The sequence below is a fragment of the Rutidosis leptorrhynchoides genome, chromosome 9, assembly GCF_046630445.1.
Source record: "Rutidosis leptorrhynchoides isolate AG116_Rl617_1_P2 chromosome 9, CSIRO_AGI_Rlap_v1, whole genome shotgun sequence".
NCBI classification, from domain to species: domain Eukaryota; kingdom Viridiplantae; phylum Streptophyta; class Magnoliopsida; order Asterales; family Asteraceae; genus Rutidosis; species Rutidosis leptorrhynchoides.
This window is the reverse complement of record NC_092341.1, coordinates 329,561,218-329,633,306: the sequence shown is the minus strand read 5'-3', so window position 1 is coordinate 329,633,306 and position 72,089 is coordinate 329,561,218. Positions and strand designations below refer to the sequence as shown.

At 34.0% G+C, this 72,089-nt stretch overlaps 3 protein-coding genes and 1 pseudogene across 5 annotated transcripts; 3 read left to right on the top strand and 1 right to left on the bottom strand.

Annotated features, from left to right (window-relative positions):
* The first annotated feature begins 19,256 nt into the window (after positions 1–19,256).
* Positions 19,257–23,641, top strand: LOC139866211 (uncharacterized). Of its 2 annotated transcripts, XM_071854363.1 has the most exons (8): positions 19,257–19,431; positions 19,778–19,906; positions 20,000–20,039; positions 20,557–20,632; positions 21,157–21,357; positions 21,460–21,672; positions 22,259–22,634; positions 22,745–23,641. In XM_071854363.1, exons 1-7 carry the CDS (start codon positions 19,389–19,391, stop codon positions 22,598–22,600), a joined length of 1,044 nt encoding a protein of 347 aa, XP_071710464.1. In that variant the 5' UTR covers positions 19,257–19,388; the 3' UTR covers positions 22,601–22,634; positions 22,745–23,641. The 2 variants fall into 2 exon arrangements, with proteins under 2 accessions (XP_071710464.1, XP_071710463.1); XM_071854362.1 differs by lacking the exon at positions 22,745–23,641 and having other exon boundaries at positions 19,258–19,431; positions 22,259–22,741.
* A 2,675-nt stretch (positions 23,642–26,316) lies between these two features.
* LOC139869054 (cell number regulator 6-like) lies at positions 26,317–28,571 on the top strand. The gene is made up of 5 exons (XM_071857383.1): positions 26,317–26,421; positions 26,977–27,091; positions 27,825–28,081; positions 28,175–28,405; positions 28,506–28,571. The coding sequence occupies exons 1-5, from the start codon at positions 26,317–26,319 to the stop codon at positions 28,569–28,571; spliced, it is 774 nt and encodes a 257-aa protein (XP_071713484.1).
* Positions 28,572–29,151: 580 nt separating this feature from the next.
* LOC139869052 (receptor kinase-like protein Xa21) lies at positions 29,152–32,433 on the bottom strand (annotated as a pseudogene).
* Positions 32,434–41,861: 9,428 nt separating this feature from the next.
* On the top strand, positions 41,862–50,820 carry LOC139866683 (cell number regulator 6-like). 2 transcript variants are annotated; one of them, XM_071854974.1, is made up of 5 exons: positions 41,862–41,938; positions 42,089–42,193; positions 42,622–42,736; positions 50,131–50,402; positions 50,495–50,820. In XM_071854974.1, exons 2-5 carry the CDS (start codon positions 42,089–42,091, stop codon positions 50,717–50,719), a joined length of 717 nt encoding a protein of 238 aa, XP_071711075.1. In that variant the 5' UTR covers positions 41,862–41,938; the 3' UTR covers positions 50,720–50,820. The 2 variants fall into 2 exon arrangements, with proteins under 2 accessions (XP_071711075.1, XP_071711074.1); XM_071854973.1 differs by having other exon boundaries at positions 41,896–41,938; positions 42,072–42,193.
* Positions 50,821–72,089: the final 21,269 nt, after the last annotated feature.

Below are 72,089 nucleotides of genomic sequence, written 5' to 3'. Positions count from 1 at the left end.
CTATCTATATCCAAATAAGAGTAATTCCCCCCTTTGAACTGGTGATGGCTAGTCATTTGACTCCATACACCATGTGTATCAAAATTTTCATCTATCTTTCTACCATTTAGTATCAACCCTCTACAATCGGCAGATGCTAACTCCTCAGGCGCATATATACGTAAAGCCTGAGCCATGTCTAGTAAAGACATGTGGCGCATCGAACCTCCTAACAAAAATCTAATAAAAGATCGATCGGTTAAACTAGCTACTCGATCATTTAATTCTATACTACACAACAATTCTTCACACCATACTTTATATACAGGTCTACGCATGGTGAATAAATGTACCCAGTCGTTAAAAGTAGAATTACCATACCTCTGTGCAAGTAATTTCCTAATTGGCCCGGCCAATTCTACAGCTTCTAATGGTCCCCATTCTATGACCCTAAGTACCTCAACAGCTTTAGAATGAAGAGTATGCAATCCCCATTGGTATTTTGAATAATCTATCCAACGTCTGTCAAATCTCAAGTTCGGGTGCAAATCTTCTAAGTGCATATCAGAAAATGTCATTACTGGATGAGGTATATCTTGCTTGTAGTAGTTATCCACCTCCTGTTGGTCCGCATTCTCAGGAGGAGCATTGCGAGCTTGGGATGAAGATTCACTCCTTTCAGTCTGCAAAACACATCAAACACAATTTTTGTGCATCCAAATATGCATTAGTGTCAGCAAAATCATCAATCAAAATAATTACAATGACATGATCAATTTATATCAAACTTAAGCTCATTTTCATATTTTCATCAAATCTACACTTTTTCAAATAAGCATATAAGAAAATGTTCTCCAAGTTCATAAGCATTCAACTCAAATAACATGTCAAAATAATCATTACTAGCAATTAAACAAGTTTCAAATGGCATTATCTCTCAAAAATCAAGTTCATGAATTTTAGACTTGAAAAAGTCCACTTTAATTCTCAAAATCATGTTTAGGCTCAAAGTTTGGATTATTTAACTACCTAAACATGTTACACTACTTAATTTAGCAACAATTCATGACAAAAATCGGCCATAACCTGTTTATATCAAAAAGCCCCAAATTTGCTCAAGAACACAAACCCTAGATTACTCAAAATTTGACGTTTAAGGCTTCTAATCATGTTAAATAGCATCAATCTGGGTTATACAAGCATAATACATAAACAATTTAAGCATAATTACACTAAAAAGCATCAAAATCAAATTGGGTATAAAATTGCTCAAGAACACTAATTTTCGGATTAAATGGTGTTTAGGTGTAGAAATTTACCATTTTTCTTGAGTAATTCCTTGATAGCATCCTTCTCAACATGATTTTAGTAAAAGATTTGATGATTAACGGTGAAAAAATTCGATTTTTGTGTGATATTTTCGGGTTTTTTCGCAGTATGTTTTGTGGGTGTTGTGTGGACTGAGCTGTTCCAGCTCCTTTATTTTTTTTTCTGTAATTCGGTCCCTCCGCGAGTCGCGGTGTTTGACCCTTCAAACTCCGCGAGTCGCGGGGTTTGTATTTTTTTATTTTTTTTTATAAAATCTTAACTTATGAAACAAATAAGTAATTAATTTTAAAATTTTGTTTACCTTTGTTTTAGGACGAGGTCGTTTCGGATCGATGTCCTAGTCCGTCCTTCGACAAAATTTTAAAATTTGTCTTTTTCAAGCGATTGTTTTAAAAGCTTAGATTTTTGGATTTTTTTTTTTTTGTTTTTTTTTTTGGCATACTTTAATTCAATAAGATTAAAAATAATGATAATAAAAGTTCTCGTCCCTCCCTCGGGTAAAGCAATTTCGGTTCAAAGACCTAGTCATCAACTTACGACGAATTTTAAAAATCATATTTTTAACTTAGCGAAATAAAGTAAATTTTTGTTTTTAAATTCACACCAAACTTAAATTAAAAATTCATAAAAATTCAAAATTAATATTAAAAATTCACACTAAACTTAAAATTTGAAATGCATAAAATTAAAAATTCATATTTTAAAAATTAAAAATTCACACCAAACTTAATTTAAAAATTCATATTATAAATTCACACCAAACTTATATTAATTTTTCAAATATTTACAATTTTAAATATATTGTTTTTACAAAGTTTACAATATTAATTTTAGATTTATATATTAATTTTAAAAACATGGTAAAAATAAAATTAAAAAACTTTTTGGCTTTTATCCCACTTTAATCAATCAAATATTATCAAAAATATGCGCCCCTCTTTTCGGTAAAGTAATTTTGGTTCCAAGACCTAATTTAACTCATGACGAATTTTTGAAATATTTTGGGTTGATTGATTAAAGATATTTATACCTTAAGAATAAACGTTAAATTTCGCAGTGATGTAATAAATTTTTGTATGATATCAATAATTTCGGTCGCCAAACCTAATTTTATTTAATACCAATTTAATACTTTATAGCGAACAAATTAGCGTTTATTATCAAAAGGTTAAAAATAAAAATAAAAACTGTACAGACTTACCTGTGAAATAGATTTCTTAGTGATATGCTCTAGCCCACTCATAAGATAGTCGGACTAATTGATTTTCCATGGCTACATAGGCGTAACCTCGAGCATTTAATGTTTTTTCTTCTAAACATATGAACGGTCCGTCTCTGCATAAAGTAACAAATTCGGTGTTTGAATAGGTTTGATTATTTGAACATTTACCTCCATGTGACCATTTTCCGCATTTGTGACATCTTTCTAGGTGTCGTGCTCTTCTTTTCGCTGCGGATTTTGATTTTCCTTTACCAAATTGTGACTTATTATCTTCGCATCTGGATTCTTTTCTTACTCCGTCCAATCTTTCTCTGATTACTGATACTATTTCACTCGGTAGTGTGTCATTATTACGTTTAGTGATCAAAGCGTGTAGCATTAGACCATGGTTTAGTTCACAGGCAGTCTTCATATCGTAAAAACCTAAAAAATAAAAATTCAGAATGGGGGGAGAAGACTAGTTCTTTAGGGTCTGCTAGGGAAAGACCATTAGGGTTCCATTTTCGAGAACTACACGAAAACAGACAATCTAACTCTAACAGAAATACATATTATCCTTAAAAGACTTGATTCTCCCCACACTTAGTTAGCTGTGGTGTCGAAATTGTGATTAACTTCGTTGTCGACTTCCATCGGACTATCTATGTAGTGTTTAACTCTGTGACCATTAACTTTAAATTCAATCCCATTTGAATTTATCAATTCTACTGTTCCGTATGGAAAAACTCTTTTAACTATGAATGGTCCAGACCATCTTGATTTCAATTTTTCAGGAAATAGCTTGAATCGTGAATTGAAAAGAAGAACTCTGTCTCCTTCTTTAAATTCTTTTAAACTTCTGATTCTTTTATCATGCCATTTCTTCTTTCTTTCTTTATAGATTAACGAATTTTCGTATGCTTCATGTCTTAATTCTTCTAATTCGTTTAGTTGACTTAATCGTAGAAGTCCAGCTTCATGTATATCAAGATTACATGTCTTCAAAGCCCAAAATGCTTTGTGTTCAATTTCTACTGGAAGATGACATGCTTTTCCATAAACAAGTCTAAAAGGTATAGTTCTAATTGGAGTTTTGTAGGCTGTTCTAAAAGCCCAGAGTGCATCCTCCAATTTAATGGACCATTCCTTCGGATTTGATCCTACGGTTTTCTCTAGAATACGTTTTAAAGCTCGGTTTGTATTTTCAACTTGTCCACTAGTTTGTGGATGATAAGCAGTGGAGATTTTATGAGTTACTCCATATCTTTTAAGAACTTTCTCAAGTTGATTATTACAGAAATGAGTTCCCCGATCACTTATTAAAGCTTTCGGTGTTCCAAACCTTGCAAAAAGACGTTTTAAAAAGTTGACTACAACTCGTGCATCATTAGTTGAGAGAGCTTGTGCTTCCGCCCATTTAGATACATAATCAATGGCTACGAGAATATAGAGATTATTATGAGATTTTGGAAATGGACTCATAAAGTCAATACCCCAAATGTCAAATACTTCACATACTTGAATGACATTTTGTGGCATTTCATCACGTTGACTTAATTTTCCGGCCCTTTTACAAGCATCACAGGATTTGCAAAGAAGGTGTGCGTCTTTGTAAATTGTAGGCCAATAGAATCCAGCTTCATAAATTTTTCTTGCTGTTAGTTGAGGCCCATAATGCCCTCCTTTTGGTCCTGTGTGACAATGGTTTAAAATTTTACTAGCTTCATCTCCAAATACACATCGGCGTATTATTCCATCGGGACAACTTTTAAACAGATGTGGATCTTTCCAAAAATAGTGTTTTATATCACTGAAGAATTTCTTTCGTTTTTGGTACGATAATCCTTTTTCAAGGAATCCACAAACTAAGTAGTTTGCATAGTCTGCAAACCATGGAATTTCTTTATAATCTATCTTCAATAGATATTCATCAGGAAAGTTGTCTTGTATGGCCGATTCATTTAGAACTTCTAATTCGGGATTTTCAAGACGAGAAAGATGATCAGCGGTGAGATTTTCTGCTCCTCTTTTATCTCGGATTTCAATATCAAACTCTTGTAAGAGTAAGATCCAACGGATTAATCTTGGTTTAGCATCTTGTTTCGAAAATAGGTATCTAAGAGCAGAATGGTCGGTATAGACCACCGTTTTTGCTAGAACGAGATATGAACGAAATTTGTCAAAAGCAAAGACAATAGCAAGGAGTTCTTTTTCAGTAGTTGTGTAATTTGTTTGCGCTTCTTGTAACGTCTTACTAGCATAATATATAGGTTGAAATCGTTTTTCAATCCTTTGTCCTAAAACGGCTCCCATTGCAAAATCACTTGCATCGCACATTAGTTCAAATGGTAGATTCCAATTTGGTGTTATCATGATCGGCGCATTAGTTAGTTTCTCTTTAAGAATATTAAAAGATTTGATACATTCATCTGAAAAGATGAATGGAGCATCCTTTTCTAGGAGTTTATTCATAGGAGTGGCAATTTTAGAAAAATATTTTATGAATCGTCGGTAAAAACCGGCATGCCCTAGAAAACTCCTAACTCCTCTAACATTGGTGGGATGTGGAAGTTTAGCAGTTACATCTACTTTAGCTCTATCCACTTCAATTCCTTCTTTTAAAATTTTATGTCCAAGAACGATGCCTTCTTTAACCATGAAATGGCATTTCTCCCAATTAAGTACTAGATTTGATTGTTCGCATCTAATCAGCATTCGTTCAAGATTAACTAGACATGATTCAAATGTATCACCGAAGACTGAAAAGTCATCCATAAAAACTTCCATGCATTCTTCTATCATGTCTTGAAAAATCGCCATCATACACCTTTGAAAGGTTGCAGGGGCGTTGCAAAGTCCAAATGGCATGCGTTTGTAAGCAAAAGTGCCATAAGGGCACGTGAACGTGGTTTTCTCTTGGTCCTCGGGTGCTATTGGAATTTGAAAATATCCGGAAAATCCATCTAGAAAACAATAGTAACTATTTCCGGCTAATCTTTCCAACATTTGATCAATGAAAGGTAAGGGAAAGTGATCTTTTCTGGTGGCGTCATTTAATTTTCTATAATCAATACACACACGCCATCCTGTTACAGTCCATGTAGGAATAAGCTCATTTTTTTCATTTGTAATGACAGTCATGCCACCCTTCTTAGGCACGCATTGAACTGGGCTTACCCATGGACTATCAGAAATTGGATATATCAAACCTGCATCTAGCAGTTTAATAATCTCTTTCTTAACTACATCTTGCATATTAGGATTTAGTCTTCGTTTGCGTTGCACATACGTTTTATGACCTTCTTCCATAAGAATTTTATGTGTGCAATACGAAGGACTTATTCCTTTAATATCATGAATCTTCCATGCAATGGCTGGTTTATGAGCTTTCAACACAGAAATGAGTTGTGATTTCTCATTTTCAGTAAGAGAAGACGATATTATTACAGGTAATTCAGATTCACCATGTAAATAAGCGTATTCCAAATGGTTTGGAAGTGGCTTTAGCTCTAATTTCGGAGGTTCTTCTATCGATGATTTATATCGATATCTGTCTTCTTCTTTTAGCATTTGAATTTCTTCTGTTGTTGGTTCATATCCATTAGCTATAAGTGTAGCTAACATTTCAGCTTCATCAATTGATTCAGTTCCTTCTCCTAAAGAACATTCTTCTGTTCCTTGTAATTCTGGAAATTCTTCTAACAATTCTGCATGTGAATCTATAGTTTGAATATAATAACATGTATCATCTGCAGATTGCGGTTGTTGCATTGCTCTATAAACTGAAAAGGTAACACTCTCATCCTCTATACTTAGGGTCAATTTCTTACCAAACACGTCTATCATTGCTTTAGCCGTATTTAAGAATGGTCTTCCTAATATGAGAGGAACTTGAGAATCTTCTTCCATGTCCAGAACAACAAAATCTACTGGAAATACTAAAGTACCAACTTTAACTAGCATGTTCTCCATTATCCCTCTAGGATATTTTATTGATCTATCGGCTAGTTGTATGCTTATTCTAGTTGGTTTCAATTCTCCAAGGTCTAGTTTAACGTATAGTGAATACGGCATTAAATTTATACTAGCACCTAAGTCTGCTAATGCTTCTATTGAACTAAGACTACCCAGAAAACATGGAATTGTGAAACTTCCTGGATCAGATAGTTTTTCTGGTATCTTATTCAACAGCACTGCTGAACAATTAGCGTTCATAGTAACAGCCGAGAGTTCTTCCATTTTCTTTCTATTTGAGATTAGATCTTTCAAGAATTTAGCATATCTAGGCATTCCTGAAATCACATCAATGAAAGGAAGATTTACATTTATCTGTTTAAACATATCCAAGAATTTGGATTGCTCGGCTTCAAGTTTCTCTTTCTTCATTTTACTCGGGTAAAGAAGTGGTGGTTGGTATGGTTTAACATAAGGTTTAGCCTTAACTGTGTTATCTTCATTAACCTTTTCAACTACCGGTTCTGTTTCCTTATCTTGTTCAGGTTGTGGTTCTTGTGGAGTAGGAATAGCTTCATCAGAAGTTACAGGTATTTCAGGTGGTTTAAGTGTTGTACCACTTCTTGTGGTAATAGCTTTAGCTGTTTCATTTCAGGGGTTAGCATTTGTATCACTAGGTAAACTTCCCGGTTTTCTTTCACCTATTAACCTTGCTAGGTTACTTACTTCTTGTTCCAAGTTTTGAATAGAAGCTTGTTGATATCTAAATGCTTGAGCATTTTGTTCATTGGTCTGTTTTTGAGATGTGAAAAACTGCGTTTGAGTTTCAACTAGCTTCGTCATCATATCTTCTAAATTCGGCTTTTTATCATCGGGTTGTGGTGGTTTGTTTTGAAAATTAGGTCTTTGCTGATTGTAAGTATTGTTGGATACTTGTTGATTGCTAGGACCTTGTTGGTTGTTGTATGGAATATTTCGGTTATAATTCTGGTTTTGATTGTAGATTGGTCTTGGCGGTTGATAATTATTTTGATAATTATTTCCAGGCCTTTGGTTTAGATATGAAACATTTTCTCTTTGTTCCATTGTTAATTCAATACTGAGACAATCTTTTGTCAAATGTGGTCCTCCACACTGCTCACAACTAATTCGTATTGAGTGAATATCCTTAGTCATCTTTTCCATTCGTCTCTCTACAGCATCTATCTTTGCGGAAATGGAATCTAAGTCATGGCTAGAATCGGCTCTAGCTGCTTTAGATGATCTAACGATATCTTTTTCTTGGTGCCACTCATGTGAGTGGGAAGCAGTGTTATCAATAATTTTGTAAGCATCAGTTTCTGTTTTCTTCATAATGGAACCACCAGCTGCTATATCTATGTCTTTCCTTGTAGTGATGTCGCATCCTTGGTAGAATATTTGTACTATTTGACAGGTGTCTAAACCATGTTGCGAACATCCTCTTAATAGCTTTCCAAATCTTGTCCACGCCTCATATAGAGTTTCATTTTGTTTCTGTGTGAACGTAACAATTTCTCCTTGAAGTCTTACGGCTTTAGATGCCGGAAAGAATTGTTTAAGAAGTTTTTCAACTAAAACGTCCCATGTATCAATCGCCCCTTCAGGTAACGATTCCAACCAATCTTTGGCTTCTCCCTTTAAAGTCTAGGGAAATAACATGAGATATATCTGTTCATCCTCTACTTCTCGGATTTTAAATAGTGTGCAGATCCTATTAAAGGTGCGTAGATGTTCATTTGGATCTTCCTTCGGTACACCACTAAATTGGCATTGATTAGTCACCATGTGTAGAATTTGTCCTTTGATTTCATAATCTGACGCATTAATGTCTGGATGAGTAATTGCGTGACCTTGGCCAGTGCGTTTAGCTCTCATTCGGTCTTCCATACTTAAAGGTTCCAGATTCTCCATAATTGAATTTGTTGAATTGGATTCACTGGAGGATTCTGCTTTAATGGTTCGTTCCTCAACAATCTCTGTTTGAATGATTGGTGGTTCCGGAGGAAAATTTAGTGGTTCAGGATCTATGAATCGTCCCTGAATATTCTCCGGATTCTCAATTGTGAGGTCGGGTTCAAAAAATGGATTATCGGAAATTTGAACTGGAGTACTTGGTCGTCTGGATGACGATTCTAAAGAAAAATCAACGGCGGTAATATTTTCTAAATGTCTTGATCTAGTTACAGGTGGTGAACCTACAAAAGGTGGTGAATGTCTTGCTCGGTGCATTCACTGAATATCCTATTAGTTTTTAAAAGGAAAGAAAAATTATATAAGTTATCCAATCAATAGACTTTTCTGATTTTGCCCACGTTTCGAATAGCCAAAAGATGCAGCAGAGGGGCAGGATTCGTTTGGTCTCAATATAATTGAGGACTGTTTGGCTCCAATAACCCGGTCCACGTACAAATCCAACTATTACTACGAACCAGAAAATTTTGATGTCTATCAATTTAACCACTTAAAATAAATCTATGTCCTAAAAAACTAGAATAGCGAGAAATAAGAAAGAAAAAGAGCGCGTCGGAAAAAGATCGAAAAATAAAAATAAGAAAGAAAAAGAGTGACTTATAGAACTTAAAAACACTAGACTAACCCAACCTTATTACTATCACTAACTTAAAATTATAATCGCAAATTGAGATTACTAATTGGAATGATAATTGATACATAGGTAAAAGGTGTCTAAAAATATTAAAGCTTACAAGAAAAACTATATCCCAAATGGCAATAACTTAAAAAGAAACTAAAACTTAAAAAGGCGTCGGAAAATTCTAAAGCACTTAAATCTTAGTCTAAAGAAAAAGCACTTAAGGAATTCTACGGCAAAGCCTAAAAATCTAGAAGTAAAAATAACTATGGCAAAAACTAAGTCTAAAACTAAATATGAGCTAAAAATACAAATATTACGCTAAAACGATTAAAAAGGGACAAAAATATAAAAATATACAAAAAGTTGTAAAAAGTACAAATTTTATAAAACTATTAAAACTATTAATTTTTACAATTTAATTAAACTAATTTAACTAAAATATAAATTAAATAAAAAGTAAAACTAATTATAATAATAATAAGTAATTAGGGTTAATAATAATAATAATTAATAATTACTCCGTATTTAATGCGAATTAGGGTTTCAGTCACGGGTGTCAGGGCTGCTCCGCGAGTCGCGGTATTCGAGGCTGCAAACTCCGTGAGTCGCGGGGTTCCAATTTTCAACTCAGGTACAGTTTAAAATTCGACGCGTTTTTTTTTTTTATATTTTTTTCTGTTTTCTGTTTTAAAATCTAAAATATTTATATAATAAAAACTTATATTTAAAAACTAAAATAAAAATAGAACTACTTTATAATTTTAAAAATATCTTAAAAATAGATTTATATATATATTAATTTTTTTTTCGGTTTTTAATTTTATGTTCTAAATAAACACAAAATATTTAAATAAAACTTATATTTTTTATTAAATAAAAATAAAGAAACTTTACAAAACTTAAATATTTAACAAATTCTTAAAAATATTTATATTTATATTTTTGTTTTCTTTTTATGTTTTCGAATAATTAAAAACGTATTTCTACAAAAACGTATTTTTATAAAAGTAAACTAAAAATAAAAATCCTTTTTTTTAATATTTAGCGTTGCGCTTTCGGCGTTTAAGAGTTCCCCGGCAGCGGCGCCAAAAATAACTTGATGTCAAAGCTAAGGGGTATAAAATACTATTAAATTTTAGCAGGAAATACTATTAAATACGATACAATTTTACACAAGATATTTATTTATTTATTGAATGGATATACTTAAACCTTGCTACAACACTTATAGGCAGTGTACCTAATCGTAGAGTAGTGTAGTTTTTAATAAGTCCGGTTCGTTCCACAGGAAATCTTTTTCACAAAGCTTAACGCTATATTAGTTTAAATTTATAAAAATACAAATATATATATAAGTAATATTATTATTATAAAGGGGGGTTTTTACCGTTTAATGACCGGTTTGTCGATTTTAAAACTTTAGTCACAGTTAAAACCAAATGTAAAATATTAAATAAAAGACTTAATTTAAAGCTTAAAGTAAATAACGATAATGAAATTACGAATAATAAAAGTGTGATAAAATAAACTTGCGATAATTAAAAAGTATGATAATTAAAAGTGCAATTAAATACAATAACAATAAATAAAAGTGCTATAATTAGAAGTGCAATTAAATATAAAATAAAGGAAATTAAATATGAAATAAAAGAATTATGCTTATTTAAACTTCCATAATCATGATGTTTGACGTGTTGATTTTAGTTTTATGCCCATGGGTTAATTGTCCTTTGTCCTGGATTATTTAATATGTCCGTCTGGTTTTTGTCCATAACAGTCCATCAGTCATAAATATAAAGTGCGAGTGTCCTCGTCAAATTATTCTTATACCCGAAGTTAAATATTCCAACTAATTGGGGACTTAAACTGTAACAAGATTTTAATACTTTGTTTAATAATTACACCAGGATGTCGACTGAGTGTAACCCAAGGTTTTAATATTTTGTTATCAATTATACCAAGTGTCCTTGTACATAATTTCACCCCTATTTTAATTATTCTAGTGGCTATTAATCCATTCCCGTGTCCGGTTAAATGAACGATTATTCGTACATATAAATATCCCGCTCATCGTGTCCGATCGAGTGTATATGGTAATTTATAGGGATGCCCAATTGTAAATCTTTATATTAACATTAACAAACTATCATTTAGTTAAACAAATATAAAGCCCATTAATAGCCCATAGTCTAATTTCCACAAGTGTCGTTCTTTTGTCCAAACTCCAATTATGGTACAAAGCCCAATTACCCAATTTTAGTAATTAGCCTAACATCATGATTACTTCGGATTAAATAAGCATAATAATAACTTAGCTAAGAGACATTAATGTAAAAAGGTTGAACATAACTTACAATGATTAAAAATAGCGTAGCGTTACACGGTCAAAATTTCGACTTACACCCTTACAACATTCGCTAACATACCCTTATTATTAGAATTATAATTAAAATTAAAATTAAAATATAAATATAAATATATTTACGTATACATATATAGAGAGAGAGATTGAATTTTGATGATAAAAATGATCAGAATTCGTTTGGCTTTATAGGGAATTGAGTTCAGGGGTACTCCGCGACTCGCGGCAATTTTTGCCTTCAAACTCCGCGAGTCGCGGAGTTTGAAAATACAGCTCACCCTCCTTTGGCTTCTTTCTTGCCGATGATTTATAAATATATTATAATATATATATTAATTTTAAGAATTAATTATATATTATATTATATTTATGTGCATAGTTGACTCGTAATTTTTAGTCCATTGCGTCGAGCGTTGAGAGTTGACTCATGTCCCGGTTCCGGATTTTCGAACGTCCTTGCGTACAATTTTATATTTTGTACTTTGCGTTTTTGAATCTTGTACTCTTGTAATTTCGAGACGTTTCTCATCAATATTTGGAACCTCTTTGATTGTACTTTGTACTTTTGAGCTTTTTGGACCTTTGCGTCTTCAATTCATCGAATCTGTCTTTTGTCTTCACCTTTTATTATTTAAACGAATATCACTTGTAAATAGAACAATTGCAACTAAAAGCTTGTCTTTCTTGAGGAATAATGCTATGAAATATATGTTCATTTTTAGCATTATCAGTGATTTTGAGTCAAAGAGATGTTTTAACAAGTCAAACGTGGTCAAACGCAATATGGGTCAATATTGCATGTGTTGTGATTTTGGTGTAAATAACGGTTTGCAATGATCACCAAGTAGTTAGTGACCTAGTGTTGGGATCTAGGTTGGTAAATTTGAGATCGAGTACAATTTAGGTTAACTTGTACTTATTTTTGTAGTTTTGAATTACCACCCGAAGTGGTAATTGGGTTGAGCTCATTAAGAGATAAATGGGTGGGTTTGACAAGGTGAGATCCCTCGGCTAAGGGATGTAGGTGTCAGATTATCTATTAGATAATTGTTATTTATGTGTATATTGTGCCTATGTGTAATATAGGTGGTTGCTTGCTCGAATTTGAGGATGGAGATCTTGTTATACATGACTTGTATGGGCATTCCAAGGTGAGTGTAATAATTATACGTGTATGTATATAGTGTATTTATTTGTGTGCTATGAAATGAACCAAAGAGCCGGTAGTACCATAGTATGGGCGAAGGGGTGCTATGATGTGAACCAAAGAGCTGGTAGCATCATGGCATGTGTGTTGTAGTGGGAACCAAAGAGCCGGTAGCACTATAGCATGAGTTGTTAGGGTATGAACCAAAGAGTCGGTAGCACCTTAGCGTGAGTATGACTTAGTGTTATGATGTGAACCAAAGAGCTGGTAGCATCATGACAAATACGTAGTGGTGTGAACCACAGAGCCGTCAGCGCCATAGCATGTGATGTATGGTGTGAACCAAAGAGCCGGTATCACCATAGCGTGGGTATGGTTAACCATACTGTGTGTCTGTCATTTATTTAGCATTTATTGAGATGAATATATGCTATTTGTGATGCTAGTTTGTTGTGAATTGTGAGTATTTAGCATTATACATTGTGATTGTGTGCTAATTGGACTGCTATCTCGTATGCGGTATTTGTGTAAGTGTTTGCAAGTAAGTAGATTATATATGTATATGTATAATTATTGCATTCACTAAGCTTTATGCTTACCTCTCTCGTTGTTTACCTTTTTACAGGTATTGTGATTGTGAAGCTAGCTAGTTGTTAGAGTAGATGTGTAGGAGCGTTTGGGCTTGATGGGGTAGCTTTTACATATTTGGACGCGGATTGGGGATTTGGTGGTCCTCGGGATTATGCTTTTGGTATCGGGTTGGGTTATAGAGTCCCAACTCGTCTAAATGTATAAATGGGTCGAATTAGTCACGTCTTGTATTCATGGGTCGTTGGAGACCCGAGGGTCGAATACTTATTATCGTATAAAACCCGTTTGCATACTGTTTGAAATAGTTAAACTTAGTTTGGGCGAATGTTGGTTTGGATTAAAATTGGGTTGCCTTGTGTTAAAATTTGACTGACCCTGTTTTGTGTTATAAGGTGCGCCGCGCGGTCATATGCTCGCCGCGCATATGTGTCTGGTCCCAAACGGGTTTTTAAATAAAAAAAACGTGTGTTTTTTCGTGTTACGTTTTGGGGTTGTTACATCAACCTCGGTCAACCAACCTACATACCGGTGTAAGTTTATTTCTCCTGAACTTTATTATTTTGTTTCGAAATTTTTTCTTATTCGGCTTCCTTCTAAGGATAATCTTCTCAAAAGAGATATCGATGTACCAACTCTGTTATGCAATTTTTGTCTCTTTGTGCAAAAGGATATCTTACGTACCTTGGTTCATTGTAACATAGGTGTACAAGTTTTGCATCAATTTGCTTTAATGATCGATACTTTCATTCCATTTTGGTCTTCTATCTTGGACATTCGAACATGGATGAACACATTCCAAGTATCTCAACATACATATATTGAAGTTATCACTTCATTCGCGCTACATACTTTTTAGAGATTCACAACAACAATGTGTTTCCGGACAACAAAGTCCAAAAATGTTATCTAACGGATAGTATAGTTGTTTCTTCATTTGGTTGCCTTTTAGTCGACATCTAAAATCAATAATAAAGTGAAATTTGTGGTTGCAAAACTCTTTGTACTCTTTGAAACTCTAATGTCTTGTTAGTTTTTTTATAAATAAACTCTTCCGTTGTTCTAAAAACATATTAACAAATACGTGTGCTAGTATGAATAAAAAATAGAAATATGATTTTAATGTTAAGTATGAAATTTTTATGCAATATATTAAGTTTTATCTTAATCCACATTATTACTATACATACTAAGCACCATAGTTGAATGGTGCATTCATATTGGTCGGCCACAATTCATCAACAGTGATCGGCCACTATTCATCATATTATTTTTTTGTTTCTTTTCTCACTTTACTTTTCATTATTTCTTTTAGCTTTTCCTTTTTTCTCTCTCTCCATTTCTCACTTTACTGTTCATTATTTCTTTTATTAGCACATTTATTTCGTTACCATGCCTTTATAATTGTAGGCAAGCGAGTGCCATAATATACGAGTTAACATATATGAACACATACAACAACTATTACTCATATTTTTTTAAATTAAAATATATACTAAGCATCATAGTTGAATGATGCCTTCCTATTGGTCGGCCACTATTCATCAACAGTGGTCGGCCACTATTCATCATTTTGTTTTTCTCACTTTACTTTTCATTATTTCTTTTATTTTTTCCTTTTTTCTCCCTTTCTCACTTTACTTTTCATTTTTTTCTTTTATTAGCACATTTGTTTCGTTACTATGCCTTTATCATTGTAGGCAAGTGAGTGCCATAACATACGAGGTAATATATATAAACACATACAACAACTATTACTCACATTTTTTTAAATTAAAATAATTTCCAGCGAAGCGGGATCCCCACAATTCTTGTTATTATCATTCATGTAGGATTGAATCTACTTGTATATTAAAAGTTCTATATATATTAATACCGGCAATTATCACGATTTAATTTTCGTTTGAATATTTGACTATACTAAAGAGAATAAAATCAAATTGATTACAATATGTGTGTTTGGCTTCTTTTGTCATATATTTGTAACTTCTTTTCACGCGTTCTCGTTTATCCCGCTGAAGATGTTTTTTTGCGTAAGTTCGAATCATGCCTTTCCCACCTGTTCACTTTTTCATTAAACACATTCTTTTCGGTCTTGTACACGCTTGCTTTGCGTAGACTATGCAAGCGGTATGGATGCCAATGGTACCCGATCCAACATATATCCATCTGATCCACCCGCTTCGTTATGAATATGGATGAAAAGGTGTCTTCCAACCGATTTTTCCGCCAAAAATGAAGTGTTATAACTCTTCATGTTAACTGTTGAAAACAAACTTTATTTCGATTTTTTTTCAACAATTTTTGCATTCAGAAATACACACAGAAACACACACATATTCTCTAATTTGTGATTTTAATTTCTTCTTGTCTGGAAACAAAATCGTTTCTTATCCCAATTAGGATTTCGTGTAAACTCGAGGCTTGTGAGGGGCAAAATACTTAATTAGGAAAGTGTTTTACGATTCATGAACTAATCAGATTATCTGTATTCATACTCGTTTTATAACAGAGAACCGGGTTTTATGATATTAACACGTAGATATTGTTCGATGAAAGATACTTGGCGTTTAAAGCTAGTAATAAAATGTGGTAAAAAGTAGTGCTAATGTGACGGTTTCGTAGAGGAGAGAATATAAGTGAAAAAAGGATAAGGATTCCTTAGGCCCCATTTGGCTCGTAGAATTTTTTTGGATGGAATGGAATGTGTCAAAGGAATTGGAATCCGAAGGAATTGAAATTGATAAATTCCATGGAATGTGAAAAAATGTGTTCTATTTGACATGGAATGGAATTGAATTTCATTTTATAAAATAATTAAAAGGTTATAAAAAGAATTACGTTTCTAATTTTTGTGTTCATTTTCAGACTCACTTTTTTCCAAAAAAAAAAAAAAAATTAGATTCGCGATTTGAAAAGGCGTGTCGAAAACACGCGTTTTCTTATAGGCTGCAAAAACGCGATCCGAAAAAGCGTGTTTTCCGACGCGCTTTGAAAAAGAGCGTTTTCGGGCGCGTTGCAAGATCGCGCGTTTTCGGACGCGCTGCGAGATCGTTTGTTCCGTATGCGATGCGAAAATGCGTTTTATTGGACGCGCTGCGAAAACGCGCGTTTTTGCAGGGGATCCGGAAATCCGCGTTTCCGGCGCCCTGCGAAAAACGCGCGTTTCCGGTCGCCCTGCGAAAACGCGCGTTTCCGGGCGCCCTGCGATAACGCGCGTTTTCGCAGGGCGCCCTGCGATAACGCGCGTATCCGGGCGCCCTGCGAAAACCCGCGTTTCCGGACTCCCTGCGAAAACCCGCGTTTCCGGACGCCCTGCGAAAACGCGCGTTTTCGGACGCCCATTGAAAATGCGCGTTTCCGGACGCCCTGCTAAAACGCGTGTTTCCGGACGCCCTTCGATAACACGCGTTTCCGGACCCCCTGCGAAACGCGCGTATCCTGACGCCCTGCGAAACGCGCGTATCCGGGCGCCCTGCGAAAACGCGCGTTTTCGGGCGCCCTGCGAAAACGCGCGTTTTCGGTCTCCCTGGAATAACGCACGTTTACGGACGCCCTGCGAAAACGCGCGTATCCGGACCCTTGCGAAAAAAGCCTTCTTCCGCACCCTTACAAAAACGCGTTGCGAAAACGCTCGTCGAAACACGAGTTGAAATGTACTTAAAATTTAAACGTAAACATTCGAGGATTTTGATTTTTTCATAGATTAAATGTTGGAAGGAATTCAATTCTATCAACATCTCGAATGAATGAACATTCCATAGATGGAGGAATCAAAAGATTCCAAGGAATTTAATTCCTTCCAAAATATGTGAGTCAAACGAGACGGTCTAAGAAATTCAATTCCAATTCCATCAAATTCCTTTGAAATTCTACGAGCCAAACGGGGCCTTAATAATAATATCACATATTCCGCAAACCAATCGCAATTACCTATGTACGAGTTATATGTGACTACTAAGAGCACTCCCAACGGTTAGTCCTGGAGACCCGCCCAAACTCGCCCAGGCTGGGCGCCGATGGCACCAAACCCGCCCAGGGTTCGCCCAGCACTCGCGCAGGCTCGATCGTCCAGCTCCATTACTATTCTGAGCATATTTGTGGGCGAAAAAAATGGGTGTTTTTACCCGTTATTTGCCTCCAACGGCTCTTTTGCCTCCAACGGATCTCAAACGGCTACTTTCCCTTTTTTTTTTTTTTTTTTTTCCTTTTTTAACTCTATTTAAACTCCATATCTCAACCCCATTTTACACACAACTTTCATATTACTTATCCATTTTTATTCATTTTTCTCACATCTTTCATAAAAAAAATGAGTTCCAAAAAAACACCAGACAAAGGAAAAACGAAACAACGTCCGGTAGTTCAAGATCCAAATTCGGTTAGTCGAGATATGATGCAAATGCTACTCGATAACTCGCAATAAACTACCGGGTTTTCTCGTTTTGCAAATACTAATGCATTTGCGAGTATGTTCGGAAATGTCCATCAACAACAATCTCAAAATGTTCCGATCTACAATAACCAACAATCTCAAAATGTTCCACTCTTCCCGAACCAACTATCTCAAAATGTTCCAATCTACCCGAACCAACTATCTCAAAATGTTCAAATCTACCCGAACCAACAACAAACGAAACAAACACCTTATTATCCAAGTCTCCGTGACGAATCGTCCGACGAAGAAGTTCCCGAAACACCACTCCAAAATGAACCCGAATCCGAACCCGAGCTCGAACCCGAAGCCGAACCCGAACGTGATCCGAAAGGAAAAGGAAAAGGAAAAGTGGTAGAAAAGAAAGTGAGGTGTCCGAAGACCGCGTGGACCGACTTGGAGACAAAAATTTTAGCCGAGCGTTTTGTATACGTTTCCGAACATCCGAGTGTCGGAAACGACCAAAGTCATACTTCATTTTGGGGAGAAGTCCGAAGACAATATAATTCGATTGTCCCGGTGAAAAGACGTCCGGATCAAATAAGTGGAAAATGGTCAAAAATGCAAAGGGATGTCAAGATATGGATCGGTATTTACAACAAATACGAGAGAATGTGGGAAAGTGGTTGTAATAATGACGAAATTATGTCCGCGGCACGAATGCCTTTCAAAGCGCAAACAAAGGGACGACACTTTGCGTTTGAGGATGCGTGGCGAGTGTTAAGGAATTGCCCGAAGTTTTTAGAAGGCGAAAGTATTTTGAGTAGCAACAAACGAAAAGAACCCGATCATATACCAATTAATGATCAAACCGAGGGAAGTTCCAACCCAAACACAAGCATGCACCCCGACCCAACCCAAATGGAAAATTTGTTAAAGGATACCGACACAATCCGACGCCCTCCAAGTCGAGCTAAAAGTCAAAGGGACTCTTACTCATCCGATGCCGCGAGCCGTATGTCTTCCAATGAAGTTCGCTTTAAAATTGCTCAATCGGTCCAAGCTTCACAAGATGTGGCGAATCAAACCATGAAAAAGCTATAAAATGATAGCAGCATGCGGACTATGTTTAAAGGGTTGAAGCTTCTTTCCAAACCGGTGTCACGAGATTTGCCTCCCGATGAATACGATATGCTAATGCTTGCTCGAGACAAAATTAAGAAAAAATATGCGAAGAAATTGCAAAACTTGGACGACGACGACGAGGAGTAGTTTGATTATTTAGCTTTCTAGTATTTTTTTTTTAATTGTTGTAATATTTTAATTTTAAATTGTCGTAATGTTTTAAATTTTAATTATTGTATTTTTTTAATTTTAATGAAATGGTAGTTTTATGTTTTTTATTTTAAATTTATCATATAAATATTAATAATTATTTGATAATATAAAATAATTCAAAAAGAAAATAAAAAAATGGAAGGAGGAGTGTCTTTGTTGAGAGTGTTTAGTCCTAAGTTTAGTCCTGGAAAGGAAGCGGGATGGAGGTGCTGATGTGGCGCTGAATGATTGATTAGTACTGGAAGATATCCTGTTACCTGAGAGCACTCTAATTGAAATGTGAGTACAAAATAACGCATAAAAACTCACGTACATATCCCGAGTTCGACACTCTATTAATTAAAAAATAAAATAAAATAAATTAAAATAGGTTAAAATTTGGGTAGTCAGTCGTTGGTGGACGCCGATACTAGTTTAGGCCTCCTCCGTGAACACAATAAACAAAATACAAAAACATAAATTAGGGTTTCATACGTTCTCCACTTGCCTACAGTTTCATCAATGGACGCCCAAAGAGCCTTGCTCGATGAACTCATGGGTTCAGGTTCGTCATTCAATTGTTTTTTCTCCATTAAGGTTTACATTTTGGAATCAATTTAAGCTCAATTGAATTTCACTTAAATCTTGAAACCCTAATCACGTGACTTGATGCTTTATATTATATTATCTATACTAGTTATATGCTTTTAGCTCGCAGTTAAGCTAATTTGAATCAAAATCGAAAAAATATAGAACTTAACCTTTCAAATCCTAATAGTTGATTGTTGTTTATGGCTTTTATCTAGCAATTAAGCTTAATCGAACTGCAATTGATAACTATAACTATTAAAGACTTAAAATTAGGAATCGCTAATTATGTGAATGAATTTATTGGTGTTTGTTTGTTTTAGCCCGTAATTTGACAGAAGAGGAAAGAAGGGGACATAAAGAGATCACATGGGATGATAGGGAAGTTTGTGGATTTTTCATGGTCAAATTTTGTCCTCATGATTTGTTTGTTAACACTAAGAGTGATCTCGGTAGGTCTTGTATTGATTTGTGGATGAATTGTATATATATACATTATGAAGTCTAGTATGATGATTAATTGTGTTCATTGTTTTTAATATCAGGTCCATGTCCTAAAATTCACGACACGAAGTTGAAAGAAAGGTAACAAAGGAACTCAGGAACTTGTCTTATAATTTGTAAATAGAGATAGATTGATAAACCAAATGTTACTCCGTACATTAGTATGCTCGAGTAATACATTATGACGTTTTTTAGTAAGGGCTGGTTATCATTGATGGCTAGCTTACAATGACGTTGCCTTATTTTGTACCTTTGAAATTAACTGTGCTGTGTGCTCATAACTGCTTGTAAATCCATATTTTGTTTACTTTTTTTTTTTTTTTTTTTTTTTTTTTTTTTTTTTTTTTTTATTTTTATCATTAGTTTGGTTTTCTGGTGTGATGTGTATGGTATGGCAATATATATGATACAATATTTAAAAGTTTTATTGATTCTAAATTTTTGTACTTTTTACTTCATTAGTTTATTCTTGAGTGTTAATGTTAATGGCGGCATTTTGGTTAAATATCGTTGATAATTACTATATATTTTTTTAAATATTTACTGATACACGATTTAACATTTTTTTTTTTTTTCTTTTTTTCTTTTTGCTGCTTAGTTTTGAGAGCTCTCCAAGGCATGATTCATATGTGCCAAGATTTGAAGCAGAGTTGGCTCATTTTTGTGAAAAGTTGGTAAGTGTCTCATTCGTATTGGATGCATTAAAACAGGTTTGGTTGGCAGGAAAACACTTTTTATTTTTCTTCCCTTCTGTTTGTTAATATTTAATGTATTACTTATGTTTATTCTGAAAATTTTATATATGCCATTCTTTAACTTGACAATATCATATTTTTCCAGCTTATCTTGATAGAATCATATATGCCCCTCTTAACATTTTAATATATGTAATGCATTAAACATAAGTATTATCAAATATGATATTATTAAGTTTATCCAATGCATACACGAAATAAAATAGAACTCTGTGTTTAACAGATTTAGGTAATTGTATGCATTGAAAGTGGGCTTTGGGTCACTTTCAACTCTCTCAACCCAGCTGACATATTCCAATTTTAGCTGTAATTTTTATTGTCTCATCGGAAATTTAACACTACCCAAATCAACTCATTGACTAGTATATGGGTTGAAAACTCCACCTCTAGTGTCATGATATTTGCTCTTTACTTGCATTTTATGTCACGATTACCTCGTGTAGGTCATGGATTTGGATAGGAAAGTGAGACGTGGGCGGGAGCGTGTTGCCCAAAGTGTTGAAGTTCCTCCACCGCCACCTGTACCTGTTGAAAAAACCGAACAATTATCCATTCTTGAAGAGAAAATTAAGAATCTTCTAGAATCTGTCGAGGCTCTTGGGGAAGCTGGCAAGGTAGATGAAGCCGAGGCACTAATGAGGAAGGTACTAACAGTGAAATCTAACATATATTGTTTTTTTTTTTTGTTTTTGTTTTTCTGAGACTTATTATTTATTAATTCTTTTTATTGTTGTGTGTATACACAGGTGGATCTGCTTAACATTGAGAAAACGGCCTTGACCCTGCAACCACATAATGACAAAGTCTTGATGCTTGCCCAAGAAAAGAAAATGGCTTTATGCGAAACATGTGGTTCGTTTCTAATAGCAAACGATGCTCTTGAAAGAACTCAGTCTCATGTTACTGGAAAACAGCATATTGGCTATGGATTGGTCAGAGATTTCCTTTCTGAATACAAGGTAGTACTGTTTTTTAAATATGTTGTACTTGGCAAAATGGTAAGTTTAGGTAATGGGCCAAGACTAAAAGCACTTGATATTTCAAAAAGTCAAAGTTATATATACATTATATGCTTACAAATATTATATCGGTAGTCTTTTTTAATTAATTCTAATTGTATACGGGGTTTAATCTATCAATAATACACTTCTGGCAAATTCGACTCATCATCATCAAGTAAACTTAGGCAATGTTTGATTTTGACTTAATGGGCTTAATTGAATAGAACTGAATATAGAGAGTCATTAAGGGGTTTGTTTTTGACTTTTTAAATAAGACTTGTATTAATGAATAAAATTCAAATAAAATAAATGTGAAATTACAATTTAGGTCATTATTTTTTAATATTTATTAGTAACTGCTGTTATAATTACCCCACTTAGAGGGCAAATTTGGTAATTTTAATTATACAGACGGTTATTTAGAACATAAAACAAACAATAAACTATTTATCAATCACTTATTCCTTTCAACATCTTATATTCACTAGGTTAGATATGATTCTTGTTATGGTTTGTAATGGAAAACACGATTTGTAATAATTAGGAGGCGAAAGAGAAGGCAAGGGAAGAAGAAAGGTTGGCAAGGGAGAAAGAAGCAGAAGAAAGAAGAAAACTGAGAGAAAAGGACATTGAAGGTGGTAGACATAGGAGCGCGTCAGCTGACCGGGATAAGAACCGTCACGATCGCCGAGACCGAGATCGCAACAATAGAGGGTCTCGTGATACGGGAAGGTCGTCAGATCGTAGTAGTAGGTACAATAATAATAATAATTATAGAAATGGAGGTGGTGACAGGAACAGGGAAAGATACCATGAGCGTGACCGTAGCAGATCCCGTTCGCCTGCTAGGCATGGAAGGAAAAGGTCATCAAGAAGCCCACATTAGTGGGTTTTGTTGATAGTTATCTTTGGATTTGAAGGTAGATGTTTTTTGATTAACTTATATAACGTGCTATGTATGTGCGTGTACAAGTTTGGAGTTCAAAAGTTATTAAGTCTTTATGGGTGAACCTCTTTTTTGTTCTCACAGTTATCTTCTATCAAATCGATATAACTAAAGGAGAAAAGAGTTTGAGGTAGGTATTATCGTTACTTTATTGTTGCATATCTTTAAAAAAATCTTGTTCGAAATTCGGTGAAACTAATTGTTCTATAAGGTTCTTAATTGGCCCCAGACTCACTTTTGCTTTTGGGGTAATCCTTGAGTTTATTATAGAACACAGAGTTGGTTAATACAAATTATTATTCCTGCTGCTCAAAGAAATCTTGGTTTTCCACGGTATGAGGTAACACATAAATCTTGAAACCTTATTGGTCGAAATCTTATGAGGTAACCATATCGCATACTTCATTTAAGCTTTATTTTTAATAATTTCCCTTTTAACTTTTTGCTACCATTATATATCATTTTAGGCATTAGCGTTAGGGTTAGAAATGATGTTAAGATAATAATTTGGTTAGAGTACCTAATTCACGAAAGCATTGTTGAGTTGTCAATGGAACAATTTATATGATACATAATAGTGTCTATTAGGTATTGATATGCATACTCGAAGGGGACCAAGTATATTCTAGATAAGTTGCAGGTATTTTTTGTGCTACGCCAATCTGCGGCCTCTGAAGTTGATTTTTTGTGTTGACCATTATGCCAAATAGAGTCATTTCTTTTTCACAATTGCCCAAGAACACAAGAGGTAACCAAAATTTTTAGGTGTAACATCCTGGTATTATTATTTTTAGGTGTAACCGAAATTTGCAGGAAATTTGGATCTCTAGTGCATTATTATTTGATGCACTTAGTGATGTGATTGATGATCAACCTGATTATTATTGGAGAGGTACAATATATCATTTTGTTTCTAGATTTCTCATTCATGTATGCTCTAATATTTTAAATGAAAAATCATTTTCCTTTTACGTTGTATTACTTGGGTCCAATGAAAATTACATCATTAACTTCTTCGAATCTTACATTGTTTGTCAACTGTTTGGCTAGTAAAAATTTCTTGTGATGTTTAAAATTTGACCGATCATATACATATTCGAACAAAATCGTAGTCCGTCTTTAGGATTAGGGTAATCCTTGGAATTCTTAGTTGTGTCCGGATAAAATATTCTCCGAATCAATGTTCTTAGAAATCAATGTTGGGACAAATATCTCATAAATTGATTGGTCTGAAAATCAATCTTTTTTGGGTGTTTCTTGCGCCATTGCATCTGTGGGTTTTTGGACAACTTATCTCATCCTAAAAGCAGTGATGCTAATGGGTTTCCCCCCTACTTTTACCGCATTCATGTAGTTTTGGGGATATAGTTTCTTTCCAGATTGACCGGGTGCCCACTATATCGAACTAAAGTGGGTTGCAAGCAGAATGAGGAAATATGAAGCGGCACCCCTATTTCGTTAAGCCATGGTTGATGTTAAAGACATTTTTCAAGTCACTGGTGTAGGCATGTATCATTGAGTAGGTAGCTTCTATGACATAAAACCATGGAATTGACTAGTTCAATGTTGGTTTTAAAAAATTGGCTTCTTACATCTTTTTGTTGAATAGGTGTATGTAAATCGTCTATGTTGTTTTTTCGACAAGATCAGTGGAAGCAGAAAGATGTCACGCAAATGTTGTCTCTGTCTATATGATATAACCTTAATATTATGCTAATAACATGGTGAAAATAAAATATATATGATGTTAATGAAGAACCAAATCATAGCTAGTTAAGCTTGATGAATTGTTGCATATTACAAGTTTAATTAAAATTAGTTCTAAAATAAATGGTATCATTGTACCTTTTATTACCTTTCAATAATGGATACAAACCGGCCACATTCATAGAACATAAGACTACCAACGAAGCAGTGCTTCAACGGTACCCGGGCCTTGTGATCCCAATGGTCCAGCATATATAAGTGTTGGAAGATGACACACGCAGGCTCGAATCTGGGTGCTGGCATATTGTGGTGATTTATGGGTGAAGGTGTTTCGCCAGGCTCCATGCGGCATACGGGGTGCGGTTGGATGGGTTGACTTAGTCAACACATGGCTAACATGTCCCTGCCGATACACATGTTTTGGAAGATAGAACATAAGACTATTTTGGAATGATTCTTTGTTTGTGCTACTTTTCTAGTATTGGTAAAGGTAAATTGTAAAATGAAATTTTTATATTTAGGGTCTTAATTGTGTATAAAATACACGTCACTTATAGTTGAGGTAAAACGAAAAATTTTCAGTATTGGTAAATTGCTATATTGAAACTTTTTTCTATTTACGGTCTTAATTAATTGTGTAAACAAAATACACGTCATTTGCAGATAAGGTAAAGTGAACATTTTTCTCTATAGGGTCTTAATTGAGTAAATGATTCTTGTCACTTGTAAATAAGGTTATGCTAGTTTTATCATCAAATTTGAAGTATTGGAAAATTGATGAAATGAATTTTTTTCTATTTAGGGTTTTAAGTGGGTAAACAATACACGTCCTTTCTATCCACAATTAGTATAGATATATAATAATGCATATTCTAATTCTAATATTTAATGAGTTTGTTTGATTGATAATTTGCCCGAATGCTTAAATTAGAATAACTTTTTTTTTTATTCATATATCTTAATTTAATTGTTTTTTTTTTTTCATGAACGACGATATCGACATAAAATGTTCTCATTTGTCACTTACACACGTTAAGAGAAAACTCAATTAGCGATGTTGTCAGCACCATCGAAGGTTGAGAAAACCTATCAGAGACCTTCCAAAATCGCATTGATGTGACATTATCATCAAAGGTTGGGAAACTACATAAATATCTCAAATTAATTGTTCATTCTTAATAAATAACTATAACTACTTAATCTTCTTAAAGTCTCAATTTCACTTTTATTTATAATTATAATTCTTACGTCTTAGTTATAAATAAATTCACTCAATTTACCTCGAATATATACACATAATATATAATTATATATACACATAATTAATAATACTGAGTATTTTACAAGCATATTATGTTATTAATTTATAAGTAAAACAAAATTTGTTGATAAAATAAATGTATCAAACATTGAGTTGTAGCTCAACTGGTACTTGCTTGCCTCTCCTAGCCAGATGTCAGGAGTTCGACTCGGGTTGGGCTACAGCATTGCAATCAATGTTATCCCTGACCTAAAGTATCCACCCAGATCGCTTTTCGCTTAGTGCGGGGGCAGCTGGGAGAGCTAGGGAGGTTTTACCGATCATGCCCTCAGATTGATCCGGGTTTTCTCAGGGTAATAGTTAGGGGCGAGTTATGTAATTATAGGAGATGAACGCGTGGGTGGTTTATTCACCCTGCGTGATCCCAAACTGATTTTCAAAAAAAAAAAAAAAAAAAAAAAAAAAAGGTATCATAGATTAAAAAAAAAGCACAACATAAAAATAATGGACTAAATATGCCCATTAGAATATAGTCAAAGGTCTCGAGGACGAAACTTTAGAAATCTGCTCCTCGTTAAATTTCACATGAGACCTAACCACCTAGTACTTAATTCTAACGGTACTTACAATTTGTGTTTGTGTGTTCAGTATTGTTTATGTAACTGATTTAGTGGTGGATCTAAATTAGATGGCAGACAGTAACACATCATTGCAGTATATGAAGTTGAACGAAGATCAAGCTCTCGTTGATGTCAATTCTGGAGAGCTCAATCTGCCCATTGATGTTCCTCAGGTTTAATAATAGTAAAATTTATAATAAAAAAAAATTAGTATATTCTTAATTTTAATGTAGTTGCTGTATGTTTAATACAGTAATTAATATTAATATGCACATTGATGTATTAAGATTATATGAGGCCACCCTAAAGAAGCCATCCAAGTAATAGTACGGTCTTCGTTTATGACAATTTGACTGACTAAAAACTTGTGAAAATCTCGTAAAATGATGAAAATGCGTCTTAACTTAAAAAATATATTTTGATCATTTTACAAATTTGGATGACACGAGAGTTTTTAAATCTTTGGGCATTTTGTAATCTTACAGTTTCTCCCCTTCCAGTAACTTTTTTTGCTGGAATGGTTATCAACGAAACCGAATCAAAAACTTTACTGGTTGATTTGATTATTTAGGGTATATTATGAAATATTATATGAACTAACGCTTTATATGTATGAGTTACATTGACGATCTCTTGTTAATGCAATTTCCATAGAGCAACGTAACGGTTTCGTTGTTTAGTTGTCTTTTTGGTTAGATTTATTTATATTGTTTGGACTTAATTTACAGTTGCATGTTGGTAAGTGCGATAAATGTGGACAGCCTTTACCTGAGGGCTATGCGCCTCCTAGTATTGAGCCTTGGACAACTGGTATATTTGGCTGTGCTGACGATCTAGAAAGCTGTAAGTATTGCATTTTTTATGCGGATGGTTCTAGATTTTTATGCGGGTTCGGGTATGGGGATAGTTTTAGATACAATTACCCGACCTGTTTACACGAAAAGACCGAATCCATATACCCGATTCGTTTAATTTTCAATAATAATTTATATAGTATATGTATATTTATTAATAATAAGGTATGTAAAATTATAATATACATATATTAGTAAGTAAATGGGGACCCGAATCGTCATAACAATACCCGTTTACCCTCTAATTAATGGGGACCCGAATACCAATCTGAATACCAATCAGTATCCCTACATATGTTACATCAATGGTACAATTCCGATTTTTGACATTTTCGAGAAAATTTCAACGGCTTTTTGCCCGTTTTCATTTATCGCAAGTCCAACAATCATGCTCGTGTTATCGTGTATGTAACCACATCTCCATGCTTCATACGGTTAAACACACAAATGGCGTTTTCAACATGTCTACACTTCATGTACATATTTAAAAGCGCATTCCCTACAAATTCGTCCACTTTTATACCATTTTTGTCTATATAAGAATGTATCCATTTCCCCTATTTGTATGTCCCTAAATTAGCACACCAACTACAGTAGCCTCATCATATTCGACACCATTAATTTATGGAACCCAATTCTATAGTATCAATCTAATCTCTACATAAAAAATTAGAATAATTTATGTGCTTGTCTCGTACCTGAGTATTAAATTATACGTTTAGGCAGGACAGGACTTTTTTGTCCATGCGTTCTATCTGGGCGCAATTGTGAGTCTGTGCGAGACGAATATACTTCTGCTACCGCTGCATGTGTTGTTCATGCTGTTTTGGTTGAGGGTGGTCTGGCAGTTGCCGGAACATATGCTGCGTTTTATGGGATTGATCCTTTGTTGTGTATGGGATTATTGTGCGGTTGGTCGATGTGTGGCATATGCAACAGCATTGTTCGACTCAATTTACAGATGAAATACCGTCTAAACGTATTCAAATCTTCCATATTAATTGATATTATTGTACAATTATTAAGTGAATGATAATGATAATATATGTTAATTGCGTTTTTGAATGTGCAGAATGCACCTTGTGACGCGTGTGCTGTGCACTGTTGCTTGCATCCGTGCGCTTTGTGTCAAGAACATAGGGAACTGAAGGCACGGATTTCGTATAACTCTGTGATTCCGATGACCACTCTTGTCAATGCACCTCCCGTTCAACAAATGAACACGTCATCATCATCATCATCATCATCATCATCATCATCATCATCATCATCATCATCATCATCATCATCATCATCATCTCATGTTCAAAGTATTAGTTCATGTTCTTTAACTTATCATATTAATATTATTTATTTACAGTTAATAGCAAACTGTTTTTAAGATTTAATTTTTCAACCTGCAGAGACCGAAGAAGAAGAATGAATTGTTGCCTGCAAATTACCGAATTATGGGGAACAAAAAATGTTAAAGTTACTTGACATCCATTTTGATCGGTTTACTAATAAATGAGTTGAAATTGTCACATGAGCCCGCGTCTACTAAACATGTACCTAGAACCTTGTAGCAGTCTTAGCTACTTACGGCGTAGGCTAACCTGGGCTTTAAACCATAATTACCATATCGGTTGGTAAAATAATAATTTACTATTCAATTTCTACTAGACATTCAGTGAAGTACAACACAGCTTCTATAATGAACCCAGTGACTATATGAATGATTATGAATCTGCACTGGAATATTAACAATATATGCAAATTCTTGTATCTATTTCTTGGGCATATCTGTGTATCTAGTAGGTTTTACACCATATATTACACCATCAAACTCATATACTTATGTCACTAGCTATGAACTAAACAACATTTATACAAATGTTTCACAAAAAACTCGTTATTTTATTACTTGACATATAGCACACCACTCCTTGATTCAGTATCCTCAATTCCACCATACAAGCTTCTTAAGAGTTTAAATAGTAAGTGAATCAAGGGAGCAAACTCAACCGAACCATCTTAATGATAACCTGATAAGAAACCAATGCTAGATGATCAAACAACTGATGCTATAAAATAAAAAACATGATTAAAAAGAGATGGCAAGGTACCTTGAATATTTTGAAGGGCGTCTTTTACATGGTGCAATTCACGGACAACAGTTTCAATCTTCATCCGTTGTGTTGGAGAATCCGCAGAGCAAGAAAGTCCAATGTTGAGAATTGAAGCCAAACATTCCTCCACCTTCTTTGCATTTGCTTCTGTACTCTGTGAAGTAATTGCGTCACTATCTATCACATCTGTTAATGCATGGTCCACCAAGGCCATGGAAACAAATTTATGAAGGTTAAGGCCTTCATTAAAGATATCATGTGTCGGATTTTTCCCGGTCATCACCTCCAATAACAGTATTCCAAAACTGTAGTCATCTCCACTACTCGTTACTTCACTCCCAAGACCATACTCTACAACTTATAAGCACTACTTTAAAACATATTGCATATTAAATATGAGGATCAGTAGCGACTCCAGGATCAAAACTTAATGGAGTCCTATAAAAAATTTCCGCAACTAATTATGATTTAAGGGTACTTTACTGGTTGTTTACCTTCAAAAAACTATAAATTCTAAATTTATATGGGGTCACGTGGTATAATTTAGTGGTGTCATGTAAAATTTGAAGAATATTTCGTTAAAAAAAATTCCAGACTAGTGGGGTCACGGGACCCCATTAGTTACAATGTAAAGTCGCCATTGATGAGGATAAGGGAATTCAAGAACTTTACCTGGAGGTGCATAACCAATTGTTCCTTTCACCACAGATGAACTGTTTTGGTCTAGATTTGTTCCAAGAAATCGAGCTAAACCAAAGTCTCCAACGTGAGCCACCATATCATCATCTAGTAAAATGTTGATAGGCTTCAAGTCACAGTGAATAATGGTTGGCACACAAAAATTGTGAAGATAATCAAGTGCAGATGCAACGTCGATGAGAATATTTATTCTTTGAAGAAGGTTTAGTCTAGATGCATGTACACTTGAATGCAACCAATCATGTAAATTTCCATTTGGCATGAACTCACAAACCAAAGCTTTGAAATCATTGCCTTGAAAGTCAACACTTGAACACGAAGTTATTATCTTTAGTAGATTTCTATGTCGAATACTTCGCCAGGCTTCACATTCTCTTATGAAGTTTTTGTGAGCTCCTCGAATTTGAAGATGCAAGACTTTCACTGCAACAAAGTAGTCATCATGTTCAAGAACTCCTTTATATACAGAGCTAGACCCACCATTTCCAATCAAATTGGCTATAGAGAAGCCATCGGTTGCCTTTAGAAGTTGGTCATAGGAAAGTTTCAAAAATCGTTCATTTTTAGATGATTGAGACGATCGACCCTTTCTTTTCTTTCTATACAAAACGTATAAAACACATGATACAACCAAAAGCGTGAAAGCAATCAATAAGACTACTACAAACACCGGAAACCTTCTTTTATGTTTCTCCTCCTTGCATTTCGGTAGCCCAAGTTCTTCCAATCCACCACAAAGCTTCCTATTCCCCGTGATTGAGAATTCACTTACATTGGCCAATACTCCTTTCACCGGTACTTCACCCTCAAAATAATTAAATGACAGATTTAATGCATGTAATGAAAATTCTTCCAAGAATCGAGGAATTTGTCCTGATAAATTATTATGAGAAAGATCGAGTTCTAACAATCCCCTCATGGAACTTAATGATGGTGGTAACACACCTTGAAATAAGTTGTCGTTCAAGTATAAGTATGAAAGGCTAGTGCAACCACTAAGACTACTAGGAATGTTACCTGATAGATAATTACGAGATAAAATCAGATAAGTAGTCATCTTGAGGTCTCCGACCTCTGACGGAAGTGAGCCAGATAGATTGTTTTGTGAAAGATCTAATATTATGGATAAATATGGAAGTTGAAGAAGTTGTTTCGGTATGTTGCCACTTAGTCTATTGTTATGAAGGTCTAAGGCTTCAATATGATGAAAATTTCCGAGACTTGATGGAATAACCCCTTCAAGTTTATTGGAATGTAAAGCAAGTATATTGATCCCTGACAAGTTCCCAATGGCATCGGGAATTAACCCTGAAAATTGGTTTTCATAAAAATATGCACCTTGTAACTTTTGAAGCATTCCAATGGTAGAGGGGATTTCTCCAGTCAATCTATTAGAGGCTAAAGTTAACTAAGTCAAGCCAACTAGATTACCTATGCTTAACGGAATGTTTCCATATATATTATTTCCTTCTAAATTTAGAAAAGGTAATTGATCTGAAAGGTTACCAATGGAGCTTGGGAGTGTTCCTTCCAAATCGCAATAACCTACAAACAACTCCTCTAATTTGCTGCAGTTGTTCAAAGTGTCAATAAACTTCATTTCATCCGCATCCGCACTTCCAAATAGATTATTACCTAATTGTATACTAATAATATCTGTTAGTGTTGAAAAGTCGATCGTCAACTTCCCGCTAAAACTATTGTCACTTATTTCAAGTCTTTGTAATTGAGAACAGTTAGATATGGAGGGAGGAAGAAGCCCGGTCAGCTGGTTAATCATTAATTGAAGCAAGGTCAGATATGGTAACATTGCTCCTATGGCCAGAGAAAGACTACCGGTGAGCTGATTTTCAGCGAAAGATAATTCAAATAGATTTGAGATGTTATAAATGGAAAGAGGGATGTTACCAGTTAAGTTACACGGACCTAAGTAAAGTACATTTAAGCTTTTCAATTGACCAAAAGTGTCCGGAATGTTTCCACCAAACGGATTACCTGCAAGGGAGAGTACTCCCAATGATGTAATATTCCCCAAGAACGATGGGACTCCACCTGTTAGGCGATTTTCTTCCATTACTAAAATAGTTACTATCGGCAAGAGACTGATCTCTTTTGGTATGCTTCCTACTAGCTCATTATTACCAAGCCAAAGCATATCAAGGTTCGAACAACTTGACAAGTTTGTTGGAATGACTCCGTTAAACTTGTTTATATCAAGTCTCAAAACACGTAGTCTGAACAGACGACCGAGTTCTTGGGGTATTGTATTTTGAAAGCTGTTGTTCGAGAGCTTGAGCACACGAAGGAAGCTGAGGTTTCCTACGTGAGGAGACAATGATCCTTCTAGGCCTTGTGAACGGAGTTGTAAAACAGTTACTCTTTTGTGGCGCTTCTCACATGTAACACCACTCCATTCACAGAAATGCAAGGAGGTGTTCCATGAGGTTAGAGCTTTGTAAGAATCGTGGGTGATGAGTGACTTGAACGACAACAACGCCATGTGATCTGTTTCATTTCCATGATGATATCAAGATGAGATGGTGGAATTAGCAATTAGAAATATAAGAAGACAAGATAATAGGAAAGTAGTTTGTAAGGAAATTGGTGAGAAAATTAGTTGCCTTGAATTCATTTTTGGAACTAAATAAGCTTAAGATTACACGTTGTTGGCTCTTTTTATATGCAAAGTAATGACAATGATATAATAGTAATATAATAATAATAATAATAATAATAATAATAATAATAACTATAACTATAAATAAATGTAATAGAAATAGAAATAGAAATAGAAATAGAAATAATAATAATAATAATAATAATAATAATAATAATAATAATAATAATAATAATAATAATAATAATAATAATAATAATAATATTATTATTATTATTATTATTATTATTATTAGTAACAATTATAATTATTAGGATATTACTAACGACCGCCTTTAGGGTGTCGTTAAGTTTCATTACAATGTTGTACATTTCGATAGCCGTCTATCTAAGGTCAACCTATAATCACTTCAGACAATAATTTTATGCACACTAAGGACGACCCTTAGGAGTTGTCGTGAGAAAAATCTGTTATTTCGAACAAGTTTTTAATATATGATTAGGCAGAAAATAATTAATAATAGTTGCCGAAAGATTTTCTTTAGAGCTAAAACATAAATTACACAACAATTCTCACTTATCGTTTTATTACATAAGGATCTTATCAACCACAAGAAAATTATCTGTGTGAAGAAACTAAACCACAAGAAAATGGAAGACACATCAGTACTTACATTTTCCACACGTAGTGACAAAAAGACTTTAAACTTGTTTTAAAAATTGGTATACAGGCCAAAAAGTCTTTATTACATGATTTTTTTAATTAAGGCAGTTACTCTAATCTACTATGATGTGTATTAAACATGTTAACTTATGTGGAGGGAGGAAGAAACCCGGTTAGTTGGTTATTCATTAATTGGTATAACGGATCATTTTATAATCAAGCGTAATTCATTAATTTCTCATTATCCTAAAGTAACTGCAGTTAGTGGGTAGAGTTGACTACCAGGGGTCTTGTGGGTGGACTTGCTTTAATTGACTACCCGATTGATCAGTTCTCTCCCAGTTAGTGGGTAGACTTGACTTGTTTCAATTGGTGACCCATCACATAGACACATTCAACATTACAATCAAAATTTCATGTTATACTACTACATTAACACTCTATGGTAATTAGTAACTATAAGATGAAAATCAGTGCTGTTTAGCTAAGATTAGTCAGTTGTTGTTTCTAATTAGGACTTCTTTAATTAAGTTGACTAGTAGCCGGAAAGGTGATAAGTATTCTACTCCAGCCAGCCTTTAGTTTGTATAATGAATCTGCAAATCGGCAATAGTTAATCTGCAGATACACCATAGCCTGCACTCAAGAGACCGGAAAGAACAAGATAAACTGCAAAAAGGCGGCTCCTACTCCGAATAACTACATAAACTTATTCCGATAAATGATATAATGAAAAAGTCCATGTAAAGAACCATGAAATAATATAATGAAGAAAGTCCATGTAAAGAACTTAAGAACCATGAAAATGTCCGTTTTCTTGCATTATACAAACTAAAGGCTGGCTTGACTAGATAAAAGGTAAAAGGTTTTCCCTGTTCGGGTTACCCGGGAGGGCGAGTAATCCGACCCCATACTCTGATGTACGCAGACCAACGGGATTACTCCCTGGCTGTTTCCAACCCTTCCCTGGCCACCACTAAATATTCGTCCCATACGAGATTCGAACCTGAGACCTCTTGCAAGAAACTCATGGCCCCAAGCACTAGGCTATCTAGTGATGGTTGACTAGAATATTTCCAATTCTTATTTGGCAGTGTGTCCCATGTGGGACCCCATGAGTGAATTACATAAATATATGAGATATGGTGCAATCAAAGGAGTTAACAAACATTGAAACACAGCAGCCATCAGTGGGATATGCTTAATTGCTTGCAGGTTATAACTAATAGGAATAACATATCAAAAGTGTTGGGATGATTACAGCATTTATAATCTTCAAAGCATACAATATGCTCTTACCCGATCTATGACTATCAGATTTCCAGCTATATCTAATTCGTATGATTTTGTGTGAAAGCAAAATTATTCATAAGGCCACCACCACATCAATGAATTTCTGGCTTCACTTTCGTTAAATTCTCACAGAGGTACCTAAGGTCCTAAACACCCTTCTTGTGCTACCCCTACTATAGTTCAACAAACAATGCTTACACAAGTGCATTATATTAAACTAGGAAGAGGCCCGGAAGCGCGTTGCTGCTTCGAAATGGGTTGAAATACACAATTTGTACTAACGTTTGTGATACAAAGATGTCATACTAATAGCTACATGCATACAATATTATACATAACATAACAATGTTATACATTAGATGTCATATTTTATACTTATATTAATAACATACTAAAAAATAGATGCATACAATAGTTTACAAAAGATGATTGCGGGCGCATACCCTACGCTAAATACTTATAACATAAGCATCAATAAAAGAGTCAATATTTGAATCCAAATTGCCCCATACGTACCATTTAGGTTATGGTTTCATTTTGAGCCACAACTTTTTACACAGTTCATACCATTTACTTTTCCATTACAACTTTTATCACATTACATCTTTTATCACATTACAACCATTACATTAGGTTAGGTGATATCATTAAATTAGTCGCATAAATTATTGTTTAAAAATGCTACCAACAGCATGGAAGTCACTTTAATGGTTCAAATTGTTATAAAATGTCTAACTATTTTAATTTGTCATTATAACATTGAAAAAGGGTTTCGCACCTTAGTCTGACCCGACAACATTACTTTTTGAAATATAATACAATAAAGACAATAAGTTATCCTTTTAGGTATGACCTAAGTTATAGATTATTTGACACTACAGTTGTTTTTAAAAAGTAATAAACAACCCCTAAAGAAACTGACCTCTGTTCGATATGCAGTTATGCACCAACATCCAGATTTGGCTTGGGGGGCTTGGGTCTTTATTATAAGTAGTTGTCACCTACATGTACTCAAATAATAAGAAATATTTATAAAGTTATATCTACAAACAAAAAACTAAACATAATGTTTATATGACATCAGTTGGGTAAAGTCTATATGTTTTATGTAGATATTGATATGTCTGACGTCAAAAAATATAAACTTTATAGTAGTTTTTTTTTGTATTTCTTAACTACAGCTATTATATGTTCCCGAGCATAAAATTTCCTGTTTTCTATGAATAAAAAGGTACTGGTCGACCCAAGCTTGCATGACCCATACAACAGTGACATGTTTTGACCCAGTCCATGTGACCCACACATACTGCTACATTCAGTTTTACAATCAAATTCAGATCAAATTAGAATATAAAACTCATGGAAAGTGCAAACCATAGTAGTTCTTAGAGCTAATCGCAGTTGTTCAATTATAAAATGTTTATGTAAGGTTCTTCAATTCACGTGTTATTCTCCTTTAGTTTAGTCAAATGTCTGTTGTTGACAATGTAAACCACCAAATTCACTCCAAGATCATACCCAAGCACCTCTAAACATCCATTTAAGTTTATAAAAGAACACTCGGTGCAGGCTTCGTAACATAAGGCAACAATACAACTACTCGTGTTAGAAATAGCACTATCAATTTCGCGACATCAAATCTGCAAACACATGTTTTAAATGTGTACCTAAAAAAAAAACTTAAAAATTGTTCAAGATCCAATGATTTAAACATATCAACTCTAACATTCCAGCAAATACTATTACTTTTCAATGCATCTACATTTTACTTTTGTTATTATCCTAAAAACAGAAACGGAAAGCTACAAACAAAATTATTATCCGATTCCAATTGATAGTTTATCTACCAAATAGAAAAAAATCGAAAAGTTATTACAAACCCTAACAAAATTATCTAGCAAAAAAGAAAAGCAAATAATAGCGCACCTAGGGTTTACCCATTTAAATCTTATTGAATTCAATAACTTAGCAAACAACAAAATATTGTTAACCAAACTCTGAATGACAAAATCGATAAATGAAAAAATACATGTATTCTTGACACACGATTAATTGCCGCCGTTGATCGATTTAGTTGGTGTATTTAGGAACAATTCAAAGCTTTAATCGGTGACCTAAAGAATAAAACTTGTAACATCGGCGACCTGTAGCAAACTTTGTGTGGTTGTGTTTGGAAACTCGCCACGAATTTATTTGGTGGTCTCATCGGATAATACGGCCGGAATCCGGAGCAATTGACCATCAAAAGGGAGTGGCGGTGCTTGAGTTTTCAACAGAGAGAAAGAAGCGGTTGTGTCTGTGTAACTGTGTTTAAGAGAGACAGAACTCCAGTACAATGACACATAAACCCCACTTAAAAAAAGTTAATGTTCCTACCGACCAAGACAGCCTAAAACGACATTTAAAAAGGGAAGTGGGTGACTTTTGTTTCACACAAAACGGCAAACCTATGTTAGCCTGATATAATTATTAAAATAAAATGACGCTATTATTCTCATGTTCCATGCATTATCTATCTTTCAATATGAATAAGGTTTTACAATGAGCAATATACCATATAAACAGAGTAACACACCTATGTAGATGAGGATTTAAATACCAATTCAGATACACAAACTTCTCTGGTGAAAAAAAAAAAAAAAAAAAAAAAAAAAATAGCAGAATGTGATGATTCATCTCGAAACAGGTATTACAACATACAATAAAAAACGTGAAATCAACTCATACAACTAAATGCTTATCAGTTTGAAAAGAGTGACTCATCTATTTCAATCTTAACAACTTCGATCACCATCGTCGAATTTGTCCTTACGGGGCGCCGCCGGTGGAACAGGCACTCTCGGTGGTCCTCGCCCCTTCTTCTTGTTCCTTGGTCTCGCCTGAATACATACATACACCAAAATTATCAAACATAGAACTCCTGAATTTGATATATACAAAGATGATTTTGGGATAAAGCTTCTATTCTACTTAAATAAATATGCCATAATTTTGAAGTCCAATGAGGAAGAACATAATAAACAGCAATTTTAGCTTACATTTCCAAATGAGTGATTGAATCGCTTTCCTTTAGCAGTCTTCTTATCACCTCTTCCACAATAAACTAAACCACAAAACGAAAACATTGTTACTGTTAGATAGAATATATACTTAATTGAACTTCAAATTCGCAATTAAATAAAAATATGTAATATTATTTATACTCCGTATAGAACAAGGGTTTATTAACGTACTGAGTGGTGAAATTGAGGTGGTATCTGAGGAAGTGAGAGAAATTGAAGAAGGTGAGAGAGAAAGAGGGACGGATGTAACGGAGGGTGAGCGAGAGAAAGATAGTTAATCTGAATTCATCGGAATTGATATAACGGCTACTGACACAGTCGCAGAAGCATGATTTTTCTTCACCGGGGGCAAAAAAAAAATTCAAAACCGTAGCAATTTTTTTGGCAAAATACGGAGTTTTTGGGACAAAAATTGGAGGTTTTTAGGCAAAATATTGAGGTTTTTGGATAAAATTTGAAGGTTTGTGAGCAAAATTTGAAGAATTGTAGGCAAAATTTGAAGGTTTTGAGGCAAAATTTGAAGGTTTTGAGGCAAAATATGTAGGTTTTGGGGCAAATGACTTTTGGGTTTGGGGCAAATGACTTTTGGATTGGGGCAAAATAAAAAAATCCAATTTTTTACACTAAAATTTCGAAATCGACTGGGGACGACGACCCCCCCCCCCCCCCGTACCACCATCGACGCCATCATCGAAAGTAGCAGTCACCAAATTACATAAATTGATCCCTATGCTCTCTAGTGAACAAACTTTATTCTTTCATTATAAAAATAGAGAAACTTAACTACTTTACTTTTTTTCCGAGCTTAACGGTCCGTCATTGTATCGATTTATAAGATCCTTTTATTCATTGAAGAAGGTATTCTAATTCTAATATAACAATAATCTGTATTCTAATATAACAATAGTCGTTATTTTAACAAAAAAAATAAAAACAAAGAAGCTCATATCACTAACTCTACGTGAATGGATGACCCATGTATGATTCTTTAGTAGAAACAAAAGCTTGTAGATCTTAGATCTTCTTATTATCCTAAGGCACTATTAAAATTCAAAGTTTTAAAATGTTTTAAGGCATTATATATTTTTTTTTAACGGTAAATTAGGCATCAACTACTCTCATTTGTCAATCACATACGCGTTAGGAAGAAACTTCACGCATCCATCGCGCAAAGCGTACCCATAATGCTTTAGGTTAACTGTTTGGCCCGCATAGAGTGAAGAATACCAAAAGTACAACCTTGGAGAAAACTCCCCCCCCCCCCCCCCCCCCCCACACACAACCCAACCCAAGATTCGAACTCGCATTTATTCTTTCAAGAATACATGCCCAAAACCAACTGAGACTTTTTAACACTCATGTTCAGTAGTTTTTAAGGCATTATATTTGACTCGCATTTTTATTAACTTTCAAACTCCAAGGTCGTATCACAAAATATGGATATAGCAAAAATAACTTATGGATGCAAGGCACGCCTACCCCGTAAGAGATGCCTTCTAGCTCCGCTAGCAGTGGTCCACCTCAAAATCGAAACACATATCATGAAAAAGTGACTGGAATAAATGGTTATGTCGGACAACGCTCCACACTACACAACCAAGCAGTTTCACGTAGTCTAGGAGATGTAGACAAAACACATATATAGTAGAACTAGTTTCAAACACAATTATATCTGACTGCTGGACAAAACGTTATCAAAAACATCAACGGAAGTGCAACGAATTCTTGTGCAAAGAAAAAAAAACACAAACAGGCTCGGCAATCAAAGCCTTTAATGGCCAAACAACTATGAATCTACAAACAAGTAATGAAAGCATTTTTATTATAATGAAATGTTACAAAGTTTTGGAGACCATAACCCCTAACAACATATGGCTTGAGGCTCAATATTTCATCAATATATACGTCTTCATTTGCGCACAGGTCATCAGATATTATTTAGTGAGTTTGTTAAATTCATAGTGTGCCCAAAAGCACATATTAGCAAAGATATTGACGAACCGGCTACAAAAGGTTATAGCGAAAGTAATCGGACCTGAGCAAAGTGCTTTCATTAAAGGAAGATATATCATGGACGGGATCCTAGTAGCAAATGAAATAGTGAGGGAAATGAAACAACAAAAAGCAAAATGCCTAATCTTTAAAGCCGATTACGAAAAGGCATTTGATAGCATTAATTGGGATTTCTTATTTGCTATAATGGAACACATGGGTTTCGGGAAGAAGTGGATTGGGTGGATCAAAGCTTGTTTGAGTTCGGCCTCAATTTCGGTGCTTGTCAATGGATAGCCAACAAATGAATTTTCAATGCAAAAAGGTGTTCGTCAAGGAGACCCACTCTCACCTTATTTGTTCATAATGGTGGTAGAGGGACTTAATGCACTTGTAAAACACGCCACAGAATTGAATATTTTCAAAGGAATAAAAGTAGGTAATGATAGAGTGTTGGTCTCACACCTACAATATGACGATGATACTATCTTCTTTGGTGAGTGGGATAGAAGAAATGTTAGAAGTCTATTTAAGCTCCTTAAATGCTTTGAAATCTTTTCGGGATTAAAGGTCAATTTCTCAAAAAGTAATATCTATGGCATCGGGGTTCCTAAAGAACAAATAGACGACGTGGCAAATTCATGTGGATGTAGTGTGGGATGCTTCCCATTCACGTATCTCGGACTTCCTATAGGTCAAAAGATGAAAAAGACTCGAGATTGGGAAAGGGTGATAGAAAAGGTCAAGTCGAGATTATCGGAGTGGAAAGCAAAAACGTTGTCGTTTGGGGGCCGTCTTACCCTAATTAAATCGGTGGTTACTAGTCTTCCATTGTATGCCTTCTCCCTATTCCGTGCTCCATCGAATGTCATCAACTTGCTCGAAGGTTTGAGACGTAAGTTTTTTTGGGGCGGGTCGGGAGATAATACAAAAATTTCGTGGGTCAAATGGGATACCATTCTTTTATCATTTGAGCGGGGGGGTTTAAACATTGGGTCCCTCAAGGCCAAAAACATGGCTTTGTTGGGAAAATGGTGGTGGCGATTTCGAATTGAAAAAAATGCTCTTTGGGTTAAAGTAATACAAAGTATTTATGGGCGGGACGGGGGATTGGGATCGCATGATATAAATCAAAATGTTGTTAGGAACACTCCATGGAATAATATTCGGGCTACTGGGTTGCATATTAACGACTTAAATATTCCGTTTTCTAATTCGTTTGTGAAAGTTATAAATGCGGGCGAATGCACACGTTTTTGGAAAGACAGGTGGCTTGGGAATCATGTGCTCGAAGAATCATTCGGAAGGTTGTTTAGACTGGAATTAAATCAAGAGGTGCTGGTCCAAAACAGATTGATAAAAAATGGAAACAACTGGTCTGCATTTTGGGAATGGAGTAGAACTCCAACAGGGAGAACTCAAGCACAATTTGAGGAATTGCAAGCACTGTTGTCCAGTTTCAAATATGGAGAAAATGAATCAGACACCTGAAAGTGGATCTTACAACCTAATGAAAGATTTAGCACAAATGCACTTACAAAATTAATCAACGAAAAGTTAGTTCCAGACCCGTCGGTTAACATTAAGTACGTGGAAATCCCTTTTTACCAGAGAAGATCGGTTTGCTTATATGGCGCGTCATTATGAGAAGGATACCAGTACGGGTTGAATTAGACAAAAGAGGAATCGACCTAGACTCTGTTAGATGCCCCGTTTGTGATAATGATGTAGAGACAGTCGACCATATCATGTTCCAATGCTCGTTCGCTAAGGATATTTGGAATAGGGTGTCCCGTTAGTGCAAGTTTGGGAATATTCAGTGCATGAACTCAAGTGAGATATTCCAAGGAAAAAAGGATCCATCAAGAGCGGATAGCTACTCGAGTCTATGGCAAGCTATAGTATGGGTTACCGGATATATGATTTGGCAAAATAGGAATCTTACCGTGTTCAAAAAGAAAAAGGGAAACGGTCCTATGGGTCTCAATGAAATTCAAATCAAGGCCTTTGAATGGATATCGAATCGATCAGGAAAGAAAATGTTTGAGTGGAATCAATAGTTAATGAATCCCATGTATTTTGATGATCATGGGTAACAGTAGGATTAAAACTTTGTTCCCTGTAATTTTATTGTAGATGATGAAGCTTGGCATGCACTCACATGCCTGATGTATTATTAAGTCTTTAATAAAATTCTTTTGCCTTTCAAAAAAAAAAAAAAAAACAAATGTTAGATAAAAAGAAGCACAATGTCTAAGTAGGGACTATATTTGCAAGATAATATAGTTAAAGGTCTCAGGGACAAAATTTATTAACCCGTTCCTCGTTAAATCATTCTCACATACGATTTTGTGACTGTTGAGTGTTGACCTAACGACCTACTGTATTTAATTCCGTCAACGGTACTATCAATATGCCGGAGCTCCGGCAATTGCTTCTTAATCTTATTTTATTTATTAAGAACAATAATATATGCATTTGACTATACAACTCTCTCTCTCCGTGTGTTAATTTTACTTTATGTATCTGATTTAGTGGTGGATCTGAATTAGATGGCAGATGGTGATAATTCATTGCAGTATGTGAAGTTGACCAAAGATCAAACTCCTGTTGAAATCAATTCTGGAGAGCTCAATCAGCCCATTGATGTTCCTCAGGTTTAACAATACTAATAGTTACAGTATTAAATAAAGCTTTGGGCATTTTGTAATCTTACAGTTCCCAGCCATCTGCTAGAATTGTTATCAACTAAACCAAATCAAAAACTTTACTTGTGTCTTTTAAAAGGGCAAACACACACTCATAACATGAATAGTCCACCACAAGATTCGAACTCACAATCACTAGGCCTAAAGATCTTTGGTTTGATTAATTAGCTAACCTTGATGAAACTATTAGAAGAACCAAAGCTTTGTATGTACGAGTTTTGTTGATGATCTTGTGTTAGTGCAATCTATGTTTGTTTTATTAAATTTCCATAGAACATCGGTATCTTTGTTTAGTTGTCTTTTGATTAGATTTTTCCTATTGACATCTTGTTGCAACTTTTCTTATATATATATTTTTGACTTTACTTAATTTACAGTTACATGGTCGTGAGTGCGATGAATGTGGTCAGCCTTTACCTGAGGGCTACTCGCCTCCTGCTATTGAGCCTTGGACAACTGGTATATTTGGCTGTGCTGACGATCCAGAAAGCTGTAAGTTTTACGTACTCTCGCCTTTTGAGCAGTCCAACATGTATTTGTTTCAGTTTTGTAGGTTGCCATTTTCAGGTTTTAGATATAGAAGTCTAACAATGCCAATATTTTGAAATGTCCCGTTCATATCGATTTATAAACGTTCCATATTAATTGATTTCGTTGCGAGGTTTTGACCTCTATATGAGACGTTTTTCAAAGACTGCATTCGATTTTAAAACAAACCATAACCTTTATTTTATCGATAAAGGTTTAAAAATATTACGACGATTATCAAATAATGATAATCTAAAATATAGCGTTTTCACACGATTATTACATAATGGTTTACAATAATATTACACATCAATTTAAGTCCTCGAATGCAGTTTTTAAACAATATTGTACAAGCATGCTAACTCCAACTCTTGTCCATAAATTAGCATGCAACAGCGGAAGCTCTTAATAATCACCTGAGAATAAACATGCTTTAAACGTCAATAAAAATGTTGGTGAGTTATAGGTTTAACCTACATATTTATCAAATCGTAATAATAGACCACAAGATTTCATATTTTCATTTCTCATAAACAACATGCAATCTGTATAAAAATCATTCATATGATGAACACCTGGTAACCGACCTTAAAAGGATGCATATAGAATATCCCCATCATTCCGGGACTCTCATCGGACATGATAAATCGAAGTACTAAAGCATCCGTAACTCGGATGAGGCTTGTTGGGCCCAAGGTTTAAAAAAACGGAAACGCGCCTCGAGGCGTTTCCCCTCTGTGAGGCGAGGCGTACGCCTCGAGGCGAACCGAGGCGCACGTTCGAGGCGGAGTTGACTTCTGTTGACTTTTTAATAATAAATATATATATTCTGATAATTTTTAAATAATAGGGGCTGTTATTGTCATTTTATTAAAGTTTCAAGAGTGTATATTAAGTTTGTTCTTATTCTAGAAAGAGGAAGGGTAAAGTGAACCAGCTGATTGAAGTTGGGGATGGTCCGTCAAAGGAAAAGAAGAGTGCTCAATTTGTTCCTTATGTTGGTGATTCTTCTATTCCTGCTAATGAAAAAATTCTCCCTGAAGTAATTAAAAAACGCAAGGGTAACAGGAAGAAAGATGGGTATGGTAAGAATTCTGCTGTAACTGATCATTCTATTGATGATATTGTTGCTAGTAATTATGATATTATTGCTAAATCTATTGGTGAAACTATTGCTGTTGCTAAACCGGCTAGTCCTGTTGTATTCTTTAAAAGTTCAAAAGATGGTAGCTATAATGAGGTTGATGTAAACCTAGTGGCTGCTGCTGAGAATGCTGTTAAGTTATTTAAGAATGATGGTATTAGAGAGTCAATTGTTGTTCCTGATGATTTCTCCCAATTTACATTGGGTGACAATGTAAATTTAATGAATACGCAGGATAATAATAGCGGTGATAAAGATAATGTTGTTTCTGGGATTAAATCTACAACAATGGAAGGGGTTGAGACTAGTGATGGGCAAGGCAATACAAATACTAAATCCCCAAGAGCATGGGTAAATCCAAACATCACTTTTGCTGACTTCTTAAAACAAACCAAAGATGAAGAAGAATTAAAAATGGAGTTCATTCCTCCAGTTTTAATGTCTAATGGTCAAAAGAGAGTAGTTTTCTCCGCCGAGGAGGTTAAGAAGGGCGGTAGTGCTTTTTCTCTTCAATTATATGGGTATTTTATTGGAACTTCTATGGAATATAGGGTTGTTAATGCCCATCTAAGGAGAATGTGGCGAAGGTATGACCTTAAAGAAATCGTCAAAACAGCTGCAGGATTTTATTTATGCAAATTTAATAACGAAAAGGGTATGAAGGAGGTTCTTGAGAGTGGTCCATGGTTAGTTAATAATGTTCCTTTTTTCGTGAATCAGTGGGAACCTGGGGTTTGGCTTGAAAAAATTGAACCTGAAAAAGTTCCAATTTGGATTTGCATTCACAATATACCCATTGAACTATGGAATGGCAGAAGTATAGGTAAACTTGTTAGTGGTATTGGTAGGCCTATGTTGATGGACAAAGTTACTTCAGAGAGATGTTTAAGTAAAAGTGGAAGACTAGGTTTTGCTAGAGTTTTGACTGAAGTCAATGCAGCTGATGACCTTCCTAGCTTTGTCGAATTTTCCTATCCTGTGATTGGTTCTTTTCCAGCCAAAGTGGGTAAACTTGAGGTGACTTATCAATGGAAACCGCCTTTATGCACTCATTGCAAAGTGTTTGGGCACTCTTTTAATACTTGTAAAATTAGGCCTAAAACAGAAGATGAAGTTTCAGCACAAGTGTTAAAAGACGCTTTGAAAAACAACAATGATGGTGAAACAGTTGATTTAAATAACCAGTGTGTTGAGGACGGCTCTAAAGTTGTTAGTCAGAAAGGAAGGGTATCTCATAAGTTGAATTTTGATAATAATAAAAATCAATGGCAGTCAACAGAAGCAAAAGGTATCAAGCAAAATGCAGTTAAGAATAATCATGGTATTAAAGACAATATTGCTGTGGAGGAAACAAATTGGAATGTGGAGTCCCAGAAAAATCGAAATCAGAATGTTTTAAGGAAAACAGATAAAGGGAAGGGCATTGATGGTGAAGGTAATAATAAGACATATTCCAAAGATAGAATTGAAACAAACAATCCTTTTTATGTATTAGTAGATGATGAGGGTAATGGTGATTGATGTTAAGTTTGATAATACTGCTCCGATATATCTAGTATAGGTCCTCGAGTTTCGCTCAAATTAGTGTTATTCATGTTGTAATACTCGTTGTATCATTTCCTTATCAATAAAATTATCTTGCTTTTAAAAAAAAAAAAAAAAAAAAAAGTTTGTTCTTATTATTAAAATTTAGTAAAAGTTTAGGGGCTCTAATTGAAATTTGATAAAAGAAAAAAGAAATTAAAATATTTTAAATATATAGAGATCCGTAGATATTTCAAATAACATTTAGATCTAGATCTATCTGAAATGTGCTTCTCTTCTTCCTCCCTCATCTTCTTTTCTGATGAAACCCACATCTTCTCTTCCGATGAGACATCAACGTTACCAGGTCTAAATCTTTCCTTCCTCACTCATATTCTTTTTCTTTTTCTGTTTTCATTCTTCATCTTTTCTCTTCCGACGAGACATCAACGTTAGCCGCCAGATGCCTTTCCCGCTTTTTTTCTGCTAAACACATAGAGGCGCACGCCTCACCAATCGAACCGCCTCTTCCAATAATCGATCCGCCTCAGCAAAAAAAGGCGTACGTTTAATTAGAGCAGAGAGGCGTACGTTCCAAAACGTTTGTTTTCGAAAACGCACTGAGGCGCGCCTCGAGGCGTACGCCTCAACCGTTTTTTAAAACCATGGTTGGGCCAAATAGATCTATCTTTAGGATTCGCGTCAATTGGTGGCAATTATAATAAACACCAATTCTTAGGCTACCAAGCTAAAAAGGGGCATATCCGGTTCGATAATTCAACATAGAATGTAATTTTGATCACTTGTGTCTATTTTGTAAAACATTTATAAAACTGCATGTATTCTCATCCCAAAAATAATAGATTTTAAAAGTGGGACTATAACTCAAACTTTCACAGATTTTTACTTCGTCGGGAAGTAAGACTTGGCCACTGGTCGATTCACGAATCCTATAACAAATATGTACATATATATCAAAGTATGTTCAAAATATATTTACAACATTTTTAATACGTTTTACTGTTTTAAGTTTATTAAGTCAGCTGTTCTCGTTAGTAACCTACAACTAGTTGTCCACAGTTAGATGTACAGAAATAAATCGATATATATTATCTTGAATCAATCCACGACCCAGTGTATACACGTCTCAGGCTAGATCACAACTCAAAGTATATATATTTTTGGAATCAACCTCAACCCTGTATAGCTAACTCCAACATTACTGCATATAGAGTGTCTATGGTTGTTCCAAATAATATATATACATGGATCGATATGATATGTCAAAACATTTGCATACGTGTCTATGGTATCCCAAGATTACATAATATATTAGAATACATGTATAAAACAATATGAGTTAGCTAGGATATGATTAATATAGATTTGTTACCAATTTTCACGTAGTTACAACAAGCAAAAATATCCAATCTTGTTTTACCCATAACTTCTTCGTTTTAAATCCGTTTTGAGTGATTCAAGTTGCTATGGTTTCATATTGAACTTAAGTTTATGAATCTAAACAGAAAAAGTATAAGTTTATAGTCGGAATTATAGGTTACAAGTCGTTTTTGTAAAGGTAGTCATTTCAGTCGAAAGAACGACGTCTAGATGACCATTTTGGAAAACATACTTCCACTATGAGTTTAACCATGATTTTTGGATATAGTTTCATGTTCATAAGAAAAATCATTTTCCCAGAATAATAACTTTTAAATCAAAGATTATCATAGTTTTTAATTAACTAACCCAAAACAGCCCGCGGTGTTACTACGACGACGTATATCCGGTTTTACGGTGTTTTTCGTGTTTTCAGGTTTTAAATCATTAAGTTAGCATATCATATAGATATAGAACATGTGTTTAGTTGATTTTAAAAGTCAAGTTAGAAGGATTAACTTTTGTTTGCGAACAAGTTTAGAATTAACTAAACTATGTTCTAGTGATTACAAGTTTAAACCTTCGAATAAGGTAGTTTTATATATATGAATCGAATGATGTTATGAACATCATTACTACCTCAAGTTTAGTAGGTAAACCTACTGGAAATGATGAAAAAATAACTTGAGCTTCAAAGGATCTTTGATGGCTTGGAAGTTCTTGAAATAGAATCATGACACAAAAACAAGTTCAAGTAAGATTATTACTCGAATTAAGATAGTTATAGTTATAGAAATTGAATCAAAGCTTGAATATGAATATTACCTTGATTTAGAAAGATAACCTACTGTAAATAACAAAGGTTTCTTGATCTTAGATGATTGCTTGGAATGGATTAGGAAACTTGGAAGTAAACTTGTAAACTTGGAAGTGTTCTTGATGTGTTCTTGAGTAATTGTTTTTATGATGATTATAGGTAATAACCAAAGCTTGTATTTAATGATTTTTGCTGGAAAAATAGTAACTTAGACGTTCATGGAAGAGTGTGTGTGTTTTGAGAGAGAATTGGGAAGAAAGTTGGAAGTGAAATAGAGTAGGTGGTGAGTGGTGAAGGTGAGTGGGGTTAAAAGGAGTTCTTGTTTTTGTTTCCTTGCTCATAAGTCATGCTAGATGTTAAATGATGGTTCTCACATGGTTAGGTGACTCACATGGGCTGCTAAGAGCTGATCATTGGAGTGTATATACCAATAGTAAATACATTTAGAAGCTGTGTATTGTATAAGTACAAATACGAGTGCATACGAGTAGAATTGTTGATGAAAATGAATGAGGATGTAATTGTAAGCATTTTTGTTAAGTAGAAGTACTTAGATAAGTATCTTGAATTCTTTCAAAAGTGTATGAATACATATTAAAACACTACATGTATATACATTTTAACTGAGTTGTTAAGTCATCGTTAGTCGTTACATGTAAATGTTGTTTTGAAACCTTTAAGTTAACGATCTTGTTAAATGTTGTTAGCACATTGTTTATTATATCTAATGAGATGTTAAATTATTACATTATCAAGATATAATGATGTATTAATATATCTTAATATGATATATATACAGTTAAATGTCGTTACAACGATAATCGTTACATATATGTCTCGTTTCGAAATCCTTAAGTTAGTAGTCTTGTTTTTACATATGTAGTTCATTGTTATTATACTTAATGATATGTTTACTTATCATTTAACATGTTTATATATAGTGTATCAATATCTTAAAATGATTCATATGTAATTAGTAAGACGTTGTTATAACGATAATCGTTATATATACCGTTTTCAAGTTTCTTAATTCAATAGTATCATTTTTATGTATATAACTCATTGTTAAAATACTTAATGAGGTACATACTTATCATAATACCATGATAACTATATATATCCATATGTATGTCATCATATAGTTTTTACAAGTTTTAACGTTCGTGAATCGCCGGTCAACTTGGGTGGTCAATTGTCTATATAAAATCTATTTCAATTAATCAAGTCTTAACAAGTTTGATTGCTTAACATGTTGGAAACACTTAATCATGTAAATATCAATTTCATTTACTATATATAAACATGGAAAAGTTCGGGTCACTACATATTTAACAATTCACTTATGTAGTTCTTTGCTACTTTGTTACTTCAGTTTTGCATTTTTACCACGGGCTTTAATAGTGATGTGGTGTTGAGCTTCTTGTGGACATAGTCCTGTAGCAAGTTTATGATACATTGCCAATAATATAACTGATAACTATCTCAAGATAGTTGGGGTATTGATATCCTCACAAGAGGTCCCAAGTATAAATCTCACCTAGAAGCATATTAAATTGGATCTAACGTGGCGTTACCCACCATTGTCATGACAGGAAACGCCTGTAAACGCCACTTACACGGCGTTTCCGGTGACGAATTGCCAGCGTTAGTCACCTGAGTGACGATCAGAAATAGTGGCGTTTGGCCACGTGTCTATCGGTGATTGGTGCGAGCTTTTGACCGTTTTTTTTTTCTTATTCGGAAATTAAATAAAAAAATATCTATAGAAACACAACAAATATTCACATATTCTACAACTATATATATACTTCATTCCTTTATCATTAAATCACACCAATATTTTTACAAGTTCTCAAATTCTGAAAATTTCTTCCTATCGTTCTCACTATGAATCCATTATTCATTACATTTGAGGCACATTATGGTGGTCAATTTGATGATAAATTGAAGTCTTATTCCGGTGGCTACAAAACATCGTTCGATATTGATGTGCGGCAGTTTGAGATATCGATTTTGTTTGCGTTTCTTAGTGATAATGTTTGTTTGAGTGAGGAATGGGTGACTGACGATTCTTTAAGTGATTGTAATTATTGATCCATTTACCCGTTTACACTAATATTATAACTGATATGTGCCCATGTGGCCAAAATTTTCAACTTATGTTTGATCCCTAAAACCTAACCAATGACTCTGCTGAAGTGTGGATTCTTGGGAAATTTGATATTAGTCACAAACCCGATGTTACCTCTTCCCCTTTCTTATCCCACTATAATTGTAATATGTTCTTATTATTTGGCAAAAATGCTCGACTATATTTCAATGAATAAACACCTTAAGCTATAGCAGAGGCAAAATATTAGATTATTGTGGACCCAGTTCTATAGTATCAATTTACTCACGACAATATAAAGGGCAAACTTATGATCTTTACCTAAAAAAAGTAGAATTATTTATATACCGGTCTCAACCTGTGTTATATACTTATATGTTCAGGCAGGACAGGACTTTTTTGTCCATGCGTTCTTTTCGGGCGCAATTATGAATCGGTGAGAGATGACTATACGTCTGCCACCACTCCATGTGTTCTTCATGCAATTTTCGTTGAGGGTGGTCTGGCAGTTGCGGGAACGTATGCCGCATTTCACGGGATTATTGACCCCGGAGTTGCATATTACATGTGCGAGGGATTATTGTTTAGTTGGTGGATGTGTGGTGTATACACCGGCATTGTTCGACTAATGTTACAGAAGAAATACCATCTTGAGGTATTCATATCTTCCACATTAACTAAATATTTATGTACAAAATATCAAGTGAAAGAAAGATAGTACATATGTATGTGTTTTTGAATGTGTAGAACGCACCTTGTGAACCATGTATGGTGCACTGTTGCTTGCATTGGTGCGCGTTGTGTCAAGAACATAGGGAAATGAAGGCACGTCTTTCTGATAATTTTGTGATGCCGATGACTCTTGTCAATGCACCTCCCGTTCAACAAATGAACTCGTCTCCTGCATCTTCATCTTCATCTTCGGAAAATGGCCATGAACATCATACTAGCTTACAGATGCAACCGCTATGATACATGTTATATGATTTGACAACTTTTTGTTAAGTTCATTCTGTATGCATAATTGGATTGGTTGTTTATGTTTTTATATTAAAGTTTATGATTATGAACTTCATGCGTGTTCTTACCTACTATATATATATATATATATATATATATATATATAAAGATACAAATACATTATAAACTGAAGTTTATCCAGATTGTTATAAAGATACAAATACATTATTTATAAAAATCAACAAAAGAGAGGGAAAAAAAATTGGTTCAAGGAGCTGAGATGAAAGAATTTGACGTTTTTATCAAAGATATCTGAGTTCGTTGTCCTCGACATAGAGTTTCTTAGTGTATTTTTCGTTTTTGAGTTTGATGTTATTGTTGTTTGTTGAAAGCGTTGGGCTGTATTCGGTTAGTTTTTAGCCCAATTGATTCGTTTTTTTTTTTTTTTTTTCTTTTTCCGATTGGGTCAAGATGAGACTTGGTATAGAGAGTTTGTTAGTTTGTCGCTTCTAGGTACGAGCCTCATCGGGTTTCTCTCGTTGTTTTCTATTTGAAAACGTTTTCCGTATTTATATAAGCTTTCGTTATTTTCGCCAAAAAAATGAAGGGTAAAACTAACCCTCCAGCGTCTCCACACTAACCGGTCCCACGGCCAATATGCATCAACCGGTCTCACGGCCAACATGCAAGTTATTATACTAGTGACAATACATTTCATGTATAGAGTGTGTTTGGATAAAACTAGCTGGAGTTGGAGTTTATAACTGATGTTGTAGCTTATGGTTGGAGCTGGAGTTGAAGCTGGAAACTGAAGCTTATTATTTTTTGTAAGTGTTTGGTAAGTAGCTGAAGCTTATAGTTGTGAAGTGACATAAAAGGACTCAAATAAAACATGTAAAATAATAAAATATATGGTATATTAGTAATCATACATATGCTGAGTTTTTTATATTACGATCACAATTTAGGAACTATTTCATGCTAAAACTCATGGCTTACATCACTCTCTCAAGAAATGATACGAAAAAGTACAAAAATCAATATTGTTTATGTGATGACCCGTTCCGACTAAATTTAAACTTAATCTTTATATGTTTCCGACACGATAAGAAAAATTTGTAATGTTGAGTCCCGAAAGTTTTGAAATCTATATTCATGTAATCAATTACCCTTTGAGCATGCCCGACGATTCACGAACAATTATTCGTAAATATATATATATATATATATATATATATATATATATATATATATATATATATATGTGTGTGTGTGTGTGTGTATGTGTGTGTGTGTGTGTGTGTGTGTGTGTGTGTGAAGTTCTATACATAAATAATGTTATATATTATGATCAACAAATGTTAAAGACCGAATATATTATAATTAGTAAATATGATATAATTAATAAATTGTATTGTAGTAAAATTAAATTACAAGTTTGAATATAATTGTTATATTAGTATTATCATCATTATTTTCATTATCATTATTGTCAATATTGATATTAATAGTTGTGTTATTAATATTATTATTATTATTATCATATTAACGTTTACTATAACTAGTATTATTATTAGTATTAATATAAATATAATTATTGTTATTATTGATATTATCATTATTAATATTAGTATTTTTATTATTATTATTATTATAGATTATTATTATTATTAAAATCAGTAATAAATATTAATGTTGTATATTATTATATTTTCCTTATATATTTAAAATGCGGATACAAGTATAAACAATGTACAACAATGCTTATACAGATTTGTATCTAAAAAAATAAAATAAAATTAAATACATCTACAGAATATATATATATATATACATAAATACTGATTATATAACATATGAATATAGATATTGGATATATACGTATGCGTATTCTGTTTCACTTCCCATCACACTTTAACAAATTTTGTTCTGTCTCCAATTAGTCACGCATCCATCTCAATTAGCAAGCATCATATACAGATCGATAGCAGCCTTTTATTTTTTTTATCCTTTCTTTTGTCCTTCTGATTAAAGTATCGATCCCTACACAAAAGCAAAACAAAATTGTGTCAGATGATTGGTACGAATTAGTTGCAAGTTGACTTCAAGTAATCAATTAGGATCCAATACGTACTACCTCACTCCCTTAAATTCGTTACATATGTTGTGAATTACAAATCAAATTAATATCAGAAAATAAGAACGAAAAACCTGTTGTTTTCTCTCTCTCTCTTTATATCTCTCTTTACTCGATCACTTTCTCTCCTTCTTTGATCACACCCACTACACCATTGAAAACCCTCCTTCTCCATCTACTAAATCGACAACCATCACTCGCCCCTTGTAACTGCTACGTAATTACTGTTGTGGTTCGAAGACACAACCAACACTTTGTTGCGACTATTGACCCAAACAAAACCACCACCTTTTCAATGAACACCCTCTTGTTTATCATCAACAACACAAACATCCTCCACTACCAAACTCACAAGCCACAACTAATCGACTACTACCTGATACTTATATTTTTTTTTGTTTAAAACAACTGGAGCAAGTCAGGAACCACCCCCATCGAGCTACGACTGCTGCCAAAACTTCTGTATCACTGCTATTCTTGGACTGTTACTACTATTCGATGTCTGCAGCTTATGTTTCCTGTTGCACTCGAACCAACCATTAAAACCCATTAAAACCGTTAAGTTATTGCTGCAACTATTTTCACTGTTTGTGTGGTGAGCTGTTAGAACGTAAAGAATAAACAAGATGAAGAGATACTGCAACATTTTTTTTCTTCTCTTTCTCTGATCTAGGTCGAATTGATTCAACCACCATCAAATATATATATTATTCGAGATCCCCAATTGCCAATTTTTTTTTCATTAGTGGGATATAAAGATGTGATCATAGGAATGTGGGTCACAGTTTAATAATTGAGCATTTGATAATGATGATGTTTTCTTTTCCTTTTCGGTTGTGAGGTCGAGATTATCACCACAGTTCAATCTATCGATCAATTTATAAACGTTAACATTGGGCCGAGAATCATTGTTGGGTTTCTGTAATCCTGTTGGGCCGTGATATGTTATTGGGCCACCTGAAAAACCCACCCGATCGTTATTGCTGCTACCTGACTTCTATTTCCATTCTAACTCGGTTCTACAATGAAGGTTGTGAAAAAGATAGTGAGAGGATGGTGTAACGATTACGATTGTGGTGCTAATGAAATATTGATGATCATAAGTGAGATGATAATGATAAATATGATTTTTTTTTTGTTCGATAACGATGATGGTGATAACAATAATAATACGATTATGATAATTGGTTATGATTATGTGATAATGATAATGAGATCGATAATGATGATTAGATGATGATGAAAATGATTATAATGTAAATAATGATAATGAAGATGCAAGTGGGTTCTGGTAAGAAGAAGAGGATAGACTGATTTAACGGTTTAATAGAATTACGTTACGGATTAAAACAGAAATACATAAGCGGAGCAGATGGTTTGGGTGAATGTTAGGGGAGCGAGAGGTCACGGGTTCGAGCCTAGGCTGAGGCATTTTAGTCTTTTTGGAAGTCTATTAATCCTTTTAAGGTAGTCATATTATTTATATTATTATTATCCTTATTATTATTATTATTATTATTATTATTATTATTATTATTATTATTATTATTATTATTATTATTATTATTATTATTATTATTATTATTATTATTATTAATATTAATATTATTATTATTACTATTATTATTATTATTATTATTATTATTAATATTAATATTATGATTATTAATATTAGTATTTTGATCATTATTATTATTATTATTATCATTAAAACTAAGATAATTAAAATTATGAAAATTAAGTTATGAGTATTAGTATAAAATATATAAATACAAATATTATTATAAGAGTGATTAAGGTTAAGTTATGATTTAAATGGATTAATGATATGAATTTAGAATTAAATGGCTATAACTATTATAATAAAAATGATGATATACATAAAATATATTTACATTACCTATGATGATATATTAAACATATTAACATATTTTTATATATATACAAAATAAACATATATATAGTATATAATTTAAGATATAATATATAGACAAAATGTAGTACAAATTCTATATAAACTACAACACTAAATATATAAATATTACATAATTAATAGATGTAATTATTTGATTTCCATTATGTGTGTTAATATATATATAAATAATATAGGTTCGTGAATCCGAGGCCAACCTTACACGTGTTCAATGATGTTATATGTATTTTTACTACGAAATACAGTATGGTGAGTTTCATTTGCCTTTTTACCCTTTATATTTTTGGGCTGAGAATACATGCGAAATTTTTATAAATGTCTTACGAAATAGACACAATTAATTGAAACTACATTATATGGGTGAATGATCGAAGCCGAATATGCCCCTTTTGCTTGGTAACCTAAGAATTAGGAAACCGATCTACTAATTAACGCGAATCCTAAAGATAGATCTATCGGGCCCAACAAGCCCCATCCAAAGTACCGGATGCTTTAGTACTTTGAAATTTATATCATGTCCGAAGGAGGATCCCGGAATGATGGGGATATTCTTATATGCATATTGTGAATGTCGGTTACCAGGTGTTCAATCCATATGAATGATATTTTTGTCTCTATGCATGGGACGTATATTTTATGAGAACTGAAAATGAAAATCTTGTGGTCTATTAAAATGATGGAAATGATTATTTATGTTAAACTAATGAACTCACCAACCTTTTGGTTGACACTTTAAAGCATGTTTATTCTCAGATACGAAAGAAATCTTCCGCTGTGCATTTGCTCATTTTAGGGATATTACTTGGAGTCATTCATGACATATTTCAAAAGACGTTGCATTCGATTCGTTGAGTTCATCAAGATTAATATTAAGTCAATTATAGTTAGATATATTATGAAATGGTATGCATGCCGTCAACTTTCGATGTAATGAAATATTGTCTTTTCAAAAACGAATGCAATGTTTGTAAAATGTATCATATAGAGGTCAAGTACCTCGCGATGTAATCAACTACTGTGAATCGTTTATAATCGATACGGACTTCGTCCGGATGGATTAGGACGGGCTCTACAGTTGGTATCAGAGCGGTGGTCTTAGCGAACCAGGTCTTGCATTAGTGTGTCTAACTGATAGTCATTAAGATGCATTAGTGAGTCTGGACTTCGATCGTGTCTGCATGTCAAAATTTTTTCTTATCATTTTTGTCGGAAATCATCTACTTATCATCCTTAGGAAATTACCTGCTCATTATTCTTAATCTAGACACGTTTTACTGCATTGACTGCATGAATAGTGTATAGACAAAATTCATATCTTAGCATATATACTAATCCATATCTTAGCGTATATGTTACTGTAGACTTTGCCTGACAGCTTCCGTAGATTCCTCCGTAACTTATGGGATTTTAGTATTATATATGCATATGTAAATTATGTATTGCAGGGTACTAATCTACATCCTATAATCTATTTCTTATCGAAAATCCTTCATCTGATCGTACGAAATGAATCTCTCAACCAGTTCGAGTCCCTCAGATTTCGATAGCTATTCCGATAGTTATTCCGACAACTATTCCGATATGGATATTCACCTAAGCTCCGAAAGCGGTGTCACCAGAATGAATCAATCAATCAGCCATCCCCAATTCATCTGATGGGTTCGTAGTCGACTTAATCAATGGAGACACGAAGAAGGCGATCCTTTCCACCAACCGAATTGCCCTCTTGGCGAAGAACCTGATGCACTTACCGGCAAACCATTCCGAAACACCATTTTCACCTCATTTCCCGAATATCTCGTCATAATTAAATACTATATCAGATTCTAGACCTTATTTATCCGCTCGTTCTGACCGACAATCATCCTGAAATAATAGAAGAAGTCAACGAACTTCGTGAAATGTCCCGTTCTTATTGATTAAAAACGTTCCATATTAATTGATTTCGTTGCGGGGTTTTGACCTCTATATGAGACGTTTTTCAAAGACTGCATTCATTTTAAAACAAACCATAACCTTTATTTCATCAATAAAGGTTTAAAAAGCTTTACATAGATTATCAAATAATGATAATCTAAAATATCCTGTTTACACACGACTATTACATAATGGTTTACAATACAAATATGTTAAAATGAAACAAGTTTCTTGAATGCAGTTTTTACACAATATCATACAAGCATGGACTCCAAATCTTGTCCTTATTTAAGTATGCGACAGCGGAAGCCCTTAATAATCACCTGAGAATAAACATGCTTAAAACGTCAACAAAAATGTTGGTGAGTTATAGGTTTAACCTATATATATCAATTCGTAACAATAGACCACAAGATTTCATATTTCAATATACATCCCATACATAGAGATAAAAATCATTCATATGGTGAACACCTGGTAACCCACATTAACAAGATGCATATATAAGAATATCCCCATCATTCCGAGACACCCTTCGGATATGATATAAATTTTGAAGTACTAAAGCATCCGGTACTTTGGATGGAGTTTGTTAGGCCCAATAGATCTATCTTTAGGATTCGCGTCAATTAGGGTGTCTGTTCCCTAATTCTTAGATTACCAGACTTAATAAAAAGGGGCATATTCGATTTCGATAATTCAACCATAGAATATAGTTTCACGTACTTGTGTCTCTTTTGTAAATCATTTATAAAACCTGCATGTATTCTCATCCCAAAAATATTAGATTTTAAAAGTGGGAATATAACTCACATTCACATATTTTTACTTCGTCGGGAAGTAAGACTTGTCCACTGGTCGATTCACGAACCTATAACAAATATGTACATATATATCAAAGTATGTTCAAAATATATTTACAACACTTTTAATACATTTTGATGTTTTAAGTTTATTAAGTCAGCTGTCCTCGTTAGTAACCTACAACTAGTTGTCCACAGTTAGATGTACAGAAATAAATCGATATATATTATCTTGAATCAATCCATGACCCAGTGTATACACGTCTCAGGCTATATCACAACTCAAAGTATATATATTTTTGGAATCAACCTCAACCCTGTATAGCTAACTCCAACATTACTGCATATAGAGTGTCTATGGTTGTTCCAAATAATATATATACATGGGTCGATATGATATGTCAAAACATTTGCATATGTGTCTATGGTATCCCAAGATTATATAATATATTAGAATACATGTATAATACAATATAAGTTAGCTAGGATATGATTTGTATAGAATTGTTAATATTTACCGTAGCTACAAAAATAAAAAAAATAACCAATCTTGTTTTACCCATAACTTATTTTAAATCCGTTTTGAGTGAATCAAATTGCTATGGTTTCATATTGAACTATATTTTATGAATCTAAACAGAAAAAGTATAGGTTTATAGTCGGAAATATAAGTTACAATTCGTTTTTGTAAGAGGTAGTCATTTCAGTCGAAAGAACGACGTCTTGATGACCATTTTGAAAAACATACTTCCACTTTGAGTTTAACCATGATTTTTGGATATAGTTTCATGTACATAAGAAAAATCATTTTCCCAGAAGAACAACTTTTAAATCAAAGTTTATCATAGTTTTTAATTATCAAACCCAAAACAGCCAGCGGTGTTACTACGACAGCGTATGTCCAGTTTTACGGTGTTTTTCGTGTTTTCAGGTTTTAAATCATTAAGTTAGCATATCATATAGATATAGAACATGTGTTTAGTTGATTTTAAAAGTCAAGTTAGAAGGATTAACTTTTGTTTGCGAACAAGTTTAGAATTAACTAAACTATGTTCTAGTGATTTCAAGTTTAAACCTTCGAATAAGATAGCTTTATATGTATGAATCGAATGATGTTATGAACATCATTACTACCTCAAGTTTTGTGGATAAACCTACTGGAAAAGAGACAAATGGATCTAGCTTCAAAGGATCTTGGATGGCTTGAAAGTTCTTGAAGTAGAATCATGACACGAAAACAAGTTCAAGTAAGATTTCCACTCGAAATAAGATTGTTATAGTTATAGAAATTGAATCAAAGTTTGAATATGAGTATTACCTTATGTTAGAAAAATATCTTACTATAAATAAGAAAGATTTCTTGAGGTTGGATGATCACTCTACAATATTGGAAGTAAGCTAGCAAACTTGGAAGTATTCTTGATTTTATGAAACTAGAACTTGTAAAATTTATGAAGAACACTTAGAACTTGAAGATTGAACTTGAGAGAGATCAATTAGATGAAGAAAATTGATGAATGAAAGTGTTTGTAGGTGTTTTTGGTCGTTGGTGTATGGATTAGATATAAAGGATATGTAATTTTGTTTTCATGTAAATAAGTCATGAATGATTACTCATATTTTTGTAATTTTATGAGATATTTCATGCTAGTTTCCAAATGATGGTTCCCACATGTGTTAGGTGACTCACATGGGCTGCTAAGAGCTGATCATTGAAGTGTATATACCAATAGTACATACATCTAAAAGCTGTGTATTATACGAGTATGAATACGGGTGCATACGAGTAGAATTGTTGATGAAACTGAACGAGGATGTAATTGTAAGCATTTTTGTTAAGTGGAAGTATTTTGATAAGTGTCTTGAATTCTTTCAAAAGTGTATGAATACATATTAAAACATTACATGTATATACATTTTAACTGGGTCGTTAAGTCATCGTTAGTCGTTACATGTAAGCGTTGTTTTGAAACCTTTAGGTTAACGATCTTGTTAAATATTGTTAACCCAATGTTTATAATATCAAATGAGATTTTAAATTATTATACTATCATGATATTATGATGTACGAATATCTCTTAATATGATATATATATATATATATATATATATATATATATATATATATATATATATATATATATATATATATATATATATATATATATATATATATATATATATTAAATGTCGTTACAACGATAATCGTTACATATATGTCTCGTTTCAAAATCATTAAGTTAGTAGTCTTGTTTTTACATATGTAGTTCATTGTTAATATACTTAATGATACGTTTACTTATCATAATATCATGTTAACTATATATATAACCATATATATATCATCATATAGTTTTTACAAGTTTTAATGTTCGTGAATCACCGGTCAACTTGGGTGGTCAATTGTCTATATGAAACCTATTTCAATTAATCAAGTCTTAACAAGTTTGATTGCTTAACATGTTGGAAACACTTAATCATGTAAATAACAATCTCATTTAATATATATATAAACATGGAAAAGTTCGGGTTACTACAGTACCTACCCGTTAAATAAATTTCGTCCCGAAATTTTAAGCAGTTGGAGGTGTTGACGTATCTTCTGGAAATTAATGCGGGTATTTCTTCTTCATCTGATCTTCTCGTTCCCAGGTGAACTCGGGTCCTCTACGAGCATTCCATCGAACCTTAACAATTGGTATCTTGTTTTGCTTAAGTCTTTTAACCTTACGATCCATTATTTCGACGGGTTCTTCGATGAATTGAAGTTTTTCGTTGATTTGGATTTCATCTGACGGAATAGTGAGATCTTCTTTAGCAAAATATTTCTTCAAATTCGAGACGTGGAAAGTGTTATGTACAGCCGCGAGTTGTTGAGGTAACTCAAGTCGGTAAGCTACTGGTCCGACACGATCAATAATCTTGAATGGTCCGATATACCTTGGATTTAATTTCCCTCGTTTACCAAATCGAACAACGCCTTTCCAAGGTGCAACTTTAAGCATGACCATCTCTCCAATTTCAAATTCTATATCTTTTCTTTTAATGTCAGCGTAGCTCTTTTGTCGACTTTGGGCGGTTTTCAACCGTTGTTGAATTTGGATGATCTTCTCGGTAGTTTCTTGTATTATCTCAGGACCCGTAATCTGTCTATCCCCCACTTCACTCCAATAAATCAGAGACCTGCACTTTCTACCATAAAGTGCTTCAAACGGCGCCATCTCAATGCTTGAATGGTAGCTGTTGTTGTAGGAAAATTCTGCTAACGGTAGATGTCGATCCCAACTGTTTCCGAAATCAATAACACATGCTCGTAGCATGTCTTCAAGCGTTTGTATCGTCCTTTCGGTCTGTCCATCAGTTTGTGGATGATAGGCAGTACTCATGTCTAGACGAGTTCCTAATGCTTGCTGTAATGTCTGCCAGAATCTTGAAATAAATCTGCCATCCCTATCAGAGATAATAGAGATTGGTATTCCATGTCTGGAGACGACTTCCTTCAAATACAGTCGTGCTAACTTCTCCATCTTGTCATCTTCTCTTATTGGCAGGAAGTGTGCTAATTTGGTGAGACGATCAACTATTACCCAAATAGTATCAAAACCACTTGCAGTCCTTGGCAATTTAGTGATGAAATCCATGGTAATGTTTTCCCATTTCCATTCCGGGATTTCGGGTTGTTGAAGTAGACCTGATGGTTTCTGATGCTCAGCTTTGACCTTAGAACATGTCAAACATTCTCCTACGTATTTAGCAACATCGGCTTTCATACCCGGCCACCAAAAATGTTTCTTGAGATCTTTGTACATCTTCCCCGTTCCAGGATGTATTGAGTATCTGGTTTTATGAGCTTCTCTAAGTACCATTTCTCTCATATCTCCAAATTTTGGTACCCAAATCCTTTCAGCCTTATACCGGGTTCCGTCTTCCCGAATATTAAGATGCTTCTCCGATCCTTTGGGTATTTCATCCTTTAAATTTCCCTCTTTTAAAACTCCTTGTTGCGCCTCCTTTATTTGAGTAGTAAGGTTATTGTGAATCATTATATTCATAGATTTTACTCGAATGGGTTCTCTGTCCTTCCTGCTTAAGGCGTCGGCTACCACATTTGCCTTCCCCGGGTGGTAACGAATCTCAAAGTCGTAATCATTCAATAATTCAATCCACCTACGCTGCCTCATATTCAGTTGTTTCTGATTAAATATGTGTTGAAAACTTTTGTGGTCGGTATATATAATACTTTTGACCCCATATAAGTAGTGCCTCCAAGTCTTTAATGCAAAAACAACCGCGCCTAATTCCAAATCATGCGTCGTATAATTTTGTTCGTGAATCTTCAATTGTCTAGATGCATAAGCAATCACCTTCATTCGTTGCATTAATACACAACCGAGACCTTGCTTAGATGCGTCACAATAAATCACAAAATCATTATTCCCTTCAGGCAATGACAATATAGGTGCCGTAGTTAGCTTTTTCTTCAATAACTGAAACGCTTTCTCTTGTTCATCCTTCCATTCAAATTTCTTCCCTTTATGCGTTAATGCAGTCAAGGGTTTTGCTATTCTGGAAAAGTCTTGGATGAACCTTCTGTAGTAACCAGCTAGTCCTAAAAACTGGCGTATGTATTTCGGAGTTTTCGGGGTTTCTCACTTTTCAACAGTTTCTATCTTTGCCGGATCCACCTTAATACCTTCTTTGTTCACTATGTGACTGAGGAATTGAACTTCTTCCAACCAAAATGCACACTTTGAAAACTTAGCGTACAATTCTTCCTTCCTCAATACTTCTAACACCTTTCTCAAATGTTCACCGTGTTCTTGTTCATTCTTTGAGTAAATAAGTATGTCATCAATGAAAACAATGATAAACTTGTCAAGGTATGGTCCACACACTCGGTTCATAAGGTCCATGAACACAGCTAGTGCATCAGTTAAACCAAACGGCATGACCATAAACTCGTAATGACCGTAACGTGTTCTGAAAGCAGTCTTTGGAATATCATCTTCTTTCACCCGCATTTGATGATACTCGGAACGTAAGTCAATCTTTGAATAAACAGACGAGCCTTGTAGTTGATCAAATAAGTCGTCGATTCTCGGTAGTGGGTAGCGGTTCTTGATAGTAAGTTTGTTCAACTCTTGGTAGTCAATACACAACCTGAATGTACCATCTTTCTTCTTGACAAACAAAACAGGAGCTCCCCGCGGTGATGTGCTTGGTCGAATGAAACCACGCTCTAAAAGTTCTTGTAATTGGCTTTGCAGTTCTTTCATCTCGCTGGGTACGAGTCTGTAAGGAGCACGAGCTATTGGTGCAGCTCCTGGTACAAGATCTATTTGAAATTCAACGGATCAATGTGGGGGTAATCCCGGTAATTCTTTCGGAAATACATCGGGAAATTCTTTTGCGACGGGAACATCACTGATGCTCTTTTCTTCAGTTTGTACTTTCTCGACGTGTGCTAGAACAACATAGCAACCTTTTCTTATTAGTTTTTGTGCCTTCAAATTACTAATAAGATGTAGCTTCGTGTTGCCCTTTTCTCCGTACACCATTAAGGGTTTTCCTTTTTCTCGTATAATGTGAATTGCATTTTTGTAACAAACGATCTCTGCTTTCACTTCTTTCAACCAGTCCATACCGATTATCACATCAAAACTCCCTAACTCTACTGGTATCAAGTCAATCTTAAATGTTTCGCTAACCAGTTTAATTTCTCGATTCCGACATATATTATCTGCTGAAATTAATTTACCATTTGCTAATTCGAGTAAAAATTTACTCTCCAAAGGCGTCAATGGACAACTTAATTTAGCACAAAAATATCTACTCATAAAGCTTCTATCTGCACACAAATCAAATAAAACGTAAGCAGATTTATTGTCAATAAGAAACGTACCCGTAACAAGCTCCGGGTCTTCCTGTGCCTCTGCTGCATTAATATTGAAAACTCTTCCGCGGCCTTGTCCATTCGTGTTCTCCTAGTTCGGGCAATTTCTAATAACGTGATCCGGTTTTCCACATTTATAACAAACTACATTGGCATAACTTGCTCCGACACTACTTGCTCCGCCATTACTCATTCTGACACCATTTGTTCCTTTCGTTCTATTAACCCCTGGTCCGTAGACGTCACACTTCGCCGCGCTATGACCATTTCTTTTACACTTGTTGCAAAATTTAGTGCAGAACCCCGAGTGATACTTTTCACACCTTTGGCATAGCTGCTTCTGATTGTTGTTGTTGTTGCAGTTGTTATTGTTGTTGGAATGATTGTTGTAGTTGTTGTTGTTGTTGTTGTTGTTGTTTTGCCGTTTGTTGTAGTTGCGATTGATGTTGCGATTGTTGGGATAGTTGTTGTTGTTTTGGTGACTCTTATCACCGTTTTCCTCCCACTTTCTTTTGACTAGCTTCACGTTGGCCTCTTCGGCCGCCTGTTCTTTAATTCTTCCCTCAATCTGGTTCACTAGTTTGTGAGCCATTATACATGCCTTTTGTATGGAGGCAGGCTCGTGTGAACTTATATCTTCTTGGATTCTCTCCGGTAACCCTTTCACAAACGCGTCGATCTTCTCTTCCTCATCTTCGAACGCTCTCGGACACAATAGGCACAATTCTGTGAACCATCTTTCGTACGAAGTAATATCGAATCCCTGTGTTCGTAACCCTCTAAGTTCTGACTTGAGCTTATTGACCTCGGTTCTAGGACGGTACTTCTCGTTCATCAAGTGCTTGAATGCTGACCACGGTAGCGCGTAAGCAGCATCTTGTCCCACTTGTCTAGATAGGTATTCCACCATGTTAACGCAATACCTGTGAAGGTATGCGTAGCGTACTTCACTTTGTCTCCTTCAGCACACTTACTTATGGCAAAGACCGATTCAAATTTCTCGGTCCACCGTTTCAATCTGATTGGTCCTTCGGTCCCATCAAATTCTGAAGGTTTGCAGGCAGTGAATTCCTTGTAGGAGCATCCTACACGATTTCTTGTGCCGTTAGCTGTATTGCTAGATTCAGAGTTATTGTTGGTATGTAGCGCGGCCTGTACTACGGCTATGTTTGAAGCAAGAAAGGCACGAAATTCCTCTTCGCTCATATTCAAGGTGTGTCGAGTAGTCGGTGCCATTTCCTTCAAAATAGTCAAATGAAACGAGTTAATCATATAGAATATCAAGAGTAGTCAATAGTATTACGTAGCGTAATATGAACTTATTTATAAAAGCTCTCTCTTCATATTAGCGTTTTATACTCTTTAATTCGGGTAGTACCTACCCGTTAAGTTCATACTTAGTAGCTAACATACCATTTCAACTACTACAATTCTATATGAAAAACTAATCACAACAAAAAAATATCATATTCAAACCTTTATACAATAACTTGCAAACTTACAATACCGCTATTTTACATATAGCATGAAATATAGCACATAAAACTTTGATACAAAGTAGTTGCGAAGATAATTCTAGTTAATAAATAAGGCGTTCAGCAAAGGTAATAAAGACACGTAATTCATACGTCCAGAAACAAGTCATGCATTCTAGTTTTACTAATACCACTTCCCATCCTTGGTTTTGTGGAACATAACCGTTGTGACCGATAGTAAGACAATGTGTTGTAACGTCGTCAAAAGAATGAAGGTTACGTAATGACCAACAGTCTCGTAATAACCTAAAAACCTCATTTCTTACCCCAATTACTGACTCCGTCACTTGTGGGAACGTTTTGTTTAATAGTTATAGCCCGATGTTCTTGTTCTCACTTTGGTGAGAAGCGAACATTACTAACCCGTAAGCATAACATGCTTCTTTATGTTGCATGTTAGCCGCTTTTTCTAAATCACGAAGTCCTATATTCGGATATATTGAGTCAAAATAATTTCTTAACCCGTTGCGTAAAATAGCATTTGGGTTCCCCGCAATATATGCGTCAAAGTAAACACATCGTAACTTATGGATTTCCCAATGTGATATCCCCCATCTTTCGAACGAAAGCCTTTTATAAACCAAGGCATTCTTGGAACGTTCTTCGAATGTCTTACAAACTGATCTCGCCTTAAATAGTTGTGCCGAGGAATTCTGACCGACTCTAGACAAGATTTCATCAATCATGTCTCCGGGTAGGTCTCTTAAAATATTGGGTTGTCTATCCATTTTGTGTTTTTATACTGTAAAATAAACAAGAGTTAGATTCATAAAAAAATACTTATTAATACAAGCAATTTTTACATATATCATAAAGCATAAGCACACTATATTACATATATTACACCACACGAATACAACTATCTTATTCCAACTTGCTCATTTCTTCTCCTTCGGTTTTGGTTCGTTTTGCCAAGTCTCTAGGGATATATGATGTTCCCCTAATACGAGCCGTCGTTTTACACATTGGTTTAGAAAAACCTAGTGGTTTAGAGGTTCCCGGGTTATTGTCACAACTTAAGAAATACGGGTGTTGACGATACATATAAAGTTCATCGAGTTTGGAATCAAATTTCTCTATTTTTATGCCCTTTCCCTTATTGTTCTCTTTTGCCTTATTAAATTGTGTTGGGGTAATTTCTATAACATCATCGGAATCCTTGTCGGGATCCGATTCATCGGAGAATTGGTAATCCTCCCAATACTTTGCTTCCTTGGCGGAAACACTATTGACCATAATTAACTTTGGTCGGTTGGTTGAGGATTTTCTTTTACTTAACCGTTTTATTATTTCCCCCACTTATTCTATTTCTTCTTCCGGTTCCGATTCTTCTTCCGGTTCCGATTCTTCTTCCGGTTCCGACTCTTCTTCCGGTTCCTCTTCGGGAACTTGTGAATCAGTCCACGAATCATTCCAATTTACATTTGACTCTTCATTATTATTAGGTGAGTCAATGGGACTTGTTCTAGAGGTAGACATCTATCACATAATATCAAACACGTTAAGAGATTAATATATCACATAATATTCACATGTTAAAAATATATAGTTTTCAACAAAATTTGTTAAGCAATCATTTTTCAAGTAAACACGGTCGAAGTCCAGACTCACTAATGCATCCTAACAAACTCGATAAGACACACTAATGCAAAATTCTGGTTCTCTAAGACCAACGCTCGGATACCAACTGAAATGTCCCGTTCTTATTGATTAAAAACGTTCCATATTAATTGATTTCGTTGCGAGGTTTTGACCTCTATATGAGACATTTTTCAAAGACTGCATTCATTTTAAAACAAACCATAACCTTTATTTCATCAATAAAGGTTTAAAAAGCTTTACATAGATTATCAAATAATGATAATCTAAAATATCCTGTTTACACACGACTATTACATAATGGTTTACAATACAAATATGTTACAATGAAATAAGTTTCTTGAATGCAGTTTTTACACAATATCATACAAGCATGGACTCAAAATCTTGTCCTTATTTAAGTATGCGACAACGGAAGCTCTTAATAATCACCTGAGAATAAACATGCTTAAAACGTCAACAAAAATGTTGGTGAGTTATAGGTTTAACCTATATATATCAAATCGTAACAATAGACCACAAGATTTCATATTTCAATATACATCCCATACATAGAGATAAAAATCATTCATATGGTGAACACCTGGTAACCGACATTAACAAGATGCATATATAAGAATATCCCCATCATTCCGGGATACCCTTCGGATATGATATAAATTTCGAAGTACTAAAGCATCCGGTACTTTGGATGGGGTTTGTTAGGCCCAATAGATCTATCTTTAGGATTCGCATCAATTAGGGTGTCTATTCCCTAATTCTTAGATTACCAGACTTAATAAAAAGGGGCATATTCGATTTCGATAATTCAACCATAGAATATAGTTTCACGTACTTGTGTCTATTTTGTAAATCATTTATAAAACCTGCATGTATTCTCATCCCAAAAATATTAGATTTTAAAAGTGGGACTATAACTCACATTCACAGATTTTTACTTTGTCGGGAAGTAAGACTTGGCCACTGGTCGATTCACGAACCTATAACAAATATGTACATATATATATCAAAGTATGTTCAAAATATATTTACAACACTTTTAATACATTTTGATGTTTTAAGTTTATTAAGTCAGCTGTCCTCGTTAGTAACCTACAACTAGTTGTTCACAGTTAGATGTACAGAAATAAATCGATATATATTATATTGAATCAATCCACGACTCAGTGTATACACGTCTCAAGCTAGATCACAACTCAAAGTATATATATTTTTGGAATCAACCTCAACCCTGTATAGCTAACTCCAACAATACTGCATATAGAGTGTCTATGGTTGTTCCAATTAATATATATACATGGGTCGATATGATATGTCAAAATATTTGCATACGTGTCTATGGTATCCCAAGATTACATAATATATTAGAATACATGTATAATACAATATAAGTTAGCTAGGATATGATTTGTATAGAATTGTTAATATTTCCCGTAGCTACAAAAATAAAATAAAAAATAACCAATCTTGTTTTACCCATAACTTCTTCATTTTAAATCCGTTTTGAGTGAATCAAATTGCTATGGTTTCATATTGAACTCTATTTTATGAATCTAAACATAAAAAGTATAGGTTTATAGTCAGAAATATAAGTTACAAGTCGTTTTTGTAAGAGGTAGTCATTTCAGTCGAAAGAACGACGTCTTGATGACCATTTTCAAAAACAAACTTCCAATTTGAGTGTAACCATAATTTTTGGATATAGTTTCATGTTCATAAGAAAAATCATTTTTCCAGAAGAAAAACTTTTAAATCAAAGTTTATCATAGTTTTTAATTATCAAACCCAAAACAGCCCGCGGTGTTACTACGACGGCGTATGTCCAGTTTTACGGTGTTTTTCGTGTTTCCAGGTTTTAAATCATTAAGTTAGTATATCATATAGATATAGAACATGTGTTTAGTTGATTTTAAAAGTCAAGTTAGAAGGATTAACTTTTGTTTGCGAACAAGTTTAGAATTAACTAAACTATGTTCTAGTGATTTCAAGTTTAAACCTTCGAATAAGATAGCTTTATATGTATGAAACGAATGATGTTATGAATATCATTACTATCTCAAGTTTTGTGGATAAACCTACTGGAAAAGAGACAAATAGATCTAGCTTCAAAGGATCTTGGATGGCTTGAAAGTTCTTGAAGTAGAATCATGACACGAAAACAAGTTCAAGTAAGATTTCCACTCGAAATAAGATTGTTATAGTTATAGAAATTGAATCAAAGTTTGAATATGAGTATTACCTTATATTAGAAAGATATCTTACTGTAAATAAGAAAGATTTCTTGAGGTTAGATGATCACTCTACAAGATTGGAAGTAAGCTAGCAAACTTGGAAGTATTTTTGATTTTATGAAACTAGAACTTGTCGAATTTATGAAGAACACTTAGAACTTGAAGATAGAACTTGAGAGAGATCAATTAGATGAATAAAATTGATGAATGAAAGTGTTTTTAGGTGTTTTTGGTCGTTGGTGTATGGATTAGATATAAATGATATGTAATTTTGTTTTCATGTAAATAAGTCATGAATGATTACTCATATTTTTGTAATTTTATGAGATATTTCATGCTAGTTGCCAAATGATGGTTCCCACATGTGTTAGGTGACTCACATGGGCTGCTAAGAGCTGATCATTGGAGTGTATATATCAATAGTACATACATCTAAAAGCTGTCTATTGTACGAGTACGAATACGGGTGCATACGAGTAGAATTGTTGATGAAACTGAACGAGGATGTAATTGTAAGCATTTTTATTAAGTAGAAGTATTTTGATAAGTGTCTTGAAGTCTTTCAAAAGTGTATGAATACATATTAAAACACTACATGTATATACATTTTAACTGAGTCGTTAAGTCATCGTTAGTCGTTACATGTAAGTGTTGTTTTGAAACCTTTAGGTTAACAATGTTGTTAAATGTTGTTAACCCAATATTTATAATATCAAATGAGATTTTAAATTATTATATTATCATGATATTATGATGTACGAATATCTCTTAATATGATATATATATACATTAAATGTCGTTACAACGATAATCGTTACATATATGTCTCGTTTCAAAATCATTAAGTTAGTAGTCTTGTTTTTACATATGTAGTTCATTGTTAATATACTTAATGATATGTTTACTTATCATAATATCATGTTAACTATATATATAACCATATATATGTCATCATATAGTTTTTACAAGTTTTAACGTTTGTGAATCACCGGTCAACTTGGGTGGTCAATTGTCTATATGAAACCTATTTCAATTAATCAAGTCTTAACAAGTTTGATTGCTTAACATGTTGGAAACACTTAATCATATAAATAACAATCTCATTTAATATATATATAAACATGGAAAAGTTCGGGTCACTACACTTCGCGCTCGAGTAGTGGCTTTGGAAAATATGGTGCAAAGCATACCAGCTTCGGCAACATCACCGGCACCAACAGTACCATCAGTAACAGCACCCGTACCATCAACAATCCATGCCTCAACATCTCATGCTGTACCTCGAGCATAATCATCAATCTGCGAATCGTTCTACATCATTTATATTCGTTCGATATGGCGATTATGTAATCTCTAATGTTTTAGAGATTATATATTCTCGTTCTAACGGTAAATCAAATGAGTTTAATATCATATTAACTCATTAAATCCATGATTACATCTGAAGAAAATATATATGTATACATGATTTCATAAAGATTGTAATTAATAATTCTTTTGTACAAACTGTTAATGGTGAAAATATTTTAACGGGTAGGTAATACCCGAGGAATATTTAGATTTCACATTAATAAGTTACATTGTACATTCTTCGAATCTGATTCAACAGTCATTTACTATCCTACTTACGTCCACATATATACAAATTCGTTCACCACAGAATAACCATTTTCATTCAATTTCATATTTGGATTTTGACCTATCAGAATCCAACAAGTAGCATAATGAAGAAATAATGGACACAATAAAAATTGATTAGAAACAAGACTAATTAACAATATGAAATTTTGTTAAGAAACCACGCTAACAAGATCCTAGCTAACTGTTAATTTCGTATTACCTTTTAATTATCGCAATTTATTTATCGCAGTTTATTTATCGCAATTTATATTCTCGCAATTTTATTTATCGTCATTTAATTTCTGTATTTATTTTACGCACTTTAAATACCGGGACACGTATAAAAGGTTTTGACATATCATATAGACGCATATATATATATATATATATATATATATATATATATATATATATATATATATATATATATATATATATATATATATATATATATATATTATTTGGAATAACTATAGACACTCTATATGCAGTAATGATCGAGTTCTCTATACAGGGTTGAGGTTGATTCTATAATAATATATATACTTTGAGTTGTGATCGAGTCTGAGACATATACGGGTTACGACACGTATTAATTAATTCGAATATTATATATTAAACTATATATAAATTATTGGACTGTTAACTGTGGACTATCGACTGTGGACTAATAACATTGGACAATTAAAATGAATTAAAATATTGATTATAACATATGAAACTAAATATTTCTTCAAGTTTGCCACTTGATTTCATCTTAAACCCCATTTGTATCTTGATGATTACAATCTGCGTTCAAACCTTTCATGATTCTTGAAAACACCTCAATCGAGAGGATGAACCAACCGCACTTCATCTATGAAAGAAAAGATTGATACATATAGTTATGCACCTGAAAACACTCAGAACCTGGGAAAACGTTTAACACATATCTGTGCTAGCTCCTTTGACGTTATTATTACCGAAAATAACTTTGCAACTCCTGTTCGAGTAGCCAATTTTGTCACAGCTCCAGCAAGTCAACATCAATTTTTCAGTCGGATTAGCCTTATTATAACCTTGATTTATAAGTTTGCCTTTCGTCATCATTACCGGGGAACCGTTTACACCCCATCACATTATCAGAAAACTTAGCAGCAACTTCATTACTTATTGGCTTAAGTCTCTCCGAAGAATTGTTATAATTTTTCGTTAAAACCTATTCATATACTCATCCACATCTTCAATGAGAACTACCATACCAATTATCGGGAATCAGCAATCAGTACTTTGAAAACTCGCAGCATGCCTACAACAACAGTTATATGTATACATATAACCATTATCTCTTAGAATTATGATCTTTCGTTCTGAATTTCTGAAAAGCACTTTAGCCTATAAATCAGTTTGCTGAGTTTTGAAAAAGCTGATGAAGTAGTGAAAACTGAAGACTGCCTTAACAGTCAAAAGTTTGATAATAAAGAATTGAGCAAACCATGAAGGAGACTCTGAACAAATCACCAGGACTGAACTTGTACATAAAGAGTCCTGATGATTATGTATCTGATGAAATCTTTAGTGAACACCTTACTTCTGAATCTAAACCCTTACGGATAAATCTTCTTCATCATCCTTCGATATTAGAAACTCTAAGATATCATCGTATCTTTCATTATGAATATCCTCAATATTTGTGAAGATATCTTCATAAATTTTCACGTCCGATATTAATTAT

Bases quoted from the DNA above. Each gene is read 5' to 3' on its own strand.
- LOC139866211 (XM_071854363.1), top strand. From the start codon at position 19,389: ATGGACGCCCAAAGAGCCTTGCTCGATGAACTCATGGGTTCAG. The intron at 20,040-20,556 runs GTAACAAAGGAA...TTTGCTGCTTAG, and splicing joins GACACGAAGTTGAAAGAAAG to TTTTGAGAGCTCTCCAAGGC. The intron at 21,358-21,459 runs GTACTAACAGTG...GTGTATACACAG, and splicing joins CCGAGGCACTAATGAGGAAG to GTGGATCTGCTTAACATTGA.
- LOC139869054 (XM_071857383.1), top strand. From the start codon at position 26,317: ATGGCAGACAGTAACACATCATTGCAGTATATGAAGTTGAACGAAGAT. The intron at 26,422-26,976 runs GTTTAATAATAG...CTTAATTTACAG, and splicing joins TGCCCATTGATGTTCCTCAG to TTGCATGTTGGTAAGTGCGA. The intron at 28,082-28,174 runs GTATTCAAATCT...TTGAATGTGCAG, and splicing joins AGATGAAATACCGTCTAAAC to AATGCACCTTGTGACGCGTG.
- LOC139866683 (XM_071854974.1), top strand. From the start codon at position 42,089: ATGGCAGATGGTGATAATTCATTGCAGTATGTGAAGTTGACCAAAGAT. The intron at 42,194-42,621 runs GTTTAACAATAC...CTTAATTTACAG, and splicing joins AGCCCATTGATGTTCCTCAG to TTACATGGTCGTGAGTGCGA. The intron at 50,403-50,494 runs GTATTCATATCT...TTGAATGTGTAG, and splicing joins AGAAGAAATACCATCTTGAG to AACGCACCTTGTGAACCATG.